A 72,089-nucleotide genomic window follows, 5' to 3' on the forward strand; every position below is an offset into this window, starting at 1 on the left:
TAACATGCTATTGATGCTTATACAACTTGATTGCATACTTAAATATGAAATCTAGAGATTTTATTATTTAATTTTCTTGTATTGGATTTGATTTTCCCAGTTGCTTATGATTTGTTTAAAACATGTAGCATGGTAATATAATGCTCTATAATATGGTCATTGACATATATTAAATTGAGAAAATTTGAACAAGTATTAAAGATTTTATTTAATATTTATCTTGAATAAAATATTAAATCATATGGCCTTAACTAGCTTCAAATCAATATGTGTTAGCATCTTAAATTAGGCCTTAGCATGCTCTCCAACATAGTTGAATTTGAAAGTAATTGGAGGTGTTTTGAAAATTAGTAATTTTTAGTTAATTTGATTAATTAATTTGCCCTGAGTGCACTATTCACTCCATTTGAATTCCAACTTGATATTCTTGATCTACATGCCATATAGCTTCACATATATTTGATTTAGAATATTCGGTGAGGTTTTGAAACCTTTCATTTAATTAATTTCCTTGTTTAAGATTTAATCCTCATGGTAATATACAACTTGGAATTGAATTGTGGCATGCTAGAAAATTAAGCTTTGGTGTGCTTGTTCACATATATTAAATTGGGATTAATTGCATGAGAATTGTAACCTTTATTTTATATTTAACTTAGTGAAAGTTTAATTTACATATGTGTAACTTGTATGAAATAAGCTTGTAATGTGATATTACATTAGTCCTTGGCATGTTCTCTAAGATATGTTAAATTAAGAACATTTGGTTAAGTTTGAAAATCTAAAGATTTTAATTAAAAGAATTAATTAAAATCTATTTTGTGGTCCCATTAGCTTAATTAAGATTTTAACTTGATATTTGTATTGGCCATGACTTGTTTACTAGTATATATTAATTGTGGACCATTTGAAGTTGCTTTAGAATCTTGGTAATTAAATTAGCATGATTTAATTAGAGTTCTACTTTGTTGTTCCAACAACCTAATTGAGTTTTAGAATGAATATAGGTGATGACCATGCCATATTCTTTAATATGTATTAATTTGAGGTTATTTGGAATTGAATTAGAATCTAGGGAATTTAATTATTTTTATTTAATTAAATTCTATCGAATAAAGCCATGGATTTAATTGTGTTTGAAAGTCGTTTCTATATCAAAATCCTGGACATGGACTTGTTGTATATTCATTTGGTTATGTTTTGAGCATTGGATAACGTAGTTTTTATGTTTATACTCATGAGAATATGTTTTCCTTATTGAATATATTGTTGTCTTATATAATGATTTGCACATTTCGTATTTAACATCATTCATGCATAGCGTGTAACGAATCGCACACTGAAGATTTGACATTCATCACATCATATTAGTTGTGGACTTAGAGCATGTATTGTATAGGTTTCCAAATTTGGTTGTGCTTAGTAGATAGTTGATTATCTTGCATATTCCTGTTGATATATGCGTTGTTGCACAACTTGTTGATTTTGAAAACTTGGGAATGTCGTTGTTTGACTATGGCTAAGACGTGGTTCTAGTACGGGGGATAGTCTCTTTATATAGTCGAGTGCGCACATAGGGAGGTTACCCATGGGCTAGTAACCCTAAAGTAACTATGTTGTCGGTCTGATCCGACGTGACGTCCCAGTATCGACTTTGTTTGATTTCGCATTTCATTTTCAAGTTGATAACTAGATGATGTTGTAACTTGTTGTTTCTTATTCGTCGTTCCATTTTAAGTTACAGGATGTTAACTTTGCGAAATTGTGCTTTATGCGTTGTATTGGAAGCTCCAATGTTGGTTAAATTGCATCAATATTGAAAATCGTGTTTTGACATTCTAATAAAGCTTAGGATTGATCCTATTGATTCATTTATAACATAGACGTTAGGTGGCATGACCCACTTCTGTTGTTTTCGTGCTTTAGATTTCAAGCTGATAGCTTTAAGAAATTGTATTTTGTTGCCTAGTATAATATGCTTTTATGTGGTTAGATTGCATTGAAGTTGTAATTTGCGTTTTGATTGTTCAGCATGGCCTAGGATGATTCCTTAGACTTATTTAGAACATAGACGTTAGGTGACAGGATCACTTTAGTTGTTTCTGTATTCGAGATTGCAAGTTAATACCTTTAAGAACCTATATCTTGTTGCTTTGTATAACGTGCTTCCATATTGTTTAAATGGCATAGATGATGTGATTTATGCTAAAAACACTCTAAGATAGCTTAGGATGTGTAATACCCATAATTTCAAAAGGGATAAAAATGGAATTTAAATTTTATTTTTGTGCATATTAAATTGATTTTGTATCTATATGCTTATGTGTCCAATTGTTTGTTTATTTTAATACATTGTGTTATTTTTTTAATTGTTTGTTTATTTTAATTAAGGGTGTAATTCTTTATTTGTTGGTTTATTTTAATTAATTATTTTATTTATTTTATGTGTTTTAAGTGATTCGTTGCTTGCTTATTTCATTTAATTAATGGGTTTTATTAAATTAATTATTTATTAAGTATTTAATTTTTTGAACAGGGTAATTATATAATTCCCATTAACTAGGGTTTTAGATACGTTTTAGTTAGGGTTTTTGGAGCCGTCTCATAAGCATCTGATATGTATCTAAACTGGGTTACTTTGTGGGCCGACGAAGTTAGGGCTCTGTGGATTAGGGTTTTAATTTTGCAATTATAAATACCTCAGTATATGTTAAACCTAGGGTTACATATTGTCGTAGCTTTTACACGGAAAAGTCTACCAAATAGAGAGAGTTACAGAGGGAGTTTTGGTGAGAACAGAGCAGTTTGTGAGAATTTCGACTGGGGTTCCAAGGTTTAACCAAGGAGAAGGAAGGAGCAGAGGTTCTAGGAGGTTAGACAAGTTTCAGTGGATGTCGGAAAAACTGAGACCAACGGCAACAAGGGTTTGTTTGCAAACCTATTCAGGCAAGTTCTATCTTCCTCTTTCCCTTTGGGCCGTGTTCCACCTCGATAATCTCTAGGGTTTAATCAAGCAGAAACTGGAATTGATATGTTTATTACGTGTTATATTGTTGGTCTGTATGTGTTGAAATCAATATCTGTTACAGTGTATGCAAGTGGTGTTTCAGTTTTCTGTGCTTTAAGCATATGGTTTCCATCGTAGCCTTAGTTTCTGTATTTGACTGCAACTCTTGTAGACACAATATAGGAACTCTACTGGGGTTATACAGAACTCATAGGGATGTTATTATTCTGTTTTAAATACGTGTGCAATCTGTTCCGTTTCTGTTTCTGCATATAGTTTCAGTTTTGATACTAAAAGCTTGGTAAGTTCAATAGCAACCTTAAGCTTTGTAATTGTTTTAAATTACTGTAATCAAACCTTGGAGATGTTAATAGAGTGATAATAAACCCTTAAGATCAGTTTAAGAAATAAACAGAAGGGTAGGGACTGACCAGAGAACGAGCAGATAGGTAAAAAACGGAGCAGGGATGAACTGGAGGCTCTCAAGAGGGAGAGAGCCGGCTCTAGAAAGTCAAGAGCCGGCTCCCCTTCAGCAAGAGCCGGCTCCTAGGGGATTGGAGCCGGCTCCAATAGGGGAAGAGCCGGCTCTTCCATTCCAAGAGCCGGCTCCAATTCGTTTTACGTCCAGAAAGTGTTTTCTAGGGCTCTGTTTGGTGTTTTGAGCACTGTTTGAGCTTTTGAGTGATTCTAATGAACTGTAGGGACTTAACAAAGGATCTAAGTAGTTAATTTTAAGTGTTATTAAACTTATTGTTGCATGGTTTAAGTCTTTAAGACAAAGGATGAAGCAGTGTAAAAATATACAACGGTGTATGCTACTAACAGAGAAAGGAACTAAATGGCTTGATTAAATTTTAGAAATTTAATGAGACTTCACGGGGGGATTAAATAGTTAATTTTTGGGTGTTATTAAGACCCTAAATTGATTTAAGGTTAATTCTAAATTAACAGATCAAACTGTATAACACTTATGTACATTGTATACGGTTAGTGGATAGATGAAGTTTTAAATACTTAAGCTTATTTTTAGACATTCCAGTGGGATTTAATATATCCATGCAGGCTCTGGATGTTAGTTGTTGATTTATTAAATCATCTCCTGCAACTATATGGTTAATTGTTTGGATTTAAATTGCTGAAACATTTTAAAAAAAACCTCTGTAATTAATTGAATATTGGTTTTGGATTTTAAATTATTGTACTATTATTTATAGCCTGTAATTTACATGGTTTTGGATTTAAGTTATTGGAATACTAAATACTATTCTGCAATGATATGGATGGTTGGTTTGGACTATAAGTTACGTGCTTATTATTTATGCCTTGTAATTTACCTGGAATTATGTATTGGAACATAATTGCTGAATTCTTATACTTAATTCGGTCAATTATTTGGAATCATATATTGGATTATAATTGCTGAATTCTTATATTAAATTTGACCAATTATTTGGAATTATGTATTGGATTTTAATTGCTGAATTCTCACATTAAAATTCTGTCAATTATCTGGGTTTGGTTTTGCATTGTAAATTACTTGCTTATCAATTGAATGTTGTAATTTACATGGATATGGAAGATGGTATGCACCGGTATGGGACGGTGGCATACTAGGTATGGTTTAGTTCAAAATGCTAATTCCTACCTTATGGATTTTAATTGGTGAACAGTATGACTGGTTCTATCAATTATATGGACTTTGTGGATTGTATGCACCGGTATGGGACGGTGGCATACTAGGGACAGATTGATTTAAAATACTCAGTCCTACCTATTTTGGAATAAGGGAACGGGTTGTTAAATAAATCCTCCTTATATATATATAAGTCGGTACGGTTGAATACACCGAATGACTTATTGGATTTCTTGTGAATGGTTAGGAATGGAGTTTAGATATATATGTTTATGGTACCATGAGTTGAGCTTGAGTCTCAAACTTGTTGGTTAGGGTGCGTATATGCAGTGGATGTGTAGCTGGTTATAGTAGGTTGGGTGTACCCTGTTAGGTCTAGGTACTCATGCCCACCTTTGGGTGCGTATTCGCATGTTGCCTTCTATTCAGGTTGAGATCCCTACTGTAGTTCAGTGAAGGTCCCATAGTGTGGATATATATATATGTATGGACTAAATAGATATTGTGAGGTATCTACGGTGTATCTGCGTATCGGGTCACTGTATGGATTGCAGTTAGATTAGAACTTGCTTGTGGGCCTGACCCACCCTTTTATTATTTTTTTCAGGTGTTCGTCAGTTTTGGGCTGTAGAGTTTGATCGTGCTGAGCAGATACAGTTATTCACTCTACTGATGGCGTAGGATTTTATTTCATGTTAAGACTTGGGTTTTGTTCCAGTCCTTTGAGTACCATTGGATATTTTAGGGGTCCACTAGATGGATTCCCGAGTTGTATAAATTGGAGAACGATTTCCATTCGTGGTGGATCAGTTGTATCAAAATGGTTTTAATTATCAATGAAATTATTTATTCTGAGGTTTTCAATTATTGGATTATCATTATAGGTTCTTTTCAGCAAAATTTTATTCATTCTTGTTTTCTATATTGTATTCTGTGTTCATTAAATGGCTAATTGTTTTGATATCCTCGGGTAATCGGGCGTGGGCCTGGCCAACCCGCATCCGGAAATCCGAGGGTATCACAGGATGCTCCCTGAGTTTCATTTCGATATAGACGTTAGGTGGCATGAACCCCTTTAACATATTTCACCTTAAGGTGATAAATTTGTAAAATGCTAGGTCGATGCATGCTAATCTCCTACGAGTAGCTTTATGTTACTCACCCCTACGATACTGGGGCATATTTCAGGTATAAAAACTTGGTTCGTGATGCCTAGCATTCCTTAGATGTCGTGTAGCTTTCAAGTTTCCATTTCATGCAAATGTTAGCATAAAATGTCATTTTGTAGACTTATATGTCAAAATATGTATATTTGATTCCATATATGTAATGCGTACATAAGTGCACTCCTTACAATGTATTTGACATGTATGAGATGAGGCCGGAGGCCAATGACATGTATATTGTATCCTATGTATTTTTTGATTTCTTGAAAAACTATGAAAACCTTAAAAAATCGCAAGTCATTGGTTCGCCATAGTTGCATCGGGTGTGGGAATTCCGTTTTTGTTCTTTCATAGGGTCTTATAAATCATGTTTGAAGTGTGGCCAAGGGCCAAACGGTCATTTGACCTCGTTTTGTATTTTTGGATTCCGAGTTTTCATTCCAAGTTCCATTTTTGCCTTTTTGCCCGTTGGGGGGTCGGATTTTGCATCGGTGGTATTTTTAAGTCGTGGACCATTGTAACATATCCAAATAGGTAAGTTACATTTGTGTGCATGGTCGTTTCTGGGCAAAACCTTATCGTTTGTGTTTTGAGCTTCCTATGAACTCATTTTGAAGTTTTGTTGCATAATCTGATTTTAGGGCACTTTGGGGTTTTCCTTCGGGAAAAAAATTCCGTTCTTGACATGGTCACTTAGAAAACGTGATTTTAGGGGGGGTTTCTTCTTCGTGTTTTGCCAGAAAATGTCGTCTTGGTACCGGAAATCCCGTGCAAAGTTCGGTTTTTCTGCTATGCTATAGCAGCTTTTTTTTTAACTTCTTGCCCTTTCCTGATCTAGGGGCATTCTGGGTACTTCATAGTGTTTCTTTTTCATTTTCGTCCATCATTCGGGAAGAAAACGTGATTTTAGGGGGGGTTTCTTCTTCATGTTTTTACAAAAAAAATCATCTTGATACCGAAAACAACTCGCAGATCTGAAAAATCTGGTCGTTCCAGTTTTTTTTCCCAAAAAAGTGCTAATCAAAGGGGCATTTCGGGTATTCCACTAGTAAAATAAAATCTTCTCTTGACATGGTCATGTAGAAAACATGATTTTGGGGGAGGGGGGGGGGGTTTGTTCACAACTTTTTGCCAAAAAAATGTCATTTAAGCCCTCAAAATCCCATTTGAATTCGGAAAATGTGTGCAGGCCCTGCTCATACTTGAAACCCAGAAAGTCTAATTTTTTGAAACTTTGAGGCTTCCTATCTTCATCATTCGGACTCCAAATCAAGTGATTTTTGAGTTAAGTTTATTAGTTTTTGCTAGGCTATATAACAGTATGCACGGTTGCATCAAATTATATATAAAAAGCCCATTTTACCCCTTCTAAAGTACCCTTGCCGCACTGATTTTAAACCCAAAAGTTGGTTTTTATGAAACTTTGACGTTTCATATCTTCTTCGTCCGGACTCCGAATCAAGTGATTCTTGAGTCTAGATTCATTAATTTTTCCTGGTCTATCTAACGGTATGCTCAGTTGCATCCAATTTTGTCTGAAAAGACCTTTTTACCCCTTGCGAAGTACCCTTGCTGCATTGATTTCAAACCCAAAAATGTGATTTTTATGAAATTTTGGAGTTTCATATCTTCTTCATCCGGACTCCGAATCAAGTGATTCTTGGGTCTAATTTGATTAAATTTTTGTTATCTTTCTAGTGGTATACTCAGTAGAACCCGATTTTATATGTTCAGAAATGACCATTTTGCCCTTGGGGACCTGTTCGGTCTTTTTCTGATCATTCATTCCCGCATTGGTTCTTATTGAGTTCAACGACCTCACAGAAGGTCACTTTGACTTTTTAGAGTCTTGTTTTCTATTTTCACTTCCGCATTCGGATCCGTTATCGGGTCAACCTTCGGTTCATCACAGGACACGCTGGCCTAAAAACCAGGGTCGTCACATCAGAAAAGAAAATTAAACGAAAGAAATTCATTTGTAAAATTTTAGAAAAAAGGAAAGGAAGGCAAATGACCAGGTCGTTACAGTCCTTGTGGTTCAACTTACCACTATGATGGCCCTATTTTACAATAATTTGTGCTATTGCAAGGGTTGATTAATTTTGGTAGACGTTTATCGACCGATCAATTAAAAAGGAAACAAACAGAAGAAGAAACTGAAAGTTCTAATGCTGCCAGGACTCTTGGTACCGGTTCCCAATCTTGGTACCGGTTCAAGAAGGTCAGAACCTTTCCGACGCATTTTGGCTACCGGTTCCTAACTGTAGTACTGGTTCAAGGTTGGCAGTGAACAAACCTGTTGTGAACCAATGTTTACAACTGGTTCAAGGGTTCTCCTACCGGTTCCCGCTAGACAGAAGGGTATTCTCTGTTTCCTTCAACCTTCTAAAACTCTCAAAGATTTCTCACTCATTCACATACCTTCCTAAAGCATTGTTTTCATCATCTCGGAGTGTAGCAACTCATGAACACTTGAACTTCTTCAAATTTGCATCCGATCTTCAATATTTGAAATTTTGAACTGAAAAATTACAACTCGATCGGACTTGTTTTGACAACGAAATTAGCCAATTATAAAATATATCGTACAGTAATGGCTCCACAGCTTCCACAAATCTCTCATCAACATTTGGAATTATAATATTGCTAATTAACTTATATGATGAATATATGGGTCTGTGTCTGCAATTTACAAATTTTGGTCTAGTCACACAACATGTAAGCTAATAAAACATGTTTCGAGTATCAGATTGTAATAACCCGGTCATTTACTCCCTTTTTCATTTTTGGCAATTTTCTTTTCTTTTTTTTTCGTTTTCGTCTTTTTCCTGAGTTCGGTTTTCTAGGCGTAACCTCACTTTTTAAGCTCGGATTTTTTTCCCAGCTTTGCATGCATCCATAATATTTAAATTCTATGCTTTGTGTATTTTTACTTTTCTAAAAAAACATGTTTAAATATTTACTTTTACGTAATAGGCATGGATGCATAGTTTTTTTGGAAACATTATTTATTTTTGAGGGTTTTTGTAATTATGAAAAATAATTATTTTTCTTTTTAGGGACCTTTTTTGTAATTTATTTTGGTAGATATTTTCAAAAATGACCTTTTTTAATTACTGGAAAGTGTGACAAGTGTCACGCTCTCATTGGGGCACTTGTAAGCATCTCATTGGTTAACACTTGGAAGCCTTCGATGATGACATGTGGAGGGTGGAGATTTACCCATTTGTTGGCCTAGCATTGGAGCACTTGTTGGCTTGGATTGTTGACAAGTGTAGGCTTTAGATTAAGCCTAGAATGTGCCATTGAATTAATGACAATGACAAGTGTATGCTCCAAATTAAAGTCTAGCTTTTGTGTGTATGTGTAGGCATGGTGCAAGACTATGTGTAATTGACTTGCTTTGACGAAGTGAGTGAAGGATTACACCAAAGGGGGTTAATATCTCATTTTACATGATTTTTATGTCATCATCTTCCTCACATAAAACCTTAGCCACCATTGAAGGAAACCATTAACCTAGGCTTAAAACCTTGGTTTTGATCTCCTTCCACTCACCTTAAACTCGAAAGCTTGGAACACAAAATACTTGCCTCACCTTCCTCTATATAACCCTTGAAGGAGATTGTAAAATTCCTTTGTTTGCTTTGGTTTCAAGAGGGACAATCCTCTTGTGAGGTATTTATGCTTAGGTGTTTTAATTGTTTTGTGGTCTACTATAAATTGTTTACATGTCTTTAACTTAATTTTTAAATTAATAGGTTGTTGTACCTTGCATAAAATTAAGTTAGGACATGATATTCTTGAAGGCCATGACTTGATCTATAACTTGCCTTAATATGAAGTTAATTGGAGTAGTTTTAAAATCTAGAGATTTGATCATTTTAATTTAATTATTTTTATTTAATTGCTCCAATGACTTGTTTAAGTTTCTAACTAGATATTGTTGATTATCTTGGCAAATTCTTTCATCTATATTTAATAGAGAATATTTGAATGAGTTTTTAGAAATTTATTTAATTATTTTGTTGACATTGATCTTAATTTACCTTGTTGTAACTAAGGTAGAATTGGATTGTAACTTGAAATTAAATTAGGCTTTGCTATGACCTTTGACATATATTATATTTAGAACTTTTGGAGTTGCTTTGTAATCTTGAAACTTTAATTATTTAATTTAATTAAATTCCATTTGTATGCTTCCGTTGAGGTAATTAAGTATTGATGTTATATTCTTGTTTAATTTATATTTTGGAACTTGGTGTATGATTACAAGATGGTATTCCATGAGTAGAAGTTATGATTTAACTTGTTGTATACACATTATACTTATATGACATTTAATATGCCATTGTAGCTTGAAGGCCTAGAGCATATCTTGTGTGTATTCCATGACTTGGTTGTGCATGGTAACTGACAATGTGCATTGTGTATATGTGATATACTTGTTGCACAACTTGATGATTTTTGGAAAGCTTGTATGTTCATTGTAATATGTTAAGGCCAAGGTACATCTTTAGTACGGGGGATCAGAGTTCCCTCAACAACATATAGTGCGCACTAGGTAGTTCCTTGCGGGCTAGTAACCCGAGATCACTTGTTTGGTCATTGAGACCATATGTCCTTTGTCTTTCCGCCACTTGTTGATTTCGCATTTAAATTCTAAGTTATTTACTTCGAGAATTTATACTTTATTGCATTGTATTGGAAGTTCCAATTTGAGTTAAATTGCATTAATGTTGTTAATTGTGATTTAAATATTCTAATGTAGCCTAGGAAGATCCTTAGACACATTTGAAACATAAACGTTAGGTGGCATGTACCACATGGATTAGTTTATACTAAATTGCAAAACTTGTAAAACTTTAGCTTATACGCATATCCATTTCCTACGAGTAACTTGTTTACTCACCCTAGTTGTTGGGTTATTTTTCAGGTAAAGAAACCTTATTTTAGAATGCACCACATCCTTGAACACTTTTGGATACTTGAAAGTATAGTTGTAGCATTTTCTTACACTTGTTAGCATGAAATGCCTTGTTTTTTTTTTTTTTTTTCTCTATATGTCAAAACATGATTTGTTTGTTCTAAATATGTAATGTACACATAAGTGTACCTTGTGATATATATTTGACATGTATGTAATGAGTCCATGGGCCAAGTGACTTTTATTTGCATTCTAGGTACTTTTACATTTATGTGATGTTAAGGAAAAAATGAAAAAATTGTACGCTTTAGCCTTACTACATTTGCATGGGTGGTGGGAAATGAGCTAAAACAATTTTGTAGGTTCCATTTAATCATGTATGAAGTGTGGTCACGGGCCAAATAGTAATTTGATACCATTTTATATTTTTAATTTTCAAAATTTCGATTCCAAGTTCATTTTTATCATTTTTGGCCGTTGGAGGGTCAGATTTTGAGTCGGGCCTTCTCGGGAGCCGCGGACTATTCCCGCGCACTTGGAATCACTATTTACACTTGCGTACACATTCGTTTCAACCTAGAAATCATTTAGGGCCAAATGCATACTTGGTGAAAAGTTGCATTTTCTGAGTTTTTGACCCCTTACTGATCTAGGGGCATTTTGGGCATTTTACAGTGTGCTTTTTTCATTTTCTCCAATGTTTCCGAGTAGAAAACTTGATTTTAGGAGGGGTTTCATTTTTGTGTTTTTCCAGAAAAATTCGTTTGATAGCCCGTTTTTGCTCTCAGTTGTGGACAGATTTTGAAAAAAACTATGTAGTAGCTTTTTGGACTCTCTTGACCTATGCTGATCTAGGGGGCATTTTAGGGATTTTACAACTTGTTTTTTTTGTTTCCTTCCATGTAGCTGGGTACAAAACGTGATTTTAAGGGGGTTTTCTTCTTCGTGTTTTTTCAGAAAAATTCGTTTAAGGGTCCGTTTTTAGCCTCAGTTCTGGGGAAAAAATCAAATGGTGCTTGCTGTCAAAACACTATTCCTGCCCAGATTTTTAACCCGGAAAGTTAGATTTGTTTTTTTTGAAACTTTGACATTTCATATCTTCTTCGTCCCAACTCCAAATCAAGTGATTTTTGAGTCTAAGTTTATTAATTTTTGCTTATCTATCCAACGGTATACATAGTTGCATCCAATTCTATTTAAAAGACCATTTTACCCCTTGTAAAGTACCCTTGCCGCACTGATTTTAAACCCAAAAGTTGATTTTTTTGAAACTTTGACGTTTCATATCTTCTTTATCCGGACTCCGAATCAAGTGATTCTTGAGTCTAGATTTATTAATTTTTCCTTATCTATCTAATCATATACTCAATTGCATCTATTTTTGTCAAAAAAGACCATTTTACCCCTTGTAAAGTACCCTTGCCGCACTGATTTCAAAACCCAAAAGTTTGATTTTATGAAACTTTGGTTTTCATATCTTCTTCATCTGAACTCCGAATCAAGTGATTCTTGAGTTTAACTTGATTAATTTTTTGCTGTCTTTCCAGTGGTGTGCCTGATAGCACCCAATTTTATATTTTTTGAAATGACCATTTTGCCCTTGGGGGCCTGTTCAGTTTTTTTTTTTCTGATCATTCATTTCTGCATTATTCTCGTTGAGATCCGTGGCCTCGTGGAAGGTTACTTTAGCTTCTTAGAGATGCATTGCATCTCCAGGGTCATGTTTTCTGTTTTTGCTTCCACATTTGGATCCGTTATCGTGTCAATCTTCAATTCATCACAGGACGCACTGGCTTGAAAAATCAGGGTCGTCACATAGATTGTTGGGTCGGGAGCAAAAAACACTCTATGGAATGCATATAAAGTGCATAATGACCCTTTATACGTTCTGAAAAATTCCTAACTTTCAAATTTTGAGTAACAAGGATCTGAATGCTAAAAGTCTAAAGTATCCCTTTATTATTGGAAATAGTGGCCAAGTTACACACACAACCCTATACTATTTGGAAGAGAATAAAAATGGAGGAAAACATTTTTATTTCACTTAATTGAAAATGAGTAAAATACATGGATTTTTATAGGCTTTAAAAAACATATATGTAAATGAAAATTAACACCCATTAACATAACATTTAGTAGGCATAACTCCCACTAACCCACTAACATAACTATTACTAGTGGTAACTCTCATGCCTCCCACTAACTCCAATAAAAACTCACATAAATATAAAATTAAACACCAAATAAAAAACACTTATGACCTTCAAAGATATTAAAAATTATAATCAAGTTTAATTTCTAACACCCCCCCCCCCTCCTCTTGTAAACTTGATTTTTTTTTTTTAACTCCAAGCAAACTCCTTAACTTGTGAAATTCTGCAAACTTGAGGGGCTTGTGAAAATATTTTCAATTTGATCTTGTGACTTGATGAACTTGAGCTCTACTTCGTTCTTAGTTATGCATTCTTTAATGAAATGAAATCTTGTATCAATATGCTTGTTTTGTTCATAAAATGCCAGATTGTTTGCCAAAGCAATTGTTGATTTGTTGTCCACAAAAATCTCCGTTGACTCTTCTTGTAGCATGTGTAATTTCTTCAACAAATTCCTCAACCTAATTACTTAACAAACACATGAAGTGGCTGCAACATATTCTGCTTCACAAATTGAGAGGGTGAGAATGGGTTGCTTCTTTGAACACTATGTAAAAGCTGTATTTCCCATGAAAAAACAATAGCTAGAAGTACTTTTTCTATCATCCAAATCTCCGGCCCAATCGCTATCACAATAACCCACAAGATTGAAATCATTAGAAAATGAATATAATAACCCAAAATCAAGGGTAACTTTGATGTAACGAAGAATCCTCTTAGCCACCTTGAAATGAGTTATGGTGGGTCTTTCCATAAACCTACTAACAAGCCCAACCACAAATAATAAGTCCGGCCTTGTGCATGTTAAGTATCTCAAGCTTCCAACAAGACTTTTGAAAAGTGTTGAATCCACCGTCTCTCCATCTTCATCTCTTAACAATTTAATTCCAACTTCCATGGGCGTGTTCATCAATTTATAATCTTCCATCTTGAATTTCTTGCGAATTTCCTTAGCATAGCCTTCTTGGTGAATGAAAATTCCATCCTTCATTTGCTTGGCCTCAATGCCAAGATAATAAGCCATGATGCCAATGTCCATCATCTCGAACTCTCGAGCCATAACATTCTTGAAATCTTCAAACATTTTTGGATTGCTACCTGTGAAGATTAAATCATCCATGTACAAGCAAACAAAAAATATATCTCCGTTCTCACTTACTTTGGTGTAAAGGGCATGTTCACATGGGCACTTTAAAAAATTGTTATCTTCAAAATATTTGTTAATCCACTTATTCCACGCCCTTGGTGCTTACTTCAAGCCATACAAAGCCTTGTTCAATTTCAAGACTTTGTTTTCTCACCCTTTTACAACATAGCCCATGAGTTGTTGCACATACACCTCTTCTTCAAAAACCTATTTAAGAAAGTCGATTTCACATCCATTTGGTGGATTCTCCAATTATTTTGGGCTACCAAAGAAATTAACAATCTAATTGTTTCCAAATGAGCTACAGGTGCAAATACCTCATCATAGTCAATTCTGGGCTTTTGGTTGTACCCCTTGGCGACCAATCTTGCTTTATATTTTTCAACTTCACCATTTGCATTCTTCTTTACTTTATACACCCATTTGACACTAATTGTCTTTTGCGCTTTTGGAAGTGTAGCAAGCTCCCATGTGTCATTCTTCTCTATGGATTTAATTTCTTCATCCATAGCATTTCTCCATTTTTTGTCTTGTGTCGCCTCTTCAAATCCTATTGGTTCACAATCTGCAAAGAGACAAAAAAGTGTTAGATCACCTGACCTTTCCGTTACTTAATCCGTTTCGTCATATATGTCTTAAAGACTCCTCATGAGAAGTGGTGGTGTGTCACTTGAGCTTGATGATGATGGAGTTGATTGATCATGAATCAATGGTGATGGAGGTGATGTTGGTGGAGAAATAGGCTGCTCCATGCTTTCATTTTCTTGCTCCTCATCTGAAATTGAAAAAATATTATAATCTTCATTTGGAGTGTTCCAATCCCATGTAGCTTCCTCTTCGAATTCAACATCTCTACTAATGACAATCTTCCCATTACTTGGATTGTACAACTTATAACCTTTGGAACTTGCATCATAGCTAATGAACACCATTTTTTTCACTTTTGCTGTCTAACTCGGTCCTCCTTTCATCTGGCACGTGCACATGGACAATGCTCCTAAAAACCCGCAAACAAGAGACACTTGGCTTTCTTCCGCTTCATGTTTCTTGTGGTGTTTTGTTTTACACACTTCTAGTAGGACACCGGTTAGACAAGTACACCGCACAATCAATGGCTTCAGCCTAAAATTCTTTAGGCATTTCCTTGCTTTTCAACATGCTTCAAGCCATATTGAGAATGGTTCTATTCTTCCTTTCTGTAACTCCATTTTGTTGGGGAGATCTCGGAACCGTTAAAGGATGGTGAATTCTATTTTCTTCACAAAAATTTTTAAAATTATTTGATGTGAATTCACCACCTCTATCAGATCAGAGAGCGTTTACATCATAGCCACTTTGTTTTTCAACAAGTGCCTTAAATTTCTTAAAAATTCCATACACCTTTAATTTTTGTTTAAGAAAATACATCCATTTTTTTCGGCTAAAATCATCAATGAATAGTAAAAAATAATTATTCTTACCAAATGATGATGGAGAAATTAGACCACAAACATCCGAGTGGATAAGTTGTAGTGGCACCGTAGCTCTTGTGGTAGCTTTTTTAGGAAAACTTTTCCTTGATTGCTTTCCCACAAGACATCCTTCACATAATTGATTTGGATTGCTAATAAAAGGCAATCCCTTCACCGTCTTCTTTTTGGCCAACAACTCTAATCCTCCAAAATTCAAGTGGCCAAGTCTTAAGTGCCAAAGCCAAGTTAAATCATTAAAACAAGCCTTCAAACATTTAGCCTCGTTAGCTTGAATATTTAGCAAAAACATCCGGTTCTTTGTCATTGAAACCTTAGCAATAAAATTACACAATGGTTCTTTTATCGAAAGACAACAATCCTTCATGGAAATATTGTAGCCTTTTTCTAAAAGTTGTCCCAAACTCAATATATTATTCTTCATATTAGGCATACAATAAACATTAGAGATAAATTGATGATGCCCATTCCTCAAACAAATCAATATTTTACCTTTCCCTCTTACCGGAATTTGTGATGAGTCTCCAAATGTCACCTTGCCATTTATTAATTCATCAATATCAATGAACTTCTCTTTGCTACCACACATATGGTTGCTAGCACTGGTGTCAAGATACCACACATCTTCTTCACTCCTTTCACCTTTGTATGCCAGCAACAAAGTAGGCTCCACTTCTTCATCAACATAATTAGCCTTTTCTTCAACAACATTTCTACATTCCGAAGAATAATGACCATACTTTTGACAATTGTAGCATTGAATTTGAGACTTATCATACCTCCTTCCATATGACCTTAAGTATTTTCCTCTACCACGACCTCTTATTTGTTGGGAGTCATGAATTTTTTCTTCATTGTTAGTTGTGTGATGACCGCTTTTTTCTCCTCTTCCACAGCCTCTTCCTCTTCCTCGGTTACGTGCATTTCCACATCCTCGGCCCCTTTGATTTCCTCCATGTTTTGCTTCTCTTTCGTTCAACGAAAACTTTGTTTGTAGCACTTGCTCCAAAGCTTTTTGTTTCTTCACCGCCTTTTCTTCATGAGCTTACAACGAACCCATGAGTTGATCAACAGTTATGGAATCTAAATCCTTTGACTCTTCAGTGGCTACAACAATGTAGTTGAATTTGGAATCCAACGACCGAAGGATCTTTTCAACCACCCTTGTATCAGTCATGGTGGTTTCGCTATATCTCCTTAGTTGATTTACAATAGCCATGATCCTCAAAAAATAATCTGAAATTGATTCAGATTCCTTCATATGCAATGCCTCAAATTCACCCCGTAACGTTTGGAAGCGAACCTTTTTCACTTTATCAACTCCTTGGAAGGAATTTTGAAGAATCTCCCATAGTTGCTTTGCATTTTCTGCACTAGCAACTCTTTGTAGTATTCCATCATCCAAACATTGATGGATGGTCATCACCACTTTTTGGTCCTTCTTTCTCAATTCTTGTAAAATATCTTTTTTGGATTAAGACAAAGTTACCTCATCTTCTGGCTTATCATAATCTTTGGATACAACTTCCCACACATCTTGTGCTCCCATAATTGCCTTCATATAGATACACTAATTTTCATAGTTATCTTTGGTGAATAGAGGCATTTGAAATAAAACCGAATTGTTTGCCATTTATTCTCTCACTCACAACTAGCTCTAATACTACTTTGTTAGAAATAGTAGTCAAGTTACACACACAACACTATACTATTTGGAAGAGAATAAAATGGAGAAAAACAATTTTATTTCACTTGATTGAAAATGAGTAAAATACATGAGTTTATATAGGCTTCAAAAAACATACATGTAAATGAAAATTAACACCCCACTAACATAACATTTAGTAGGCATAACTCCCACTAACTCACTAACATGACCATTACTAGTTTGTAACTCTCATGGCTCCAACTAACTTCAATAAAGACTCACATAAACATAAAATTAAACACCAAATAAAAAACACCCATGACCTTCAAAGATATTAAAAATTATAATCAAGTTTAATTTCTAACATTTATAACTGAATAAAAAAGGATAAAAATAATTGAATGTGACATGACTAAAATGTCCCCTTTTTTTTCTTCTTCTTCTTATATATAAGGGCATTATTGTAAATGAAAAAGGTAATTTTGGAATTTTATATCTTAAAAATGTCATGTGTACTAAATTTGCAACCAAACAGTGACCTTAAACCTTTCTTTGATCACTTTTTTAAACTTAACACACTTATAAAAATACCTTAGGGGTGAGATTTGTTAAAAATTTAAACATTAGGGGTGTTTTTCTCACTTTGCCCAGATTGTTTGGAAAAAATATATCAGATTATATTTATTCCAAACTTAAAGCGGTGGATCTGGTCCACTGAATGATTATTTGGAATAAATATATATCAGATTAATTTTTTCTTGTGCATATTCATGAAGTGGTATTATCTCCCAATTAGTTAAGTCTACATAAATTTAAATTTACCCTGCAAAAATTATCCAAGGAGTTCTTGATTGATCAACCGAAGCCATGTCCTTGTTCATCCATTCATACTGTTAAGAAGGAAAGAAAGAAAAATATATTTACATACACACACACACATAGATGCATGTAAGGTAATATAGTATTTATGTCTCTTACTTGAGAAAAATATATGAAAATTAACCGTAGCATATTAAAATTATGGTAGATAATGCTTAATGAATATTACCTGTTTTGAATTTTGTGACCAGTCATGCTCTGTTGAAATTACTGTGAAATGAACACTTCCTTGTTCAATAGAATACCATGGCTTGTCCTTTGCTGGGATTGGCATTGGAAAATAGGCGTCATAAGGAACTCCACATTCTCCACCCGAGTCTGGAGTTATGTAAACTGATCCTGACTCTATGTAATCCCTAAGAATTTCATTCACATCAATCAATTAATTTCACTTGAACTTGTTGTATTATAAATGTTTTATATTTTTTTTCTCAAATGCATACATGTCTATGAATACACCAGTTGTTATCAGTGCTAAATTTCAAAATTATCAAAAACGATGTTCATCTAGAGTCTTAAGAAGAGATATACATATAGCCATAATGATGCAGAACAGATTGTTGAAGATTTTGGAACCTGTTTGAACCGTCAAAAGGTCAAATGGGCGGACTAGCCAGTGTTTTTTTGTAACAAATCCGTTTTTGACCCGGAAAGATCCCAATTTGACCAGAAATGGCCTAACTCTCAAAAATCAGCTGCATAGCTGCTAAGGTATGACACCTTTTGGCCGAATTCAATCGTTTAGGAATTGCATTTTTCAAATTTTGAATATTTCAAGATTTTCGTTAGAGGACTAAACGGATTCGAATTACTTTCCTTTTGGTATTTAGCAGTTTTTAGTAATTAGATTTCTTTTCTTATTTTTATAAAATTTTCAGAAAAAGTTTGTTTTTGAACAGTTTCCTTATATTGCAAGTTTCTTTGCGTTTTTAAGGATTTTTTATGTTGTTAGGATTTCTTATTTATAAGTACATGTATTGCAAAGCACATCATTTATCAATATATTATTACATTCTTCTACGAATTCTCTTTTTTCTTGTGGATCAAGGTAACCCTTATTCCTTGTGAACGTTTATTGCTTCGCTTACTTTCATAGATTGATGAATTTGATGGCATTAATTTATCAAATATTTGCATATAATGACACAATCTGCTCCATATGGCCAAGTCTGTGCTACAACATTGTGCAAGCATGAACTTATTTGAGTGGCATTAACAGTGGACAATCAGAACACAATGAAACTATAATTGTTTTAGTAAGAAACTGTTGGTTCATGTGTTTATTGGTCACATATTATGGAAAAATATGGTGAAAAAATATACCTCTCATGGTTTCCAATGGCTGTCATGTAAGAAAGATGAGAAGCAACTGGGCTAATGAGGTGAAGGAAGAAATCCCACTCTACCAGAAATCCCGTGGCATAGCTTATGTCACCGATTTGGAAGATGGAGTCCACAACGCCTGATGCTACTTCGTTGACCATGGATTTAATCACTAAGAGAGATCCTGGCTATATATGTGACAAGAACTGAAACCTTGTCAATGCATTACATACAAATCTCATTTTATTCATACTCTTTTTCATGATCAAAGTAGATTGCCATTTTTATTCATTTGATCAAGTAGTTGAAATTTTGTTTCCAGAAATAATGATCAGCTATTTGTGCATGCCCAACATAAAAATGATGGAGGTCAAGTGAAATTATATCTATAGTCATGTTTGTTATAGTCCTGAATTCAGCATAATACCTGAATATAGTGTTCAGCAGAAGCATCACGAGGCGCCTTGCCCATGTCGCCAAATGCAAGAAATTTGAGCTCATCTGATCCCCAGAAGGTGGAGTTTGGAACTGTGTTCGATTACTCCAACCAGCTGAATCACTGAAATTCAAATAAACATAAGGTCACTTAAAAATATTTTCTGGAAACTAAGAAAGGCTCTTGACAAGTAAATAAAACAAGAATGTTATGCTCTCTTCTGATTACAAGGAAAAATTAGGGCTTGTTTGGTTCAGTTTTTTAAAAGTAGTTTCCAAGAACTCAAAAAATAAAAAACTATTTTCAAAAAACTATAAAAGACAATTATCTCTGAAACAACCCTTTTTTGAACTGAGTTTTCGGGAAATAGTTTTTATGCAACCAAATAGAATTTTTTACCGTTATCTGATTCTCAATTTTTCAAAAAACTGAACCAAAAAGGCCTAATCCTCTTCCGCACCAAAGGCTTAAAAGTAGAGCAATAATTTCAACACCCTTCTGTTTTATTTTATTTAATTTATTATTATTATCATTTTAATTAAGATTGTTTAAGCAAAAAGAGGAAATGGTGTTTAAAAAAAAAAATGAGGAAATGGTTTGAGAAGAATGTGGTTGAAGGCTGAAGTGCCGTCATCACTGCTGAATGAATGTAACCGGGATCATGCCACCCAAAATCCTTGGCTGGACTTGGTAAAGCAGAACCTATCAGTTTTCAAAAACCAAACAAAATGTAAGAAATCTAATTTTACTTTTTATTTTCAATATTCTGTTTTAGTATTGTCTTGAATTAATGTTTCTATCATTAAGGATCACATAGTGTGTAGATAGACAAAAATACAAAAGAGACTATGGGGGGAAGATAAAACACTCTAAAATGAGAGAGTCTATCTTATTTATCTATTACTGACTAAGAATCGTTGTTGGACGCTATCTATTGGAGTCGCACAAAAAACTCATCGGGGGCCTTGTAGCATTACTCAAAAGAAAATTAAGGGTTAAGGAGAGAAATGCCTTAAGGATTTCAAGGCTTAGAGGCGTGAATGATTACAAAGAAGTCTAACTTTTTATTTTATAGAATTATCAAGTCCTATCAATGAATAAAAATATTGTGGTCTATTCATTGATAGAGCTTGTAATCCTATAAAATGAAAATTAGGATTTAAAATCCTATAAAAAAAAATACAGTGGTTTTTAATTACCTTGTGAGGTTCTATTTTAGGAATTTGTAGTTTCAAATATGGAACATAGATTTAGGACAAAAGAGAAGCAAAAAAAAAAATTGAAAGAATCAATTAGTTAGGGAATAAATAAGATGAGGCACTCACTGCACATGTTGTCTCCATATTGAACTTGTTGAGGCTCCTTATCCCCACTGACCCAAGTCAATCTCATCTGCAATCATCATAAATATTGTTACTCGTTTAATAATATTTTCTTAATTCATTTTACTAACATGGTCGACCGACTGATAAGATTTTGATTTGAATTCAATCTGATGATCCAGATTGAAAAGAAGGGTTAAAATCCGTTTGATCGAAACCCAATTGGCCGTTGACTAACACATAAACCATGAACTAATTTATACACAAAATTTGCGCATGTATAATATCTCGAATAAATTTACAAGCTTATGGTGACATCATACTTCATAATAATATATATATATATATATTAATTATACTTAGAATCAAATTTTTCTTTCTCCTGTAACGAAGTTTTCTGTTGTTAGTTAATTTTACCAACTCAACGGTAGATTTCACTATTATAATTATTAAATTTCCCAAATAAGCTAAACAAATAGGTGAAATTTTATCATTATAGTCTAAAATTTAAAAGTTGAAAGTAATTCACCACTTTTAACTATAAATTTTAAACTATAATGATAATATTTCACCTATTTATATATTTGTGAATTTACCGTTGAGTAGGTAAAATTCACCAACGGCATAGAACAACAAGAAATCAGAGAGGATTCGGGTATGTACTTTATGATCCAAAACACTAGTGGGCACTTGGTAATATGTCTTGAAACTAATCGGTGTTAGAATATGAGAAAACATATATTGTATGCGCAAGGTTCATATAGGAGAGGTCATATGCTAACCTAACCCTAAAGTATAATACACAATATAATCTAACAAGAAAGACTTTTAAACAATAAAAGTTGTTAATTTCTTACTGATGTTCCAGTTGAATCTATGCTTGAGAGATGTCCGTACAAGGGCTTCTTGGGATTAGCAAAATTATTGGGGTTTGATCTTCTTAAAATGCAAGGTGTCCCAAACCACCGGCGAAAAGCACAAATTCAATATCAGTTCTGATGTTAATAACATGAAATTTCAACGAACCGCTGCAAGTGGTCACCATACAAACACCCTTTCTGTATTTCTTGCATTCTTCTTCTTACGACTGAGATAGTCTTTATCATTGCTTACATACTGTGCCTGCAAATTTAGAGAAATTATATGTACATAAGTTAGAATTTCTATATCAAATAAATAAATGACAATACTAACAGTTGTTGAGAGCTTGATCCCATTAAAGGGAGCAGTGAATCAATGTGCCCACGTGCACGGGGCACATCACGTTCATGCACAACACGACCCGTTTATCTTTACCTAGGCACAACAAATATTTATTCCATTAAAGACGTGTGATTAGTGATGGCAACGGGGCTAGGGACCCATTTTCATCCAAAACCGTTAATTCATTTCAAAATTATTTAATTACTGCAAAACCGTTCTAAACGGAACGAGTTAGAATGTTAGTTGATGAGACAAGGTGTTTTGCCATCTCTAGTTGTGACATTAGACCTATTAATGATCCGAATCAGAGTCTATAGATTGAAACATTCAAGTCGATAATCTGTTAGCAATTCAAATCAGATAATCTATTAGCTAAACAATTGAATATGGATTATGATCGATTAGATCTAATACTAATCCGATCCCATATAATATAAATATAATATCATGTAAATATATTGTCTAATACAATAATATATACTCCCTTCCCCCAAAATAAGTGTCATGTTTAGGAAACCGTAACTCATTTTATTTTGGAACGGATATATATTATAAAAACATTTTTTTTATTCTTCTTCGCTCTCTCTCTCTCTCTTTACGGTATTTTTTTCTTTAATAAAAAGTCAAATAACTTATTTTCTACTCTTTTTTCCTTTTTTCTTTTTACATTTTATTTTCTTTAATAAAAAGTCAAATACCTTATTTTCTACTCTTTTTTCCTTTTTTCTTTTTACATTTTATTTTTCATCTCCGACTTCTCTCTTTTTTTCCTTGCCATTTTTTGCTAATCTCTTTTAACAATTATTATTATTATTATTATTATTATTATTTTTTCAAAAAAATGTATCTTTTTTTGGATCAGGTTATCGGATTGAATATCCCATTAACAAAAAACTAAATATGGATTCAAGCATAAATAATATGCCGGGTTGTCGGATCGAATTTTGATTGGATCAGTTCTAATTTGGTCCGAATTCAATTCCTTTGTGGGCCTACATGACCTAATTCAATCATTTAGGATCTCTTTTTTGCATTTTTCAATGCTACAAGCCTACAAGAAGACTTCAAAATTTTCAACGTTTTTGTTGGAGGTCGAAACCAACCCAGATTGCATTCTCAAAGCATTTAAAGGGGTAATGATTAAGTGATTTTCTTCATATTAGGCATGAAGTGGACCATTTCCATGACAAAGAGAAGAATGTACAAATGGTTTCGGGCTTCAAACAAAGCCCAAACCATAAACAGTGGGAAAGCCAAAAAAAAAAACTCAGCACAAAGCCCATAAACAGAAGAACAACATATTTTTAGTCTAGAATAACATAAACTTAAGTCATACAATTCTTTTAAATGGGTGTCACTCTCACGCTCCGTACACGGTCTTGCTCCCATTCCTATTATGTGTGACTTGGATTTACACTCCCGCCCCCACTTTATATGGCTTAGCGCTAGACTACTGATGTCTAAGTTTTCATTCCAATTCTGGTGGGCATTAGAATCTTGCTCCTACTATATATGTGTGTGTGTGTATATATACATACACATTAATGGGCTGTTTTCTGAATGTTTTGACTATGTTTTGTTGGACCTAAGCCCATTTTCAGCGCAGGCTGAACCCAATGTAAATTTTGTTCATGTAATACAACTTGCTTAAACTTCCAATTAAACATAAATAAAAAATGCATGGCAGGAATTTGATAATTCAATTTAGCGCTTAATTCTAAATAGATTTAGTATTTATTCAATTAAGTACGTTTGATTATTCAATTTTAATGTCACTAGAAATGGCAATCGAAATAAATAAAATTTTAAGTGGCAGAGACATCATTTATCATTGAATGTTTAATGCTAAAAATTCAAAAAAATATCAATATAATATATATATATATATATACCACTTTAAAATTTAATTTTTAAAATTTTCAGTATTTAATTTTCAGTTTTATAAAACGACATGATGTTTGTTTTGCATGTACACAAGTAGTTACTATTTTCTTATGAACATAGTTCATGTGAATCCATTAGTTAATGAATAGTTGCATGCACGATTAGATATATATATATATATATATATTTATTTATTTATTTATATATGAGTACTAAATATACAGTATTTTTTGGTTTTCTTACAATACTGTGCTTACTGCTTACCTTAACAGGGTAATGGCAAAGAAGAGGAAGTATCTATCACCAGTCTGCTCATAGAAAATTCCACTAAATGGAAAAGATGTGACACTGCATGTTTAACGGGAAAAAAAAAATTAAATAAATAAACGCATGCATATAAGTGATATATACATACATATATATATATATATATATATATATATATATATATATATATATATATATTCAACTGCACTGCAAAATATGTACTGTGTGTGTGGTACTTCTTACTCAGAATAAGAAGGTGAGATCATGGCAACCCAATCAGTCTCAGAAGGAAGCAAAACTCCGGCAACAGTGACCGTGACATATTGATCATCGGAAAGATCAGAGTTTGAGCTAACATTGATTTGAAGGTAAGGGTCTGAATCAGGACATTGACTCAAACTTCTTCTGTTTAGAACCCGAAACTCTGATATCGCGGTGTATTGATCATGGAATTATTTTGTGAAGTTGATATTAATGATTGGAGGTGAAGAAGAAGAAGAAGAAGAAGAAGAAGAAGAAGAGAATGGTGAAAATGAAGAAAAATCTGTTAAACCAATAGGACATGAATGGTTCCATATGTGAAGAAAGAAAGAAAATTTCAAAAAAAATTTGTTCAAGTAAGAAACAAGTTGACTTACATATATACATTTTCTTGGAATATGAGACAAAAGGAGATAAAAAAAATCAAAATAAAAAAATCAAGAGAAACAAAGATCAAAATGGAAGGAAATTAAAATATGTTAAAGAATAAATTATGAAGAAGAATGTCCGAAATTAATAAGTTCAAAAGCAATTATTGTTTAGGTTAATTTCTTAGTTAACTAGATCTTACATTTCTTTAATATATAAAACTATTTAGAGACTGGTTTTAATTTAATTATTACAAATAAAAATTCAGATTATATATATGTGTCTGTGTGTGTGTGTGTATATATATATAATTATTAGGCAGGCGAATATTACTTGTGGAATTTTTTGTTTCTTTGAGGTAGCTTGTTGGTTATGTTGATACTACAGAGGCTGATCATATGTGTCCCTTTTTGTCTTTTGCTTTCTTTTCCATTAATTATATATGATCCGCTGTGACCCTATTCTTTGGCTTGTTTCATGGATTTTGTATTTATAACAGAATACATTTATAGTAAATTATTGTGAAAGTATTTCTTCTCCTTTCAAAATAAAAGTTAGATGATTTAGTCTCCCAAGTATATTGCAAGGATAAAAAAAATTAAAAATAAAATAATAAATAAATAATTGAGACCGACGTCAAAATGGTTATATATAAATCCCAATGAGTTGGCTTATTCGGAAAATATCTGTACCTTGGTGTCTCATGAAACATCAAGTTTTATAATCGATTCCTTCTCGGGACAAATAATTTTTTAGGGACCATTCCCGGAAATAAAGTCCCAGCCACGCGGGTTATTGAAAAAAAAAATTTGTTGCATATAAATAGTGAAAGAAAAGGTGTGCGCAATTTAAGTTTGGAGAGGTTATGTGGTGTGAAACAAATTTTTGCTTCTGCTTGTTTTACACGAGTCCCATCATAACAAAACCATGGCTTGATGAGCTGCTGCAACTTCGGTGCATGATTTTCTTACCATAAATAAAAAATTATGTGATTTAGATACCAAGACTGGATAATAACCTTAAACCAACCCGATCGGCATTAAAAAAAAAAAAAAAAATTGTAACCTGTCTTATGCAAGTTAAAGAAAAACGAGGGCTTAACATTCGAATTCTCCACACGGGGAACAATTTCCTAACCTACCTGCTTCTCAAGAAGGTAGGAGTTAATTATGGCTACACATTAAACATAAGATGCCTTGTAACCATTTCAGATGACTACTAATTCCTGCGTCGGAACATAATGCATAAAACAACTTCAACCTTATTCCTCTTGAACTAAATTCAGGCCAAAACTAGAAAAATTGATTCTGTATAGACGTCTACAGACTAGTTTTAGCAAACTGACTGAGGCTGTTGATAAGATGATACATATAGTGTCCCAAGTGACTCCAGTTTCGAAACTCAGGGCTTCAATCACCACATCATATGTGTTGGGATGTTAATGGGACGTTTTGACGTGAATTCCTTTCCCTTCCGAACCCCCCTCGCCCCATTCATATAGGAATAAGGCAAGAATGATAATGCTCCTGACCCCTTTTCCCCCATCGATCCCCATCCTATTTAGACTCCCAAGCTCCACCACCACCCTGTCCCCAAATCTTTTGATACATTAGTAACTCAATTTGATGAATAAGTAATATTAGTGTTAGGAGAGGGCAGATAAATTGTTATCCCTAGTCATATGAACCCCGAAAAATAAATGAATAAAGTATAAATGCTTACATTGTAGTTTTAACACACGTAATGAACTTACGGGAAATTATGCAAAAGACCAATGTGATGTTTTCCAATGCCATGAAAGAGGATGGATGTTTCACTGCTTCCACACTTATTCTCTGCAGAACAATAGAATACCTCATACACAGAATCATGGACATAGTTAAGCGTACAGATCTATGCCCCAAAATATGGCTGGTTGATTGGTCCGATACTTCCGGTCTATGCTTTTAATCTGGTCCATGTCCTCTTTGCTCAGCTCGAAGTCAAAAACCTTGAAATTCTCCTCCAACCTATTCGGTTTTGATGTCTTTGGAATAACAACTGTGTTCCGCTGGATACCCCAACGAAGAACAACTTGTGCCACAGTCTTTTTGTATTTCTCAGCTAGATCCTGAGGCCATGGGAACAAAGACAAAATCATTTCCATAAACCAACCAGCATGAAGAAATACGTCATACATACAATTTAAAGAGTGGCAGGGTTAACTTACTTTGAAAACTGGATCATCCAAGCATGATTTTGAACCAAACATTTCGGTGTTAGCCACAGCACCTCCTAGAGGTGTGTGGGCTGTAATAAAGATGCCATGCTTTTGACAGAATTTGACGAGACAATCACGCTGGAAGTACGGGTGTGTTTCAATCTGATTCACAGCAGGCTTCACTTTCGAATATGCTAAGCAATCTCTAGTTAGGAAAATGTCGAAGTTGCTGCAAATAACTGTGTTATCAGATTAAGCTTACAAAATACATGAAAGTTGAGAATTGAACAATGATGATATAACCAAGACAGGGCAAAGAAACAGAATGCAAATTCTTTGCAAGAATTTGTGTATCCTAAGTTAAGAAAAGGCATGGGTACAAAGAACCATTCATAGTGTTATCTTTATCAAGCACAACGCGTAGAAAGTCGACATAAAAAAAGGCCAATGACAATGTAACTTTAACATATCAAGATAGTAAATAGGTGAAATGGTTGAGTTGCTATAAATCCATATTTTCTAATTAAAATGACCAAAACAATGTCTATATGGTGATGCAGCATTCATGTGCCCGGGATTAACTAGAGCCTGTCAAGTAGACCTGTTTTTATGTTCCTTCACAGGTTAAGTTTCAGGTTTCTTTCTCATGATGCCGATTAACTTAATTTGAAGAGTGTGTTTCCAACATCACCAGCTGGAATTATGGGATAGGAGCACTTGTAACCGGAAAAGGGGAATATAAATCCTCAAGCCATCATGGAAAATATATATACATAGTGATGCGGGGTATTCCAAAAGAAGGAGATGTGGATAAGGGCACCCAAATGAGCGAACACATGTCAGGAAAAGAGGAGAATATAAATCCTCAAGCCATCATGGAAAAACATAACATAGTGATATGGGGTATTCCAAAAGGAAATGTGGTACAGGGACTTGTTTGGCTCAATTTTGTGCGAGTGTGCTAGAGTCTAGAATTGACTTAATGAGTGTTGGATAATAATTATATGAGTGATTTTAGCCCTTAAATAACTCCTTAATAGAATGTTAAGTTGCTATACTTGGGCAACAAGTTGTTACCATAATTATATTTGACTTTCTATGTAATTCCTTTGTTACAAGTTTTTCCCAATTCATGGTTATTGCAAACAAAATTAAGAGAGAATGGAATAAAAGAGATGTAGCCCTTTGTGCTTTGTGTGTCGTGTGGGCTTTGTGTGTCGTGGATGTAAGCCCTAGTGGCTGAACCACGTTATATTCTTGTGTTCTTCATGTTTAATTTCTCTCTTCAACTTTTTATATCTTTCGTTCTTCATTTTTAATTTCTCTTTTCAACTTTTTATATCTTTCAATATGGTATTAGAACAGGTTTACCATACCCTACTCTATACTCTATTCTTCTCGGATCTTCAGATCAACTCTTCTCGGCTTTTCGGATCAACTCGTCTCGTCTCGGATCCTTCACTAATTTGAATCTCAAATTCATCAAAGCCATATTGGATATGCAATTTAAAATTTTCTTTGACCCCATCATCAATTGATTCAGATTTTTCACTTTCAACGTCTAACTTTTTGTCATCATCTTCTTTTCTTGCCGTTTAAATTCCTTAACAGCATCAACTTCAACAACAAGAATAGGTGAAACAACAAAATTCTTCTCATGATTAATCTCATAGTAAGGTGGAAGAAACTTGGCTTACAAAAGACGTTCCATCTTCAACCAAGATCGTACAGGTGCTTTTCTTAAAAGCTATTCCTTCAATTTTATGTGACCAGTGCCATCTTATTATCCTCTGTAATTTCCATGTAATCAAAGAACCTCTCAAAATCTTCTAACCAATCCAAAAAATCTTTAACATGAAAGAGACCATCAAAACTAGGAAGAAAATTCCTAGGATCATAATCCCCATGATTAGAATATTTTCGCATGTCTTTATGACCCCCAAACACGTCTTTAGCGTAATCTTCATCATCATCACCACTGAATTCATCCTCGTAGGCTGGTTGCCTACGAGGCAGGATGGGGTTGCAATTCCGAACAGGACGAGCGCAATCTTTATCAACGTTACACACCCTATTGCTCTCGCGATTTTGCTACAACTCAAACCTAGCAATCATTGCTTTAATATCTTGCAACATTCGCCAGGTTTTACATTGATAGCCTTGAAATTCGGCCCTAAAAGGAGCCTCTCTGTGCTGATCTTCATCGCCAGGGAGGTTGCTATAAAAACGATCACCTGCCATCAGACCAGGAAAAGACGAGGCTCTAATACCAACTGACGTAAGCGGAAGCAATAAATTTAAGGAACAGGTTACCATGAATCCACAAGGTGGATATTTTGAATCCACAAAACGGAAAGATAATTCAGAGAAATCTGATATATTATTTGATAATTGAATGAATGAAAGTTAATTATGCACTTGGCAGTACACATATTTATAATAAAAGAAAACCTAACTCTAGAAGAAAACTAAAACATAAAGAAACTAACTCTAGAAGAAAACTAAAAACATAAAGAAACTAACTCTAAAAGAAAACTAAAACATAAAGAAACCTAATAGCAAAAGAAAAATAAGCCTAAAAATAAGACTGAAAATAAACTTTCTCTAAAAAATCCGAAAAAATAGAATAAGAAACCTAATAAATAAAAAATATTAAATCTAAAATCTCAGAGCATTACAACTTTGTTAAGGCCTCAAACAAAAATCTTGAAATAATCCGCAGACCTCTTATAACATAATAAAACGCAATTTCAGAGCCCTAAACGAAGGTTTTCAGCTAAACACGAGCATGGCACACAAGAAAAAGCTAGTGGTTTTTTCTCAATACGTCGTTTCCACCCAAAAAAACACTATTGGTCTGTCGAAAACGGACTTTTTGAACTGCTTGTCGAACTGTTTAGAATTTTGTCCAACATCACTTCATATTTAATTTCAAGTTAGACCCTTGAGTTAAATCTCCGTGTACCAACTTGAGATGGGTGTTGGAGAATAATTAAATCACTCCTCAACAGAATGTTAAGTTGTTATACTTGGGCAACAAGTGTTGCCATAATTATATTTGACTTTATGTGTAATTCCTTTATTACAAGTCTTCCCCAATTCACCTATAAATAGAGGTGGTTATTATAAACAAAATCAAGAGAGAATGGAATAAAAAAGATGTAGCCCTTTGGCCTTTGTGTGTCGTGTGGGCTTGGTGTGTCGTAGATGTAAGCCCTAGTCGCTGAACCACATTATATTCTTGTATTCTTCATGTTTAATTTCTCTTCTCAACCTTTTATATCTTTTGTTCTTCATGTTTAATTTCTCTCTTCAGCTTTTTATATCTTTCAACAATGAGAATAGCCAAACTATCCCTAACAGTGACGCGATCGGTCATAGGAAGATAAATTGGTCCATTGATATCAGACGATACTAGGAGTTAGGGATGACCCCTCCCTTAAGATTCAGGATGCCTTTGTAACAAGGACTTTTGACCACAAGTAACCAAGCAAAATGAATGAGAGAAGAGGATCTAAAACAGAAGCGAACCCATATCCATTTTATTACTGAACACCTTTGATACAAACTCATGGAAATTTGAACAAAGATTTGGTTGCATACAAGATGCAAGTGAAAGGTTGAAACTAAACTAAGGCAAAGGCTTAAAGTTTGGCTACAGCTATGGCTACTCCTATGAAAGCAGTAAATTGCAGAAAAGTAAAGATAACAATATGAAAGTAATGTGTTTCGGTCATCGACCTCTGCACAAGTTCATTTCTTATGTATTTATAACCAGCCCTTGAGCGGGTAAAATAGTTCAAAGTAGTTATTATCAACCACTAATCAAGGACAGTTATCCATGTAATGATTAGCCACAAATGGTTCTCAATTTGAATCGACCTCCGCTTTGACCACATTGTTGCCTAGATATTGACCCAAAGAGGGGGGTGAATTGGGTCTTTGACAAACAACTGGTCTTTTTGCAGAATTATTTAAGGATCCTAAAGGTAATGTTCTAAGGTTGAAGGAACCTAAATGAATATCTATGGAAGAACTCCTAAGATAGGTTTCTGAGTAAGTTTGTGAACCTAATGGGTAGTTTAAAGGTGAACTCCTAAGGATGGCTGGTGGTCAACTACAATGGTTGGTCATTTGGCTTGCTATGAGGGATGGATGTTTGAGACTCGGCTTGGTTCTAGATTGTTTAGCTTGGTTTGGCTTGCTTAGCTTCAATTTTATCTTTTGGTTGTATTGATTTCTTGTTAAGTGTTTGCAGCTTGATTGGTGAAGTAAGTTGATTGTGACGATGGACATTCTACAATGGATTCATATACATACATAATCTAAGTAAGCTAATATCACTTATACAATACTTAATTATATATAACATATAAGAGATATACTAGTCCTCTATATATATTCTTAACATTATATATATATATAAGCACAACTAAGCTAAGCATATGTATATATATATATATATTGTGATGTTGTAACCCGAATTTTGTTCCAGCCCGATTTTGACCAGAAAATGAAAGAATTTTTATAATCCGTTTTTTGCTTGCGGGTCGTGGACCCTATTTTTGGCTCACATTTTCTTTGAAAATATTTTTTAAGTTATATGGAATACTAAAAAGCATTGTTTGTAATACAGATGCTACATTCACCAGCACCTTTGGGACGGAAATTTTCAAGTTACAGGAAACAATATTCAACTTTAGCACATCATATAATCCACAAACCAATGGACAAACTAAAGTGATGAATCGAACGGCTGAAATGTATCTTTGGCGTTTCATAAGTCATCGGCCTAGAGATGGATGCAGTGGATTCCTTGGGCAGAATATTACCACAACACTAGCATTCATGCGTCAACCAAGAAAACTCTATACGAGGTAGTGTATGGTAAGCCAGTGCCGACATTATTATCATATGTTCCTGGAACTACTCAAGTGGAAGCCGTTAACTCTGAGTTAAAAGCCACAGAGATAGTTGTAAAGGAATTAAGAGAACAGTTAATTACATCCCAAGAACACATGAAAAGGAACTATGACGGCAATCACACTAATAGAATTTTTCAAATTAGAGGTTTTGTACACTTAAACCTACGTTTGGTGTGCATGAATGGAATGGAATGGAATGGAATGCTCATTCCAACCATTCATTTGTTTGGTGTGCTAGAATGGAATGGAAACCATTCCATTGGAATGAAAATCCATTCCATTAGTAAACATATGGAATGGCCATTCCATAGTAAGATTAAATGTTTTTGTAATATTCCCAATAAGTCCTTTATCACATTCCAATAAGGAAAAAATCTTTCGCATAGACAAAAAATCTTTTGCATTCCATTTTTCACGTTTCTCGAGCTTCCTTATTTTTCACTAATCGTTCCTTATTTTTTTTTGGCTTCAAGGAAATTTTTTTAATATATTATTGAGATTGATATATGATTAAAAATATATATATTTTTTATTTTTTAGCTTTTACATCATCTTCTTAGGTTAAGTATTCAACTCCTTTTTAGATAAAATTGTACAGAAATTTATTTATGTGTCTTCAATCATGGTGGATTGGTTTATGTGTAAAACTTGAATCTATCTAAGATTTAAAGCCAATTCTAGAACACTATTTTGACCATGGGGCTGGGAAGTGGCTACAGTTTTGTGCTTGCGTCTTTTGGGAATTCACATATTTTCTCTTTTGCAGTCATTTATTAAGATTAATATTTCATTAAAAATAATATTTTATTTTATTTTAAGGTTTTTCTTTATTTTTTTCAATGGCAATATTGAGCATCTTATAACATCCCATAATTCATCGTCAGAATATTAATTAGATTGATTTTATTAAAAAGTAATGTAAGCCAATGAAAAGGGTATTTTTGAGAAAAATCATTTCATTCCAGATTTAATTATAGTCGACCAAACAATAGAATGGTAATAATCATTCCATTCCATAACGATTCACTGTGTCACACCAAACAATGGAATGAGAATACTCATTCCATTCCATTCTCATTTTCATTCCATTCTAAGTTGCATTCCATTCCATTCCTGCACACCAAACGTAGCCTTAAGGCTGCAACCTTATTCGCAAAAATCCTTATCCCTTAGAAAAAGTATGAAGTTATCTCCTACACTGTATGGGCCCTTTGAAATCATCGAAAAGGTTGGTCAGTAGCTTATACACTGAAGTTGCCAGATGGTTCTAAAATTCATCTCAGTGTTCAATGTTTCTTGGTTGAAGAAAAGATTGGGGTCACATGTTTCAGCCCATGATTCTTTACCAACAATTCTAGAGATAGAGGACCAGATTGTGCCTATGTCTTGTGCTATCCTGGATCATTTCACAAGGAAGAATATAGAAGAAGTTTTGTCCATAGGCATGGTTTATCACCAGCTGAAGCAACTTGGGAAAATTTGAAAGATCTGGGAACAAGATTTCCAGAAGCTAACCTTGAGGACAAGGTTGCTCTTTAGGGGGGAAGGAATGTTACGTTCCATACACGTCTGCCTCATCACGCACTAAGCATCTACAACAATCAGATTAGATGTAACGACCCGCCCCGCACTGTGTAGATATTGTCTGCTTTGCACACTCTCTTCTCGGTGCTCACAGTTTTGTTCAAAACGTGTCTAGATAGTTAAGGGGTGTCCACACATACAGGTGTCATCAACTTCTCCCCCCAGGCAAGTTGTGGTCATGACCATTCCACTTTTACATTACATGCCCAGCTAGTACAGGAAAAGCCGCAATCCCTAATGGCACAATGGTAAGGTTGTTCCATTGTGACCTAGAGGCCACAAGTTCAAAACTTGAATCAGCCTCTCTGCATATAGAGGCAAGACTGCATATCAAACCTTCCCCAGACTCCGCAATGGTGGGGGCCTCATGCAATGGGCACGCCCTTTTTATATGTAAAACTCAACATACAACTGCCTTACTACACACGGAAAAGCTGGAGGAAATTTCTTACAATGATAACAAACTAAGACAAAATGATAAATAGCCATGACATTATAGTTTATCGAAGTTCACCTGATCCCTATGCTGCGAACCAAACCCTTGGAAACCAGCTCTTCCATAGCCTGCCAGGTAGTCTCCAAAGATATGGTAGTGTCTATGTCCAGAACACCATCCACACCCTTAACACTGCCACATGAACCAACTCCTGCATGTATGCAGAACAAATTACAAAAGATACATAGTTGGAGAATGGTTATCTTTAACAAAGAATATGAGGCTTGTTCTAAACAAAGATGATAAACAATCTTCCTAATTATGAGGCATAAAGATGAATAACTACTTCATTTTTATCGGTCAACTTTAATCATGCTGATTAATCTCATTTGATGTATCTCATCAGTAATGATCATTAAAATGCCAATGCAGATTTGATGAGTTGGAGCAAATGGATCCACAAACAATTTGTTAACGCTTGAAACCAATTAATGTACACTTCAACCTATTTTCAGACCCCTACAAAATTCAACTTTTGGGAAGTGCACCACTAAGTAGTGGGGTACAGGCCACTTCAATGACCATTGCCGCTTTAGTTATACTAAGCCACCCCAAAGTTTCATAGGGAAAAAATAAATAAATTCTCGAATTATTCATTTTCAAATTTTGGACCCAAGTCCAATGGCATAGAACATAATAAAAAGAGATATACATAAATCGTGAAGGGGAAAACGGGAAGAACCTGTGTGCCTTGTGGCTATAGGGAAGTGAACAAGGTACAGATCTAGGTAATCCAACCGAAGCTTCTTCATACTGTCTTTGCAGGCCTCAAGAACATGTCCATGGTCTGAATTCCAAAGCTGCACTCAATATAGAATATGAAAGTAGTTGTCATGAGCACGAAATAGTGAGATTTATTCGAACATTGATGTCAAGAAGACTAAGGAAAAAGGAGGGGAAAACAATAATGAAGAGAAAATTCTGCTGTGACTAGCCTTTGAAGTAATGAAAAGATCCTCCCTCTTAACAAGCCCTGTTTGAAATGCTTCTGCAAGTGCCTCCCCAACTTCTGCTTCATTCTTGTACTCAGCTGCAAGTACTACCTTGTCAGACATGACTTACCTCACGAACAACTCACATAAAATTCTAAGTATATAGTTTAGGAATTACCAAACTCCCATATATTTGTTGATAAATGCCATTGTGATGAAAGCAACAATAAATATGTTGATAAACTGAAATAGAATAATTTCTCTTTTGGAAATTCGACTCTTCTACAAAACTTAGTTTATTTATAATAAAGTAGCTATTATGAGCATCACCTATTAATTGCAGAGCAATTTATTTATGGCACTGGTGATATATGTAAGAATGAATTCTTGTACCACCAAAAGAAGAATAAGTGGCTTGTGTTTTACTGTTAAAAAAATGGGTAACAATTCTGTAATTTGGAACACAGATTCAAAGCATAATGCTCTTTAAACCACTAAAATAACATATTATTATCATTTGCAGTCCACCCGTCCCACATGCACCAAAACTCCTGACCTCCATGATGTGAGGTGAGAGTCTTTATCATTAGGCTATCCCCTTGAGATTTTATTAGGTATTAGAGAATTTAAAATTTTCCTCAGAAAAAGATCAGTTAAGATGTGAAACTGATATAACAGGTAAAATAGAACACAGCCAACATAATATACATTATACCCTAAAATCTCATTCTTGCTTGAAGTGTTTTTGCAGTCACATTTTATACCTCCCAACTCATAATTCGTCAATCAAGCACCGATGAGTTATTATAACGGCACACTTAACCTACACTCTCCTTCCATACCCAAATTAAAAAGGATCAAAATGTACACTCCTCCGTGTGGGGGAAATTTCACCATTACAATAGTGAAATTTAACACTATAAAACGCGTAATTTAGACAGGTGGGTGATGTGGCGCTTTGCACGCGATGGGATTTTATAATCTACCACTTATATATCAGTTGTCATCGGTTTTTTATTCCTCTTTTGATAGCATGTGGTTATTGCGATTTCTCTTACCAAAGTTCTGTACCGAAACATCGTTAAACCATTTGATTCATTAAGAATGAATCAAATGGTATTAGATTGTTTTGGTTACTTTGGTGAGAGAAATGCCAAAATGTATCATAGCTCAAATATTATGGTTTTAGAGCAGATGTTCGATTCCATATAGTTGAGAAAGGACTTTGTCAAATAAATTCAGTTTTCGAGGCGTGTTGTCATCTTGATCCAAATTTTATATATATATATATATATATATATATATATATATATATATATGGGTTAATTGTAACACCAACAACAAAGAAAATAAAAAAATATCCCATAAAAAATTTGACAACTTGCCTCCTTTTGCACATGACAACCTACAATTATAATAAATATAAAATATAAAAAATTATTGCACCATACTTTTCAAATAGTTGGGGACAAATTTCAATCTGGGACAACATATAAAACTTGACATTAAACTCGACATTGGAATTTTTTTTTTTTTTAAATTAACAGTGGGAAAATCCAAAACCTTCATAAGATACTACTAGGTCACAAGAATTCGTAATATTTTTTGCAATTAACCCTCTACATATATATGCATACATATATATAATATAGTAAGACATATCTAGATGTTTATGTGAGAAGAGAGTAACATATATACCAGCACAATCAAAATGACGATAGCCGATTTTGATGGCGTTGATGAGAAGGTTTTTGACGTCTTTGCCGTCCATACGCCAAACGCCGAGACCCACTAGCGGCATCTTAAAGCCACTGTTTAGTGTTATTGCTGCCATTTCTTCACTCCCAAAACCTTCCCCTTTCTATTCTCTCTCCTATCTCCTCTCTCCTCTCTCACACACACTCACAATGCTCGAAGGCCACTTTTATTCTCTCTCTGTATATATATATATATACATACAGTTATACAAACGCAAAATAATAGGATCATCGTGCACGTAGTAGAGGCATCGTGGATGAGGCTTTTAAATGGCCCATGGGAGAAGGCTCAGATAGAAATGGAGGAATGTTCTAATGGGTTCTCCATTTATCCAGAAGTTAAATCATATTCATTTCTACTTATTCATTTTGTCATTCAAATTCCATAGGAAACAATCAAACAAACTCCCATTTTAATATTCTACCTAAATTTACAATGCGCTCATTACAACTCGGCCACGATGTCTACTCGGAGTGAAGATCCGGACACGGTCAAACTCTTGGTGTGTCACCGGATCAAGCCTCCAAGGGGGGTAAATTATGATGACCTTGTGGGCGGATGTGCCGTGGGCAGGTGCGAGAAACACTGTCAGGCTACCACACTGGCGAGCTACGGGTGCACAGTCCCACATCGCCTGGGTAGAGGAAAGGTGAAGTTTATATGTAAGTGTGTCACCTCCAATTAGTATGAGGCCTTTTAGGATGAAGTTCAAGAGCAAAATCGTGCAGGCTCAGCCCCAAAGCGAACAATATCATACCATGTGGTAGAATGGGCCATTACAAATGATATCAGAGCCGGACTAAGTCGACTCTAATACTAAGGTTACTCATTTATTTAAAAATATTTAAACTATTAAACTGGACTGCATATTCATCTATTTAGACTCACTCCTAACCGCAAGGCCACCAGAAACACTTTCTTATAATTTGAATCACTTGGTCAACCACAACACCCACCTTCTTATAATTTGAATCACTTGCTCAACCACAACACCCACCATCTCCTAACCCTTCTATCTCTCTCTCCACACACCATCGCAACCACACCCCACCACTGAAACAAGTTTAGCACCACCGCCCAACGCTTCTCTCTCTTTCACCACCACCACCACTTCATAGCCCCACCACCGCCACTCCATAACCCCCACCACCACAACTTCACCCCTACCAAAGGGTATTATTGCATATATATATATATATATATATATATATATATATATATATATATATATATATATATATATTGTTACAATCCCACAACAAAGAGAGCAAGGAGGAAACAAGGCCTGCGGGAGGCAGCGAGCTCGGATTATAGCAGCGGCGATGCAACTAGCCGGCGAGAATGAACAGATCGTGTTCCCCACACGGGCCACCACTTTGTCTATACAAACCTGCGCGTAGATCTAACGCATATCCACGCGTCCATTCACCTACGCGTCACGCGTCTGCCGACGCTGCTTTCCGATTCGTCGGCACTCTTTTCTTCATAATCAGCGTCATCAACAACTAAAATCATCGATGGAGAAATTCCAAAACTCCAATTTTTGTTCAATTTGGGGGTGATGTGGTTGTGCACCAAACCTGTCCCTCGCAAGAAACCACTAGCGATCATCAATGCCGCCACTGGCTGTTTATATATACTTTTAGGGTGAATTATGATTCACAAGAGGTTAAATGTGACATTAATCAGCGATTAGAACTTTGTGTGGTTTGGGGGGAGCGACTTAAAGGGTGTTAAAGTGGGTTAACTCATCTTAGCATGAGTTGTAGCAACAAAAAATAACCTCAAGAAAGTAAGCGGCAAGAAATAAAATTAGGCAAAACAGAATAAAGGAAAGTAGTACAGTAGAGGAAAGTGCATTGATCATTGGAATGGTGAATGTTGGTTTTGCAAAAGGAAATGACATCAAAAGAAATGTTGTCATGGTAATAAGATTTGGTTAAAGAAAAATAAAGCAAAGAAGGAAATTGTCGTCGTAATATTTCAACCCAACTTGGTAAAAGTACATGTGTATACATGGTGAATTATTTCAGGTGCAATCATACCTGCTTCTCGTTTATTCTGACGTAAAACCTTCCAGATAAAAATGTGCTTTTGTTAGATAGGATTATATATTGGGGCAAGTCTCTTGAAGGGGACTTGAATGCTTGGTCAATGATTGGATTATTGGACCATTGAAATTTTCAGATTATAATTTATGCATCGACTGTGAAAAGATTTAGAAGAAATACAAGTTTGAGGCTAGTCGGTCATTTAGCCTTTTGGATCATATTTATATTGACATTGGTTGTCCATTTCCTATTGTAGCTCAAGGTGTGAAAAGATATTTCATTACTTTCATTGATGGTTTCTTAAGGTATGCTCATATGTACCTAATCCACCAAAATTCCGAAGCATTTCATGTAAGCTAAAGTTGAAAATTAATTAGGTAGAAGGATTAATATTATAAGATCGGATCGAGATGATGACTATTATGGGAGAATGTATCAGGAGGGTATGAATCTTGTTACTTTTAGGCTATGTTTGGTGTGAGTAAATGGAATCAAATGAAGTTGAAATGAAATGCATTTGTTTCTATTCTCTTGTTTGGTGTGTCACATTAAAAGTGGAATGGCCATTCTTAGGGAATGTCCATTCCATCAAAAAGGTGGAATGCCCATTCCTCTTCTTGAGATGTAGAATGACCATTCCATTCCCACCAAGAATTAATAAAGTAATAAGGTAAATTAAAGAGATAATTCACGCATATACACACCATATAAAATATTATATGTGTATATATATATATATATATGTCGTTTGTTCCCTCTCTCTGATTTACACACACAAGGATGAGACAAAAATAGTGTAATTGAACTTATATGAGCTTTTGTGCTTTGTTATGCAACTTTCGTAGTCATTATCTAGCCTTCTGTTTCTTTTTTCTCGCTGGAACAAATGATCGGAAAATTATCTCTTTCCCTTTTATTTTTACAGTCATCGGAGAGCCCTATTTTCTCTCTCTATCTCGTCTCTTTCCTCTCTCTCTCTCTCTCTTTCTCTCTATTATCTCTTTCCCTTTTATTTTTGCTGTTTCTCTCTATCTCGTCTATTTTTCTCTCTCTATTATCTCTTTCCCATTTTTTTTTGCAGATTAATTTTTTTAGTTCATTTTTTTTACTAATAATAAAATGTAATTTAAATAAACAATATAAATTCATTCTATTCCAACTTTTTTTTACCAAACATAGGAATGAGAATGGGATTCCATTTTTACACATTCCATGTTTGCAACCAAATGGTAGAATGAGAATCATTATTCCCATTCCATTTCATTCCCACCTCTATTCTCATTCCATTCCAATTCATTCCACCACACCAAACATGCCCTTAGTATATACCTCAAGGAGCAAAGCATTGTGCAGCAGTACACAACTCCTAGTTCTGAGTAGAATAAAGTTACTGAGTAGAATAAAGTTACTGGAAAAGAGAAAATGCACTTATCAAGATGCTGTTCACAGCATGACAAGTCATTCTTTTGAGAATTTTTAGGGACAAACACTTAAAACCGTTGTCTATATTCTTAATATGGTGCCATATAAAGTTGTTCCTGAAATACCCTTCAAGTTTTTGATAAGTGGTACACCTAACCCTATACATTAGTTTATGTGGGGATGCCTTGTAGAGGCAAAATTATATAGTGTAGATATCAAGAAGCTTGACTCTCACACTGTCACTTGTCATTTTATTAGGTATATTAAGATATTAAATGGTTGCAAATTTTATTATTTCTCTAGATCAATAGAGATTAATGAGACAAGCCACACAAAATTTATTTAGGATGGTGAATCTAGTGGGAGTCTAGAGCATCGTAGTATCTCTTTGCACATAAGCGTTCTTCAGCACGTACCTATTCTATTTACTTCAAACTGTATTCCACCTTTTTCAATGGTTTCAGTTAGAGCACTTATTCCCTCTATTTCAATTATTTCTCCTTCACAACCTCTCCCTTCTAATTTCAATCTAGTTCCTGAGCCTGTGCTAACTTAGGAGATTTTCTATAGTTCGGAGGGTAGTAATCAAAAAGAAAGAAGGGGATGGGAATGAGAACTTGAGATGAGGCTAGACAAAAACAGACGAATGGGGATAATAATTAGATTGAAGGAGGTATGTTAGATAAACCGAGGGATTGAGAACAACAAGAACTTGAGGGAGGGTAGACGCAAAGGGGAATTTCACAAATTCAACGATAATATTCAATAAATAAATTGATAAATATATATATATGACTTTATAGTCTGCGCTTTCCCTCTAAAACCCATATATCTTCCTCTCTTTCTCCATACACGCGCGCGCACGTGTATATATATATATATATAAGTCACGTCCCAAATCTAGATGACCTGGTGTATGAGTGAAATGAAGGTAAATCGGACCTGATGCCCGAGTCCACAATGCAGAAGTAAAATCTAGACTCGTCAACCTATGTAGTCAACAAAATCCTCAACCTCGCAACGAGTGATAAATCCCCAATCCCATCCAAATAATGGTTATACAAGGCCTTACTATGTGATTGAAAAGATGAAGTCACATGAATGCATCACTCTAAGTCCCAAGCATGTGAAATGACTATACTTGAAGATATTTGAGAAAAAGATTATTTTAACCTCAAAATGTCAAAATAAATCATGAGTATTAGACTAACAACTTTGGGGTGCAATGTAATACCCCAATATTTTAAAGAATTTATTAATTAGGATTAATTACTTTTATTTTATTTTAAAATTATTTATTTTATTTAATTGATTGCTTAGATTAATTATCTTATTTTAATTAGATTATATTTTGTGATTATATTTGCTGAATTGATATGGTGTTTTGTTTTGTGGAATGCTTTGATTGAATTATTTATTTGATTTGTGTGTATTTATGCTTGTGTGAATTGTTTGTTAATTATTTGTAATTATTAGATTAAATTAAATTAAATTAATTATTTTATTTTAATTGGATTGGGCTTGAAGAGGAATGGGACCAATGGATGTGGTATTGGGATTGAAGGAAACCTTGCTGGGTTTATTAATAAGGGCTCATGGTTATAAAGATATTTAAATAATTATCTTTGCATAATTATATATATAATTATACATATATAAATGTAATTAATTAATAATTATTATGGAATGATGTATCTGTATATATTTATTGATATATATATATATATATGGATATAATTTAATTAATTAATGATTAATTATGGAAGGTAATCTACATATATATATTATATAATATGTGTGTATATATTTTATATTATTTGATAATTATTATTTCTTTTTTTTTTTTTGGTAGTCCTATTAGGACTAGGATTTGAATTTTAATGTGTATAAATTATACACATAAGGTTTAGGTTAAAAGGTTTTTACGTTAGAAAAATAAGAAAGGCAGAGAGAGAAGAAAAGAAGGCTGACAAGAAGGATGCCGGATTTGAGAAAAAGGACGCCGGAATTGGAAGAGATAATCAAAGCTTGAAGCGTCGGTTTCGTTTCAAAACCTTCAGACGAGTTCTTCTTTAACTTTCCTTTTAGAACTCATAAGGATTTCACCTTGAGCATCAATGGTTAGATTAAATTTATTTGTTTAAAATAATGGTTAAATCAGAATAATTAAAATTATAAATTATTATATTTAATTTTTGGATTATTGGATTTTAATTGATATATATAGGTGTTGTATATATATATTTTAAAATCAATCTATCAGTGGATCTATGACTCAAGAGGGTTAATTAGGGTTTCTTTATTTTTTGGAATTTTTCTAGAATTTCTGAAATTTTTCTGTACTTTTCTGGATCTGTTTTATATTTTTTTAATATTTTGTTATTTTATATATAGTTATATGTGTGTGTGTGTGTGTGTGTGTGTGTATATATATATATATACGAATTGGAGGCTGCTGTATATCGGCACATCAAATTGGGGGTGCAATTTAGTGCGGCACGACTTAGAGTAGGTTGGTTTGAGCGCTGACCTGGGCCGTTGGTTGAGTTAATGGATGATAGAATGATTCGGTGCATTGCGACATATGGAGAAGGGTGCGTGTGTGCATCTAGACTGTTGACCTGGTCTGGTCAACAGAGGAAGTGATCTACTGCTTTGCTGCTCACAAGAATAGACAGAAGCAGCCAATCAAAGCAAACAAACACATGCAGAGAGTTTACCTGGTGCGTGAGAACGCGTGTAGGCACGTGGACGCACCTACCAGTAAATTAAAGCGCGTGGAAGGGCGTGAAAGTGGTCTAGGTGCGTATGGCGGCCCGTGGGAGCGCGTGGGAATACGTGCGGGGTCCCGAAAAGTTCCTGTGGGGTCCGATGGTGTCCCAGAATTGATTATAAGCTTGTTAGTGTTGAAATCAACCTTTAAATGATGTATTATTGGTGTTCGGAGAGCCATAGAGTATCACTACGGTATTTAATGTGCGTATATATAATTAATTAATAATTGGTGATGGAAGCAGGTGTGTGTGTGTGTGTGTGTGTGTATATATACAAGCATTTATGATTTATATATAATTGTTAATATATATGTATATATGATTTTAAATAATCAAGAATTATTAAGGAATGTGTTATATAGATATATATATATATATATATATATATATATAAAATAATATATATGTATATGTATATATCATTTAAGATAATTAATATTAGTAGTCTTATTTGGTATATATGGATATGCTGGTTATTAAATTAATTATATGCATAAGATATGCATGGAATACAAGGTATGAGTTATTTTGTTGATAAGTTAATTTGCCTATGTATGAATTGTTTGCTTGATAAATTAACTTTTAAGGTTTGGAGGCATGCTTGAATTGCCAATGTATAAATAAATATATTTATGGAGGCATGGTTGATTTGCAATGTATAAATAAATATACTTGTTGGAGGCATGGTTGATTTGCAATGTACAAATAAATATACTTGTTGGAGGCATGGTTGAATTGTCAATATATAAATAAATACATTTATAAGGGAATGGTTGATTCCAAAGCATAATTAAATTGTTATGTGATAGATGATTAAAATATCATCTATAGCTATTGTATGTATAGGTTGGACTATGATTAGATATACTTAAATTAGAATAATCTAGTAATTACAGGTTAGTTATTTATTTTATAATATTAATAAAATAATATTGGTGGAGACATGGATAATTTGTCTAAACATAGTTATTGGATATGTGATTTAAATAATTAAATAATTATTGGGTTTTGGATTAATTATATTATTCCTTTAATTATAATTTATTATCTGACTGATTAAATAATTGTTTAGGTTGGAATTAAGGTTTAAGAGACTTTTCTTTAAAAGAAATGGTGGATTGATTTAGGAATGATTATTATTTAATTATTGTTAATGGTTTTGGAATTAGTGAACCTAGTAATAGATGTGACTGATATATTGTATATAATTAATTATATATACGTATATCATTGTATATTAAAGAAAAAAAATAAAACTAAAAAAATTTATTAAGATTGGCTTTGGTCAGAGATGATATTTTTATTGGTTTTCAGAGGCCTGGTAGAGATAGCTTGCTCGTGGGTCTAACCCACAATTTATTTTTCAGGTTATTAAAAGGTCCAAGCCTCAAGGTTGAGGATCCGTAGCTGGAGGACTTATCCATTCTTTCTATTTTATTTCAAAATAGGATATTATTACTTCAGTATTTATTAATAAATTTTTGGATAGTGGATTTTGGTAAAGGAGTCCTTGAGTTACTGGATTCCCGAGATGTAACCATTGGAGAATTATTAATGGATTTATTATTTAATAGATTTTCTTTCAGCGAGTTATTTATTCTTTTTATTTTCCTTTTGTACTTTGTGCTTATTTGAAATACTTTAATTGTCTTGATATTCCTTAATTTTGTGCAGGATTTGATCAACCCGTGTTTCGAATTTATGGGGTATCATATGCAACCCCTAAACATCTCATGTCAAAGTGGAGGCCGACAAGGCCTTGATTATGTCCTACCATTATAATGAGTGAAATAACACGAACTCAACATGTGAGTCAAGAAAACGATACAATTAAATTATCAAATACACATGAAACCAAATATACAATTCTGATATAAAATATAACTCAAATGCTACATATAGCATGGCAATACATATCTGTAAGTATCAAATGCATCCTCAATAGCAACTCCTTTAACCTGAAATGGGATTCAATGTGGGGTGAACTTACAATGCTCAGTAGGAAGTACACTGAGTAAATAAACTATATTCCTTATATTTCATCTTAAGTAAGCATATACGTAGAAAACAAAATGTAAACAACAATACTAGTCGCAACTACACATGAATGCCAACTTGAAAACAAAATAAGGAATTGGATATATAGACAACAAACCAAGTCGCAACTACACATGGATGCTGTAGGTGCAAAATTTCTCTCTATTAAAATAATTAAAAAAAAAAAATACAACTCACTTAAAAACAACAATTATAATACTCAGAGAAAAGCATATAATGCTCAATGTTTTTATTAGAGATTTAGGCCTCTATTTATATGAAACAAGGTGGTAGAATTATGGTAGGACTCGTCTTGCTTGTCCTCCAATTCATTCCATATACAACATTCTTTACAATTAGAGTTCTTTCCTTATTATAATTCTTTCTATGCAAAACCTTCCTTACACAGAACTTGCCTTCTTTGATGAATCCTTTGCCTAGCAGGACTGGTCTTATTCTTTACACGAAGTTGAGCTGAATGTAGCGAACTTGGGCTGAATGTATACTGGTCCGAATGTCAGTATTAACGGGCCAGAAACTTAATCTTAACTTCTTGGCCTTTGAGTACCTTTATCTGGGCTTGAACAGGTTTGGGTCCAGGCAACCCGTAAAGGAAATAAAAATAAAGCTTCAATTATTGCCACGTGGATGACTTTTATTGGAGGGGGATTTTTCCTTCCATACTTTGCCCCAAATTCCCTTTTTAATTGGGCTATGACTCCTAATTAAAAGGGAATTGAAGTTGCACAGTTGCCACTTTTTGTAAGAGGCGTTTCAAGGCGTGTTTATTGCCACTCTGGCTCAAGAGCTTCCTCAAGATTTTTTTTTGTCCTCGCTGCACTTATCTCGTTCACTACGTTCTTCATCTCATCATATCACCAGGTTAGTTCCTCATCTTTTTTCTGATCTTGCATCATAAGTACTTCAACTACTCACGACCTCGTAAAAGTTGTAGATTCTGAATCCACGCCTTCATCTTCCCCTACTCTCATTAGGGTTCCTCCTCCTAGGGTTTCTAATCCTCTAGAACTTGCGAATGACTCGGCCAATCAGTTAGATGATTCGTTGATTCAAGCCGAGACCTCCACCTCTAGGTCGGACGACATCTTTTCTAAGGAAGAGAAAGAGATAATTTTGTTTGTTCGACGTATTAAGTTCACCATTAACTCAGTAATGGAAGAATTTGAAATCCCTGAGGGAGTGGAGATTGTTGAATACCCGTGGACGGCTGACTTTAATTCAGGCGAGGGCGTCGGAGAGAATCAGTTACTTCTCTCGGTTGGGCATCTTAATGCCCTTCGATTTCCTCTTCACCCCTTCTACCATTTGGTTTTCAATAAGTTAGGTCTAGCCCCCCTTCAAATAAACCCTAACTTTTTTCGGATAATCTTGGCACTCTTGGTTCGCCAAAGGCTTGAGAGTCTTGATTTGACTCTTGCTGATCTATTAATCACTTACACCATATCCAAGCATGGGACAGAGCCTGGTCGCTTTTATTTTACTTCTAACCTTCAGCAAAGGATATACACGAACCTCCCTTCCTCTGAGAATAAATGGAAATAAAGGATTATTATAGTTAAAGGGAGATGGTTTGTGCCTCAATCGAATGCACTCCTAATCCCTCGTAAGTTTGGGAGATTAGGTATAGAATGCTTGCCTTCCCTTCATACCAAGTGTTCTGGTTGCTTCCGTTGTCAAGTCTTAATGTTTCGTCATACTTATGAGTTTTTTGGTGTTTTTTCAGTAACATTCCCCTCTTCTGCAGCTAAGAATAGGCTCTCCTTTCTTGAGGAACAAGTGTGGAGCTAACCCCCATCTATTGAGGAGTTGCTCACTTCGTCCAATCTTCAAGAAATCGCTTCTAGTGCCGCATTTGCAGACCTTATGGATTTGGTACTTCTATCCTTCGACAGCTTCCCATTGACTGAGGAAGAGAAACAGAGAGCTGAAGTTCTGAAGAAGAGAGTTGTTGAGGCGCAGCCTTTAGTAGTCATCAGATCCACTGAGCACGAACAGGAGGTTGATGAATCTCCTCTAAAAAAGACAAGGTCGAATCCTCCTTCTTCCGGCAAGGGAAAAAATGTCCCCAAGGGCAGGGGGAAAAAGGTTGGGGAGACTGACCCAGAAGAAGAGGTTCGAGCTTATGTCCAAGCTGAATTTGGAGAACCTTGGAGGCCTATCTTATCAAGGGCTGACAAGTCAATTCTCCATTCTGGGGATTCAATAGTCTTTGATCCCTCTGCTGCTTTGGTGGTTACCCGGGGAATGTGGCTTCCCAAGGACGAAGAGATCATTGGGAACATGGGGTTGGACCAGTTACTACCGTTTGCCCTAGTTGATGCTGTGAAGGTCTATTCTTTCTCCTTTTCCCGTTAATTCTTCAGATTTCTTTTCATTCAATATTCACTGATACCGTTATTATTGTCTATGTAGAGTTTGTACCAAACAATGGCACTATGCGCCACTACTGAGGCTTAGTCTCTTTCTATCAAGAAACTAGAAAGAGACCTTAGTAATGCTAAAAAGAAGACCTTAGGTTTTGCCTTGAATGCAAAGATTGCTTCTGAAGAGAGGGATGTCTACAAAAACCGTCTGGCTGCTTCTGAAGCTAAAGTGAAGGCATTGAAGGCTGAGGTCCAGCGTTAGACAGACGCGATCGGCACCTGTGTCATCGCTGGAAAATAAATGCAAGGATGTTACACCACTCTGGTGCGCTTATCCAGTGTGAAGGCCTTCAGGTACGGCTTCAACCAAGGCTCTAGTGACAAAGCAAAGGATCCTGACACCTTTGATGTTGATATGGAAGTGTCTTTTCCTTATGCTAAGGGTCCACCAGCCTGAGAAGCTAAGGTACTATTTGCCGAGATGGTGAAATCTTATCAGAAGGACCTTCCAGCTCCAAGTTCTTCTCGTCCGCCAGCTCCAAAGCCTCTACTCCCTTCAGAAACTACTTCCAACCCGAATGTGGTTGATGCCTTTGACTGTACTCCTTTTGATCTGAAGAGGAAGTATGGTCGTGTAATTTCTAATTTGAACTGATGACTATTTAAAACAATATATTTTTGCTCCTGGTACTATAATGATAAAATTATTTTTGAGGTGATTTGCATGTCTGTGAATGCTTCTGAGTTTCACGTTATCACTGAGTGGTAATGTTTTCTTATCTTTGAGGAATTTTTATTGCCTGAGGGCTTCATATCCTTTGTGGTCCGAAGCAAAAACAGGGAAGATGATAAGAAGGGTCCCTTTGGCAGTTTGATTAATATCTGAGGATGGTTTTCTCCATCTAATGATCTAACCGTCAAGAGAACCCTTCTTGCCATTAGTTCACATGGAATAGATATATTAATACTCATTTCCTTGTATTATTTCAATGTGGGACAAGTTATTCACTTGTCTTAATAATTGTCTTAGCCAGACTTGTTGATCTTGGGGATAAAATGTCAACGAATACAGCAACATCTACTTAGATTTTTGCTGATTCATTTGGGTTTTTCTCCTAATTTCTTGTACTCAGATTCTTTGTGACTAAGACACGGAGTTTCTTGTCTTAGATGAATATACTCTGAGGGTTTTAACCTTTCAATGCAGTATTCATATCATGTGATCTGAAGATTTTGAAAAGGATTGGCTCAAGAAAGAGGGTCCCTTGATATGTTGATTTTCTGATTTTCGTTTGAAGATCTATTTATCAAGGGGAACCTTTCTCAGCGGACTATATGTATAGGATTGTACTATATATTGTACTCATGTTTTCCATTTGCTTTCGATGTGGGATAAAATTTTCCAAGGGCAATTTGTTACTAGGCCAAGTATAAGGGCCGGCCTATAGGTGTGGTAGCCGCATAGAATTTTTGCCCTCACCTAAACTCAAACCCTATTGATGTAATCTCAGACTTGATTCGTCTGAAGCGATACACTATTTGGCTATGAATTTGAAAGAGTATTGGACTCTTGAGGTCCGAAGTAATGTGTTCCTCGGCTATGTGCCCAGGAAGAACTGTATTGTGCCGGACTCTTGAGGTCCGAGGTGATGTGTTCCTCGGCTGTGAGTCCAAGAGGAACTGTATTGTGCCAGACTCTTGAGGTCTGAGGCGATATGTTCCTCGGCTACGAGCCTGAAAGGAACTGGATTGTGCCAGATTCTTGAGGTTCGAAGCGATATATTCCTCGGCTATGAGCCTGAGAGGGACTGGGTTGTGCCGGACTTTTGAGGTCCGAAGCGATATGTTCCTCGGTTATGAGCCTGAGCGGGACTGGATTGTACCGGACTCTTGAGGTCCAAAGCGATATGTTCCTTGGCTATGAGCCTGAGAGGGACTAGATTGTGCCGGACTCTTGAGATCCGAAGCGATATGTTCCTCGGCTATGAGCCTAAGAGGAACTGTACTGTGCCGAACTCTTGAGGTCCGAGGCCTAAAAGTTACCAAGTATGCAAGACTGGCCAAAGATTCAAAAATGATATGAGACCAAGAAAGAGAGTAAATGTAACTAAGAAGTCTCCCATACATTTGTTTGGGAGACTTTCTTCCATAGAGACTCTCTTCGTGACAATCAAATGTGGTGTGCTAATCCTATATTAACTATAAACCTCTTGTATTCCTATTCGATGTGGGATAAAGAGTAGAATTTAATATGGGTCAAAAACTTGGTTTGTTTGAAAAAAGAATTATTGTAAAGAATGCCCGTTGGTATCAAGGCTTTGAACACACTTTAGGCTGGGCCGTTACTGTTACCAACGGGCCCTCTTTGCAATGCAACAAAATACTTTAATATTCCCCAATGTAAAGGAATGTATAGAAGTAGTTTTTTCCCGATGTGGTACCACAACACGATATATGTTCTGAGCTATATACATTTGTGATTTGTGTCCCAAAAATGAGAGAAAATATTGCCAAGAACCTTTGGGTCTATGATTTAAGTAAATCCTGAATGTCCAATGGACATTTGTTGCAATACACATGCACTCTAAAGTACGTTTTTCGTGTAAAAGGACTTGTAAATACAACCAAAAAACAAAAAAAATATAGCTTTGTTTTGTTTGAGGTAATGTTTGTGATAATATCTTTCTTTTATCATAATATCAACGGTAGGATATATGTATTGGCCCCTGTGACGAAAAAGAAAGTAGCAACAAGTAATATCCATATTACTAAAGTAAAAGGAGTAAAGATGTGTCTTACTCAAAAAACTTTTATTATGTGGGCCTAGAAACAGCCATATTTGCAGAGAAAGTAGTTGTAGACTATCTGCAAAAGAAAAGTAAATAAACCATATTGTCTAATGACAGTACCTTTTTAGGTGTATTGCATTCCATGGACGTGCAATTGGACGCCTATCAGCTTCAGCCAACCGGTAAGCTCCTCTCCCTACCACTTCTGTGACTTTGTAAGGTCCAGTCCAATTGGGTTGTAACTTTTTAACATGGGTTGTCTCTTGCTTTAGCACCTAATCACCTTCCAAAGCAACTGTTCTGAACCTGACTCGTTTATTGTAACTATTATGCAACTGTTGTTGGTATGAAGCGAGTCTAATTGCTGTATCATCCCTCTTTTCTTCCAAGATATCGAGGCTATATTCAAGCTGCTGATCATTGTTCCCTTCGAGTACCAAATGGGACCGAAAAGTAGGAACTGCTGACTCTGTGGGGATGATAGCTTCAAAACCATAGGCCATGGCAAAGGGGCTTTCGCCCGTCGGCCTTCGCGGGGTGGTTCGATATGCCTATGGTACCCGAGGTAGATTCTCGTACCACTTTGACTTGAGCTTCTCTAGCTTTTTCTTTAGGCAGTTGAAAATGGTTCGGTTAGTTATTTCAGCCTGCCCATTCCCCTGCGGATGGCCCAATTTCTGCCTGATCCCATGCTCGGTAAAGAATTTTCTTATGCTTCTGTTGTCCAAGTTTGGACCATTATCCATCATGATAACCTTTGGTACTCCGAAACGGCAGATTATGTTGTTCCATAGAAAACTCTTTACTTGCTCGTGGGTCACACTTGAATAAGCCTCTGCCTTCACCCATTTTGTGAAGTAATCTGTGGCTAGCAACACGTATTCTTTTTGCTCCATAGTTTTGGGTAAAGGACCGACCATATCAATCCCTCATTGTGCGAATGGCTATGGATTCACCATACGTGTAAGTCTTCAGTAGGCTGGTGTTTCATTGGACCATGTTCCTGGCATTTGTCACATCTCCTGGCATACTCTTATGCATTCTGAGCCAGGTATGGCCAAAAATAACCCTGAGTTAAGACTTTATGCGCTAAGGATCTGCCGCCGGAATGGTTGCCGCAATCCCCGTCATGGATTTGCTTTAATATCTCAAGTGCCTTAGTAGGGCTTAAACACTTCAGGTAAGGACCTGAGAATGACTTTCGATACAACTTATTATTTATGATTGAATATCTGGCTGCGGTAAGTTTGAGTTTCCTTGCCTCGGCTTTTTGGCTCGGAAGAGTCCCACGCTTTAGGTAAGCTTCCAGCGGATCCATCCAGCATGGCTCCCGTGGAATTTCTGGGATCACTATTACCTCCTGTCGAGGGCTTATGCTAGGTGCATCTAGGATGTCAATTGGTACAATCCGGACCAAATCCTCGTCCGAGGAAGATGCTGCTGTGGCCAATTAATCTACTTCAACATTCTCATCACGGGGTAATTGATGGAATTCAATTTGATCAAATCCTCGTGTAGCATTCTCCACAACCTCTTTGTATGCTTTCATTCTCTCCTCTTTGGGTTGATACTTGCCTGTCACCTGATTCACAACGAATTGTGAGTCACTAAAAACCTTTAGACACCTTACCTGGAGCCGGTTTGCCAATCGAAGCCCAGCGAGCAAGGCCTCATACTCGGCTTCATTGTTAGTAGCAGGAAAAGTTAGGCGAATTGACTACTGCAACTTGGTGCTTTTAGGGGTTGTGATAACGATACCAACTCCGGCACTAACAAGGTTTGAGGAACCATCCACCCGAAGCTCCCATTGCGGTTCGGGAGGGTCTGGCTCTTCTGGCTTATCTTCATACTCAAGGAGGAAGTCAGCCAATGCCTGTCCTTTATGTAATACCTTCGGCTCATAAGATATATTGAAGGAACTGAGTTCGATTGCCCACTTAGTTATTCTTCAGGATAAATTTGGCTTGGAAAGAATAGCTCGTATAGGATAGTTGGTTAGAACTATGATGCTATATGACTCAAAGTAGTGTCGAAGCTTCCTCTTCGCATATATTAGCTAGTATAATCTTTTCTGCCTTGTTGTATCTTATCTCAGCATCTGTCATTGTCTTACTTGTGTAGAAAATTGGATACTGACTTTTTCCTTCCTCTCTGATCAGTACGGCACTTGTGGCTATGCCAGAGATTGCTAAATACATAATAAGAGTCTCACTAGGTTTTGGAGTAGATAAGATTGGAGGTTTAGCCATGTAACACTTCAATTAATTGAGAGCAACTTGTTATTGAGGTCCCCAAATATCCTTGTTCTTAGATCTTACCACATCAAAGAACGGTTTGCACTTATCTGATAATCGAGAGATGAAGCGGCTAAGAGCTACGATTCGGCCAATTAAAACCTGTACTTCCTTGCGAGTTTTCAGTTCCTGATTCTGTATAAGGGCTTGAGCCTGGGCTGGGCTCACCTCTATTCCCCTCTTGTTGACAATATGGCCGAGGAACTGCCCTGAAAAAACTACAAAGGAGCACTTCGAAGGGTTTAGCTTCATTTTATACTTTCTCAAAGTGTCAAAGACTTCTTGGAGGTACTTGGGATGATCCTCTTTTTTTACACTCTTAACCACCATATCATCTATGTAGGCTTCAACCGTCTTTCCCAACATCTCGTCAAAGATCTTGTTAACGAAGCGTTGGTAAGTGGCTCCCGTATTCTTGAGTCCGAAGGGCATGACTCTATAACAGTAAGTACATTTCTCTGTTATGAAGGCAGTTTTCTCTTCATCTTCTGGATTCATAGGTATCTGGTTATACCTGGAGTATGCATCAACAAATGTGAGTCTTTCATAGCTAGTGGTAGCGTCGACCATCTGATCAATTCTAGGTAGTGGAAAGCTGTCATGTGGGTAAGCTCTGTTCAGATTGGTAAAATCTATGCACACCCTCCATTTTCCATTCTTTTTCTGTACTACCACCACATTAAAGAGCCATTGTGGATAGTGTACCTCTCGGATGAAGCCTACCTCAGCAATAATTCGATTACGCTCAGGAGCGATGTAATGACCCGGCCTTTTTCCTCCTTTTCCATTTTTGGCGATTTTCTTTTTTCGTCTTTTTTCCATTTCTTTCGTTTTTCCATGCATAACCTCATTTTTTGTGCTCGGATTTGATTTCGGTTTTGCATACGTCCATGATATTTAAATTCCATGACATCTACATTTTTACTTTTGTAGAAATGCATATTAAATGCTTACTTTCTTTGTAAAAGCCATGAAAACAAGACTTTTTGTAATTATCTATAACTTGAGGGGTTTTTGGGTAATTAAGTAAAGTAATTATTTTTCGTCTTATGGACCATTTTACAATTTAATTTGGAAGATATTTTCAAAAAGGACTTGTTTGCTATTTTCGGAAAGTGTGACAAGTGTCACAATCTCATTGGTCCACTTGTTGACATTTGTGTGGAAACACTTTGATGCCTTGGATGATGACATGTGGAGGGTGGAGATTCACCCACTTGTTGGCCTAGGATTGGTACACTTATTGGCATGGATGGTTGACAAATGTAGGTTCAATATTAAGTCTTGGAAGTTTCCATAGGATGGTGACAAGTGTAGGTTCACCATTTAGTCTTGCATTGTGTGTGTGAGAGAGGTAGTGTAAGAGCACATCGTGAGTGGAGGATTTCTAGCCCTTCCACTCACCATTTTACACTTTATCATTTTTATTTTCACTTGTCTTCAAGAACCATAACCTAGCCACCATTGAAGAAAAGCTTGGTTAATAGCTTTCTTCTTCATGTTGGCCTCTTTCCACTCACCTTAGACATAAAACCTTGGAAGACAAAAGCTTCCTCTCACTCCCCTCTTCATTAACCCTAAACTTGTTTTCCATTTTGAGCTTGGTTGCTTGAATTATAGAGATTCAATTCTTTATTGAGGTAGGGGTTGTTATCATTTATCTTCCAAGTGATTTTATTTGTTCCTATAGTGATATCTAAGTTATATGTTTGTTATGTATTAAAATGAGAAATAAATGATTAATTGTGACTTGTATGTAATTCACTTTAGACTTGATAAATAACATGACCATGGCTTGATTCATATCTTATGTTAATTTGAGGTCATTTAGAGTTGTTTTAAAATCTAGAGGGATTAATGAATTAATTTTTATTTATATGCTCCCATGACTTAAATCAAGTTTTGAAGTGATTTATATAATAACCATGACATGTACTACAACATATATTAAATTAAGCATGTTTGGATGAGAAGTGAAATCCAGGGAATTTAGTTGTTTTATTTAATTGTTTAAATTATGATTTTAAACTTATATTATACTTGTGAGGCTATGTTCTTGTTATTGAACGATATTGTTGTAATTAGTGGCAAATTACATAATGATCATTCAATATTCTTCATGCCATTTTAGTTGAGAACTTAGGGCATGTATTGTGTTTCCAAAATTGATCTGTACATGTTGATGGCTTTACATTGTATATATATATGTTATGTTGATACATATATGTAATGTGCACAAAATGTTGATTTTGGAAACTTGGGGATGTCATTGTTATGACTATGGCTAGGGCATAGTTTTAGTACGGGGGAAAGTCCCTCAACAAGTCTAGTGCGCACATAGGGAGGTTACCCATGGGCTAGTAACCCTAAAGTAACCACATTGTCGGTTTGATCCGGCGTAACGTCCAAGTATCCACTTTGGTTTGATTTTGCATTTAAATTCCAAGTTGTTAACTTTGTAAAATTACATCTCATTGTGTTATGTTGAAAGTTCTATTGTCACTTGATAGCATGAATTAAATGGTATTGAATTGTAACTTGGTACAAAGATAAACCCATGCATTCCCTACGAGTAAACTTGTTTACTCACCCCTAAGTTAATGGGTGTTTTGTAGGTAAAGAAGCCGTAGTGTGGGATGCACAGCATTAGACTCACTAGAGTTCTTGAAGTATTTTTGATGGCATAGAATATGCATATGTTAGCATATCTTGTCCTACTTTTGCTTACTTTGATAAAACTTGTACTTATTGTCTAAGTTATGTAATTTGCACTTAAGTTCACCTTTTGACACTCTTAGAATATGGTTGTAATGAGGCCAAGGGCCAAAGACACTTAAGTGAAATGTATGCTAACTTTTGAACTTCATTGTTGCCTATGGAAGATATGTGAATTAATGCATTGAAGGGTTCTATTTTGCATATGACATGCCATGAGGCCATAGGCCATTGCAATACATCTATTTTATCACATTACATATACTTGCATGCTCACTTTGGCAAACAACACCATCCTTGATGAAACAAAGACTCTAAGTAGCATTTTTAGGGAGTTTTACCCTATTTTGTTCTAGGGGCATTTCGGGTATTTTAAAATGTATTTTTTTCATTTTTTCTCACGAGTCACATAGAAAACTCAATTTTGAGGGGGGTTTCTTCTTTGTATTTTCCAGAAAATGCCATCTTGGCCCTCAAAAATCTATTTTTTTCCAAAAAATCATTACTGCCAGGTTTTTGCTGACTTTAGTGCAAATATACTTGGTACTATTCATCGATTTTTTTTTGAAAAGCGTGACGACCGATCCAAAACTTCCGGGGGTCTTGTAGGTGTATTTTAAGATTGCATTTTCAATTTAGGCAATTTAAAAACCTTCTGAAGCCCCATTTCCTTTCTTTGGGCAGTAGCTTAGAACGATTTTTGAACTCTAAACCTGATTTTCTTGAGGGTATTTTGGGCATTTTACAATGCATTTTTTTGGTTTCCGTCCATGAGTCAGGTAGAAAACTTGATTTTAGGGGGGGTTTCTTCTTTGAGTTTTTCCATAAAAGTCCGTTTAGATGCCCATTTTTACTCTCAGTTGCAGCAGTAGTGGGTTGACGGCACTATAGCTGTCACGGCCTTCGTCGGGCAGTCGCGACGTCGATTTTGTTTTTGACCTTTCTCCCTCATCCGGACTCCAAATCAAGTGATTTATTTTTAAAAATTGATTAATTTTTCATTTTCTATCCAACGGTGTGCTCAATTGTACCCAAATATTTTTGAATAATTACCAGTTTACCCTTTTAGCTTTATTGCTCGTTTTTCTTTGTTTTGTCGTTTCTCCTTCGTCCGGAATCTGGATAATGAAATTCTTGAGTCCATCATCAATAATTTTTCATTGTCTTCCCAGTGGTGTGCTTGATAACACTTGAATCCATTTTTTTGTAAAATGACCATTTTGCCCCTAGGTTCCTTTTTGTCCGTTTTTGAAACGACACTTCCGCATTTGTTTTCTTTTGGGTTCCATGACCTCATTGAGGGTCACATTGGTGTCTTAGAGATGCATTGTATCTCTAGAGACCGTTGTTTCACCTTTTGCTTCTGCATTTCGGATCCGTTATCGGGTCATCTTTTGTTCATCACTGACGCACCGGGTTTACAAAACTTGGGCCGTCACAAGCGAACCTTCTGTGTCTTTGCTTGACTGGTTTGAACGTTGGATCCTCCTTCAGGCTATGACATGAGATTGAAGGATCGATTCCTACCATATCTGAATGATCCCAAGCAAAGGCATCCACGTTCCGTTGAATGATATTAGTTAACGCTTCATTTTCTTCAGTTGTGGGGGAAGAGCCTATATAAGTTACCTTCTAGGGATTGCTAGGGATTACTTCAACAGCCTCGAGGGATTCCTTAGTAGGTTTTGTAGCTTCAGCTTCATCCTCTACTTTCAGGTACTTGGGCAGAGGGTTCTGTAATTGCTATTTGGACATACTCCAAGGAGTCACAACTGATTGAGATTGCTTATCCATCTTCTTTGCTTCATTCTGTGTCAACATGTTGCATTCTTTGGCGGTGACTTGATCTCTCCAAAGATTAATAACCTCCGTAGCATCCGGAGACAAGCATCGTATCACTTGATGCAGGGTAGATGGAACCCCGTTCATTCGGTGGATCCAGCCTCTTCCCATAATAAGATTATAAGAAGGATGGATCTCTGTTGGAACAAAGTTCTCCTTCAGTGTCCTCTTTGCTGCGGTAACGGATAGGTTAATTACCCCGAGGGGGTCCACTTTTATGCCATTAAACCCCATCAAGGGATTGGAGGTGGGCCGAATTGATGATGACGGAATCTCCAGCTACTCAAAGATTGCCTTTGTGATGATATTGGCACTACTACCTGGGTCTATCAAAACCCTTTTAATCATGCAATTCACTACTAAGAGACTGATGACCAACGGATCCTCGTGGGGGAATTGAACTCTGGATAGATCTCCATTGCCGAACCCAATATTGATACTGCCCGAAGCGATAGTATTTACTGAGAATTGAACTCTGGATAGATCTCCTTTGACTCTTGATCATCCTCCAATCTTCCATGTATTGCATGGATAACCTTCACTTGATTACCTTTGACTTTCCGAGGATTGACCTCCCGGGGCTTCACGTACTCCTTTGTTGTGAGGTAGTCTACCAATTCACCTCTCATTATCATGCTTTCCACTTGCCGCCTATGGGATCTGTAATCATTAGTTATATGCCCGTAATCTCTATGGTAGGTGCAGTGCTTGTTCTTGTCCCTCTGCTCCAAAGGTTGCTTCATTGGCTGTGGGGCTACGAACCTCATCTTATTTTCTTAGAATAGCCGAGCTAAGGTTGTCCGAAGAGGTGTGAATCTCTCCTCTGTCCTTTGTCTTTTCTCAGGTACCTGAGTGATTGGTGTTGAAACATGATGGTTTTTTTGACTTTTTGAATTTGAAACTCTTTCCTGAGGCTTGTTCTTCACTGTGATGAGGGTGGCATGTTGTGCTCGGTGGGCTACATTCTCCTTAAGTCGAATATAGATTTGTGCCCTAGAATTGAGAGTTTGCATATCCAGAGGGGAATATTTAACTAGGGATGTATGGAACTTGGTTCCCTGAATCATTACAAGCTTGAACATTTCTATTGCAGTAGCAGGATGACAATCTACTATTTCGGAAGCCTCCATGTTAAATCTGGATAAGAAATCCTGTAATGTTTCGCCTTTCTTTTGCCTTATGGTGAAGAGGCTAGCAATACTTTTCTTCTGCTTCTTGTTTCCGTAATACTACGCCAGGAACATAGTGCACAGAGTTTCATAGTCTGGAATAGATTTGTGTGGCTTATTTTTGAACCACTCCAACGCAGCTCCTGTTAGACTAGTAGGAAAAACTTTGTACATCTATGGATCGTTGTGATCGTCCAGAGCCATCTTTTGTGCGTAGTGATATAGGTGTCGTGAAGAATCTCCCGTACCATCAAACTGGGTAAAGGAAGGCATAGTGATTTTCTTAGGTCTGTCAACAAGGTATACTGCATCAGTGAATGGAGTCTTCACTAGAGAGTTCTTATGCTCTCTGGCTATCTCGGCGGGCGTTTGAACTCTCAGGAGTCTCTTCTCGTCAAAGGCCTCTTTTATTCCTGCACCATCTGGAATGCCATTAGACTATACCATAAGCTTATGGCTGGACTCGGCCTATTCGTCCTGCGTGCGACAAGGAAGATTGTCTGAAGCAACCGCCTCGGTCCTTATCCTCTGTTCTTGCTGAACTTCATTGGGCTGAGCTTCACTAGGCCGCGCCCCATTGACTTAATGCTCATTAACCTGAGGAGCGTTTTGGTTGGGAGGAGGCGCGGCCACATCAACTGGTGGTGGCTGTGGTGTCAACTGAGCTATAGCCGTTTGAAAGGTGTCGTTTTGCTGTTGAAGCAACGCAATCTGGGCTACGCTGGCTTCATTCACCTGACGAAGTGTTTCAAATTGGTGCAAAAACTCTTCTCGCATCTTTTGTATCAACTCCATCTGGTGATCAGCCACTGTTGTAGATCCTTCGTTCAAAATTCTAGATTGTAGCAATAGAATCAATTTGAAACAACAATGGGAGTATATTTCTATACGCTTCCTATAGACGGCGCCAAAGTGTAGGTGCAAAATTTCTCTCTATTAAAATAAATAAAAAGAAAAATACAGCTCACTAAAAAACAAGCAATTATAATACTCAGAGAAAAGCGTATAATGCTCGATGTTTTTATTGGAGGTCTAGGCCTCTATTGATATGAAACAAGGTGGTAAAATTATGGTAGGACTCGCCTTACTTGTCCTCCAATTCATTCTATATACTACATTCTTTACAATTAGAGTTATTTCCTTATTATAATTCTTTCTATGCAAAACCTTCATTGCACAGATGTTGCCTTCTTTGTTGAATCCTTTGCCTAGCAGGACTGGTCTTGTTCTTTACACGAAGTTGAGCTGAATGTAGCAAACTTGGGCTGAATGTATACTGGTCCGAATGTCAGTATTAACGGGCCGAAAACTTAATCTTAACTCCTTGGGCTTTGAGTACCTTTATCTGGGCTTGAACAGGTTTGGGCCCAGGCAACCCGTAAAGGAAATAAAAATAAAGCTTCAATTATTGCCACATGGATGACTTTTATTGGAGGGGGATTTTTCCCTCCATAGATGCCAACTTGAAAATAAGAATTGAAATCAACAAATGGGATAATTCGGAAACACCCCCACACTCCCGATCACATAACCATACTATGCACCTAAAATAAATGGTCATTCTCGGGCTATTAACCCGCCTAAAACAACCCGATTAGCCAATATAAAATGGGAAAACTCATGTTTCAACTATGAGTACCGAGCCTTCGCATTCTTAAAGTATAATCCCTAGTATTTCCCAAAATCATCATCCAATTACACAATATAGTATATATCAATATATAACCATATTGGACCTCACAAGCGTACATAAGCAATGATATCCACATGAATCATGATGCCTTAAGGTCTAAATATCATCATGGCATACTCATTAATGCAATGACATCAAGTATAACTCATGTGCTCATAAATATATCATTTTAGGTCAAGTAAACATTTGATTGAAAACAAGGAGTACAATACTCAATACTATCACATAAACATTCTTTCCAAGAGTATAATCTCATAAGGAAGATGGACAATTAACCACATAAGCATTCCCATTAATTTCCAACAATTCAAGTGAGGTAAGGCACACATACATAAGGGTAAACACATTAGTTATCAATGATAATCATAATAATGAATCCATAGAGCATGTTATATATGAATTTCAATAACCATTAGAATGCCAATATTATGTAATTACATAACTAAATGCACACTTTAATCGAACTCACACAAACATATGCATTCAAAACACACTCTAAACCCACAAAACTCAAAAGAATTATAAATTTAAATATGCAATATACCCCTACCTCACTTTGGGATGAAAACCCCAAATCCCACCGAAATGAGAATGCTCCAAATGCAAAGTCAATGCCATGGAATTAAAGAGGATGATGAGGAGAGTGAGAAATCCTTTTGTGGCTTCCTCCAAATCCCACCCTAGCTCACATGAAATCTCCAAAGTGTTCCAATATCAAAATGAAAGCAAGGGTTTTGAAGCCCTTGGTGTTCCTGACCTTTTTCCCTCTTATGGCAATTGAAGAGTTATAAGGGAAGAGGGAGAAAAATGAGCTTGAAAGTCTAGGTAAATAGTGTTAATTGAGTTTTGGTGAGAGAAGGAAGAGGATAAAGTGTAGAGAGAGAAAGTATATATGCCAAAAAATGATCCACAAACACGTGTGTATACATACATTAACTGTAATGACCCAAATCCGGGGATCCGGATCAATAACCGGGTCCTTACCCGAACCTGAGGTCACACAAGGGTACTATAGTCATTCACGTCGTTATAATAGTTCTAGAGTCCATAAGGGTATAATGGTGGTCAAATAATGGTTTAAAACCTAAAAGGGCAAAGTAGTCATTTAATATGTTATTTATAATGTCTAAACTCATCAGGGGTAAAACGGTTATTTACTATGGCTATTATGTGCTTTGGATGAAGTCTGGGGCCAATTATACAATTATACTAAATGTTTGGGGTTAATGTGCAAATACTAGTTTATCAAACTGGTTACATTAAATCATCTAACCGGTCGAATGATCTAGTCCAATGAGCATGCATAGTGCTAAGACCAACTGATTGGTTAGATGTATCATATAACCGGTTACATAACTCAATTAACCAGTTACATAAAATCATCTAACCGATTACTTAGCTTGGGATAGCGAACGTGTAGATCTGAGAAAAATCAACTAACTGATTACTTAACCCATGTAACCAGTTACATGGGATCATCCAACCGTTTACTTGGCTTACACCAGAAAATATAATTTTTGTGAATTCCATAAAATCACCTAGATCACTCATCTAATTGGTCGGATGGTTCTATAAACCTATGAGATTGATCAAAACTCATCTATAACCAGGGGCGGATCCAGGAATTGTTAATGGGATGGACTAGTAATAGTAGTACTTTTTTTTTTTGCTAAATGACCCATACATGAAATCATGCACATAATTTCACTAAAGAAATATTATACACCATTTAAAGATCGGAAATCTCCATAATCCCTAACTTACAAATCCAAAAGAATAATTCTTGTCCAAAAGAATAGATTTATAAAACAACAGGGCCTCCATAGCCACGATTACAAAAGCTTCACTTGGCTCACAAAAGAATGGCGTCAATTACATATAATCATTGTCCATGCAAATCTAATACAAAAGATGTCAAAAGTCCATCACTTTACTTTTAAGCTTGTAAGGGCACATCATCAAGAACTTCTTTACCATGTCTTAAAAATGCTAGAAGAAGGAGTGACCACAACGACTCAGTAGAAAATGCCTAAAACATTGGTTTTGGGCTCCCTTGAGTCAACAAATAAATAACGAAAACAAGAAATCGGGACCATAAAAGGGAATATCAAGAAATCACAATCAACACAAGAATGCCCATATGCCATGAGATGTAATGTCTTCCCGACCATAGTTCCAGCCCAACAAAACACTTTAAAAACCAATAACTGGCTTTATCAAGATGAGATTGATTAGCTATCCATGACTCCAAATCCGGCAGCCATTTAGGGCCTAGTAATTAATGTTACACATCCAAATTCGGCACGCGCTCCCTCTAGATCGAATTAGCCCCGGACTCACAATATCCGGTTCCTTTTACAAAAACCATTTCTCACAACCCTTCCCAAACACATCTTTAAAACCCTCCCAAACACATCTTTTTAAAACCATTTCAACCTTAATCTCTCAACCATGCCCATGCTATGAATGGAGTCATGCATTATTCAAGAGCAACTTAACATGGATCATACATTCTTTTCTCAAATAAATATGCTTAACATCAATGGAAATATATCATCACAATAAATCATGTAATCTCAAGATAGCATGATCTCAACAAATCTAGCATTTAAAATGTACATCCAACAATATCTATAATTTTTTTGAAGTATATTACTCTTCACAAAAGGAGACACCTTAATAAGGCCCCTTAAGTTGTTTAATTGATTGCCGTATTTTAAAGAAATTATCTTGCCTCCAGAAAAGAAAATTTAAAATAATAATACTAGTTAATTTATCACTTCCATATGAATATTTCGGCTCTGCCTACTAACATATCATTATAAAAATCATGACAAACAAATATAATGATAAATTGCATAATTCCAAAGTAAAGTCAAGACCTCCCAGTCTAAAAATCTGAAAAATGTCGAAATGACCAACAATACATTTCTAAGAGTCTTAAACTCGAAGAAATGCCCCAAACAACTCTCGGGACTCACCCGGCACACCCCACGATATTCGGCATGCAAAACGAGGCGAGAAAATAAAATAATTCGAAAAATCAAAAAATCCTCGAAAAATGGAAAATAGATGTGATGTTTCCCGTTTTTTGATTTTTCTGAATTTGTTTATTCATCGTCTCATTTTGCGTGTTGGGCACCATGGGGTGTGTCGTGTGAGTCCCGAGAGTTGTTTGCGGCATTTTTTCAAGTTCAAGACTCTTAGAAATGCATTGTCAACCATTTCGGCATTATTTGGATTTTCGGGCTGAGAGGTCTTGGGCGGGACTCGCACCCGGATTTTTCGTGCTTAGGACTACTTTTTGGGATCATTAAATTTCATACATCTTTATTTGGTGTATTTTTATATGGGTAGATGCTTAGGTATGTAACTATAGCATGTATATATATATATATATATATATATATATGCAAATGGTGACAAAGAATATATTTTGAGCAAATGGGCCCCACATTGACTTTATCCCCATTAAAGGACCACACAAACTGATTTGGGCTCATATCTCTTCTCCTCCATTCTGGCGAAGCTTCTTGCTCTTTCTAGAATTATTTTTTCTTTCTAAATTAGCCTTTAAGCCTAGATTTCATCCCTTTCTAGTCGGTTTTGATCTTTGCCATTGAAAGCAAAGATGTAGAGCTTGACAAGAGCTACGAGGTGATTAGAATAGATTGTTGTTTGGGTGATTTGGTGAATTTCCAAAAATTGGGGCTTTTGGAGCTTAGCTTGGTTTCTTTGAGGTAGGGGCTTTCTAAAGCTCACAACCTTTGTTCTTTGTGACTTTCATTCTTGAATTTGTACTATAACATGTCAAGACTTGATTTATTTTAATGGTTATGAAAGTATGAATACAAAAATGTATTGGTTGTGTTCTATGTGGCTGTTATGCTATTCTATAGCATGATTGGCTGATTGTATGTATCAATAAATGCATTGGAATGTGCATGTCTTCTATGTCTAAGATATTTTGGTTATGATATTAATCTCATACATTTGTGATTATGTTTACTACATGAAAACTGCAATAGTAAATTTCTTCTAAAGCATGGTTTATAGAAGTGAGTTTCGATGTAGAAATTCTATAGTAATATGACATAGAGAAACATTTTTCATTTATGCATTTACATTGGGTTGATAAATGAAGAAAACTGAATTTTTAAAGAAAGATTTAGTTTTTAAGAAATATTTTGAAAAGGAAGATTAATGGTTTGATAGTTGAGGTGTTGGAAGGATTTTGAAATCAATTGGGGAGAGACATTGACATCTCATTGGCATTGCATTTTATAGTATTTACGAGACTTATACCATGTGATGATTCTGTTCCCAAAATAAGCACGAACCTCGTCTCTAATTGCAATTCTTTGTTTGGATTCACAAGATCATTAGGGAGAGCATTTTAGGTACTTCCTACTAAGTCGTCGTGCTCACCCCTTCTTTATCATTTTTAGGGTTTAGAAGCAGCGAAGCGAATGAGTGTCTAACTTCACATACTTAGTTATAGTTAGAATGTTTATGTTTTGTTGTCTCATGTACTCAAATTCAATGTAAACGAATTTATCTCAATGTATAATGATGTAATTTGATCTTGCCTTGATGTATGGATGTTGTTTTATCATTATATATATATATATATATATATATATATATATGTTTATGGATGTTTTGGGGCAGGTTTTAACTATATTAAAGGTCACAAGTGAAGCCATTATGATGCCAAGTCATTTGGGCACTTAAACATTGAGAAGAACGTATTTCTGGGTCATTTTGGTCGACCGGTATCTTTTGGTACCAAAACCAGTAGCTTAAGAAACTTCAGAGCCACAACTGGATGACCGAGAAAAACGTATTTCTGGGTCATTTTGGTCGACCGGTATCTTTTGGTACCAAAACCAGTAGCTTGGGAAACTTCAGAGCCACAACCGGACGACCGATGAGTCATTTCGGTTGACCGATGGGTCATTTCGGTAGACCGTTATAGCTAGTAGGCTCTGCTGAAATAAACAAAGACAACTTTGAAGCCTAGACTTAAATTGATCATATCGCACTCAGTTTGACTCCAAATTGGGTTTAATTTGAGTCCATTTTCAAGGTTTTTGAGTCAGCTTTCCAATGATTCCAACCATACCTAAAAATTCAAATCATAGAGAGTGTTATGCCTTTTTTTAGTGTGAATTGCTCTGAAAAATCTTTGAAATCGAAGGGGTCAATTGTGTGAAATCCTCATTCTTATGTCTAGAACCTTGCGACATAGGTTCAAATGACCATTGTGACTTAAGTTAACTTATTATGATTCATTTAGAGTCATATCATCCATTCCCATGCCTTAGTTGACCATCTTACCCTTGGGCGTTCTCGGGTTCGGGTAAGGACCCGGTTCATGATTCGAACCCCCGGGTTTGGGTCATTATAAATTTGGTATCAGAGCTTTAGGTTCGAAAACCTAAGGACGATAGATAGGATTGGCATAATGGAGTTGGAGTTGGGTTTAACAACATTGCATGCTTATGTGGTTACTACTTGTTTAGTTCAAGAACATAATTTATTGCTATGTGCTCACATACGAGTTAATTATAGAATCCATGAACTAATAATTAAAATTAAGCATGCTAAGTGATAATGTGTTTACAGTTATTAAGTTTATTATTTATTGAATGTAAGAGTATGACTAGCTGCTAGATGTTAAATGTTTATGTGCAATTAATTATATGATTAGATTTGTTTAAAACATGCTTGATTTATTACGTGTTTACTTGTTAATTGTTTACTGTTGATGAATGCATGCTTAGTTGACTATTTGCTTAATTGTTAAATGTTTATTATTTATGAAAACATGTTATACAAGATATTATTGCAAGTAATTGAGCACGAGTTATATAAAGCATGTATTATATGATGTGATGACGTCTATTTGAGCACGATAATTATGATCTTGTTTTGGGACGTAGTTGCACATTTGGGTTTACGTTGTGGTCGTTCATCCACTAGGGAGTGGATGTATGTGTTACTAGTTTGTTTTGTTGTTGACGGGTTTGAGTGATCATGGCAGTACTATGTGTTGGGTTACGAAGGGTTCTAACCCACGTAAGTGAGGAGCTTGATCATTCCTATGTTTCTAAATGTTTTAGTTCTTATTGAATGGATAGTGTGAGTACCATAGCTCGTGGATTGAGCTATTTCATGTATCCTTGTTTTGATCGTATAGTTGCTTTTGTAGTACCGCATTTAAAGACGACGTAGATAGATGGATCCAAATGAAGTTGGAGAGCGAGCAGGTGTAGGGTCATCGCAGGGTTGGTATGTGATAAGCCCCGAATATTGTATATTCAAGCGCCCTAAATTGCATTAGTTAAGTCCATCGTTTGATTATTTAAGTAGATTATCTTCATTTGTGTGTATGTATATATTTTCAGGTCCATTTGCCAAAAAAGGAGCAAAATCAAGGCTTTGTGGAGTTTTGGCCATCAAAAGGCACAATTCTGAATTTCTGGCAGCAGTGGAGTCAAGACTTTGCTCACCATTTTGACCTTGCAAACTCGAGAACTGGACTTCCATTATAAAATGGCATATTTAGAGCTCTGAATCAGCTTTCCAAATCTTCAAGCAGTTCGTCATTCGGAGCTCGGACCAGAGAGTTATGGCCTTGTTACCAGAGGTGCGCAGAACTGCCTGGCAGCAATGAAATTCTGCCTTGATCTTCATTTTCGACCAATCATCCTTGAGAATTGGATCTCCACCAAAACATGAAGTTTTTAGAGCTCTGAATTAGCTTTCCAAATCTTCAAACGGTTCATTATTTGGAGTTTAGAGAACAAAGTTATGGCCGTTTTACCAAAGTAGGTCCGGGATGAGCAAACCAAGCATAGGGCATTCTGGCCAATTTTTGAGTGCTCGAGGCCTAATTTCGAGTGCTCGAAATTAGGGCAGATTGCTTCACGAGATCAGCAGTGGAGTTAGGACTTTGCTCGCCATTTTGACCCAGAAAGCACGAGAACTGGACTTCCATCATAACATGAAAGATTTAGAGCTCTGAATTAGCTTCCTAAATCTTCAAACGGTTCATCATTCGGAGCTCGGAGCAGAGAGTTATGGCCTTGTTACCAGAGGTACGCAGAACTGCCTGGCAACACTGAAGTACTGCCTTTCTCCCCATTTTCGACCAACCAGACTTGAGATTTAGGTCTTTATCAAAACATGAAGTTTTTAAAGCTCTGAATCAGCTCTCCAAATCTTTAAACAGTTCGTCATTCGGAGTTCGTAGCGCAAAGTTATGGCTGTTTAACCAAAGTAGGTCTGGGCGGAGCAAGTGAAGCATGGGCATTTTTACACTAAATTCGAGCGCTCGAGGCCTTGCTTAGAGTGCTCGAATTTGGGGCAGAATTGCCTTCGGGAATTCTCATTTTGGCAGCCACTTGTGCATTGGTTTCCTCATTTTCTACTTACTTCTTTATGAGGTGGTTGGGGATGTTTTTTGGAGGAGAGAGAGAGCTTTGTTGAAGGAGATAAGGCAAGGAAGGCCACACATATCATTATCCCATATTCTACAAGATTAGAGGAGAGAGAAGAGAGCAAGGAGAGAGAGTTCTTCAAGCTTGAAGAAGGGAGCACGAAAATGGAGGAGGTCTTCAAGCTTCTTCCTTCTTCCATTGCTCCTATGGGTAACTAAATCTTCTCTAGGGAGGTGATGAAGCCCCTCCCTTGTAAGCATGTTCTAGTGTAGATTTTACTTTTGGGATTTCAATGTATTATTGTTGGTGATTTTATGATCTAGAGCATCATATGTGTTGTAATGAATTCTAATGTCTATACATGATTATTTTGAGCTATTCATCTTGTCTTAGATGGTTTCTCTTCCTAATCATATTGCTTGCATTTCCATAGTGACAATGGAAGTTAGATCATAGAATGGTTTTAATGGCATGGAGTTTGAGAACTTTGATAAATCATTGCTTAGGATGCCCTTTGATGGTTTATACTTGATTCTTAACTTTGTGTGCTCTCATCATTTAATTAAGGGCTTGATAATCTTTGGCTTAGGGAGCATGTTGAAGACTACACCCTAGTTTAGGTAGTTCAAGCATGTGAATCTTTGATGGATTATTCTTGTTTTTGATTTAATGAACCTCTTGAGGATAGTATAGCAACCAAGGGTTGTTATGTGTCATGACCATCATTTATGTTGATTTTCCCAATTTAATCTCAATCTAGAATTTGTATAGGGTTGGAGCGGATTCATTTCCCTAGTTTTTCTCTACTTGTATTTCATTTCTTTTTAATTCTTGCAAGTTTCTAATTTATGCAATTTCAATATTCTTAGCTTAAGTGACAAACAACAAAACCTTTATAAACCCTTCATCATTCTAGAAAGATTCTAGACACTAAGGTTGCCGTAAGACTAGCGCAGTCCCAGTGGTTCGACTTACCCGACCAATAGCCCTATTTTACAATGATTCGTGCTATTGCGAAGGTTGATGTTAATTGACCAACCGATCAATTTTTGGCGCCGTTGCCGGGGACTGCAAACGGTTTAGCGACCAAAGTTCTAGGGTTAATTTTAGTTTGATTGTGAATATTGTGTCTTGTGAATACTCCTTGTGTATTTTTGATCATCTTCGTGTTTGTGAGATTCTAGGGACTCGAAACTCGCCGTAGGAATGCTAGCAAATTGTAAGTCTAGAGGACCCCAGGTAAGTCTCGTGACTTCTAGTTTCAAATTGTGAATATCGTGCATGTGTCAAGCTTAGAAGTAGATAAATTGCAAGCCCTTGTCGAGGCTTTTTCAATTGTGTATTTTCAATTCCAAGCATCGGTCCTTGTCGTGGCCATTTACATTTTTGTCTTGATAATTGAGGAGAAAGGGAATATCATATGTGGAGGTTATGGTGATGAAGTGTTGTATTGATTGCTTTGTGTGTTGTTGAATTACTCCTAGATGGAGGATAATTATCTCCCAACTCAATTCTACACACCACATGCGTTTTGTGCTTTTTGCTCTAGTAATTCACATCATACAAGAGATTGTCTTCCAACGAGACAATTCTCGGATTTTTATCTAGAGCAACCAAATGAAAATTTCTTTGAACCGGGTAGTAATCCATACTTCAATGGTTACAACTCGGGTTGGGGAGACCAACAAAACTTCTTGTGGCATGACATAGGAAATTCAACCCCACAATCTCATATGCAACCTTTTCAACCCAATGATCATCCTTTCCCGCCCTCTTCTCCTTTTCCACCGTCTCCATTGGATGAGCTAATTGCTGCCAATGAACAAATGATGGAGTCTTTCCACACGCAAATGATGGAGTCCAACAAGCAAATGTTGGATGACATTATTGGCATGCAATCCACTACTCATTCTCATTCCCAAGTTAGTGCAATGATAGATGACCAAATATCTCAAATTCAACAAAGGATTAATGCTAAAAATCATGAAGAGGAGGAAACATTTTCATTTGAATTTATGGCCAATCCAAAAGAAAATTCTATGAATGATGAGATTACTCCTAGTAACTTTCATCATGAGAATGATCAAGTGGTTATTACATGTGAAAATGATGAAATGGTGGTGGAAGATCAAATTGTTGCCCCACATCAAAATGAAGCAATTGTGGCTCAAAATGGGAAAAATAATGATGTAGAGATTGTCTACCCTACTCCAAAACAGCCCCTACATAATCCTTTGCTTGATACACCTCCTTCAATGGAGGATCCTCTAAAAGCTTGTTTGGCTCATTTCAATTGTGAGGATTTTAATGTTGACAATCCCATTTCGGAGGTGAATTCTTTGCTTAATATTCATCCACCTATTCATTCTCTTCCTTGGTCAACATCAAATGTATCTCTTTCTTGGGAGCTTGCATCTCATCCCATTCCCTCACTTGAGTTGTCTCAAGTTGTTGAGCCCGAACCGCCGGATAAGTGTGAGGAGGATGTTGAAATTTTGAAGGATAAGTTGTCGAGCATTCCCGTGCTCAATATGACCCTTCAAAAGCCTTTGCTAGGTGCACTCTCACCTACTCCATCTTCCTATAATCCAAATAAGCCCCATAATCCAAAGTTCTTCATTGAGGATGAAGAGTGGATTGAGGTCTTTCCATTACCTCTTTCCAACTTTTGTCTTCAAGCTCTTTTTCTTCCGCTTCCAAAAGAACTTTCTTATTTAGGGAAGCTTGAATCTCTTGAGAGACATGGTATAGGGTGATGAGGACCAACTTGATCTCGATGCGTCTAGCTATCGACGTTAAATTTAGCACTCATGGGAAGCAATTCTTCCAATTTCCATGTTTCCCTTGTCTTCAATTGCTCGTGCCTTGAAATTTTCTGGGAAACGGTTTAGAAAAGCCAAAAGTTTAATTTTTCTGGAAATATTTTTAGTTGTGTTCCACAATTTTAGACTGGCCTCTTAGATTATCTCAATTCTCACTTTCATTCCTGGAAGTTTCTATCTTAATGCATTAACATGATTCTTGCAAACTTTGAGAATTTTCTCAAAATCATCCATGTATTGGAGAGATTGTATGCAATTTAAAAATTTTCTTAATTTCATCCAGGCATTAGAAAAGAGGTTAAGCAATTTTAAAAAAAAATTCTAGAAATTTTCCATGCATGGCTTGAATTGAAGCTGCTGCTTGCAATGATTTTTCAATGCATGGGAATGACATGAAAAATTTTCGATGCATGGAATGGCATGCAAAGTTTTCAAATATTTTTCCAACTGCCATGAAAAGCTTTAAAAATCTTTCAATGCATAGGAATGGCATGCAAAGTTTTCAAAATTTTCCTAAAAATCTATCCATGCATTGGATTGGAATAGCATGCAAAGTTTCCAATGATTTTCCAATACAAAGTCTCCATTTCTTCCCATGCATGCCAAGCTTGAAAATTTCATTTTTGAGAAATTCATCCATTTTGCATCATGTTACAATGTATCAAGCTTGGAAAATTTTCCATTGGCATAATGTTGCAATTGTTCAAAAAAATCCTTCCCAGTGATTTCATCCGCCTAGCATGCTCACTGCCTCCAGTTCGAGGGCTCTAGCACCCATTCCGAGTGCTCAGCATTTCATCTCATAAGCCTCTTCATTTTCCCGAGCTTATTGATCCAATTTCGAGCAATCTACCTTCCCTGTCGAGTGCTCGTTGCTGCCTCCAATCTTGCATGCACCACTGTCCTGATTTCGAGCATTCAAGATCCAAGTTAGAGTGCTCGCAGCTGCACACCAATTTCAGCCCATCATTCGCAGCTACTGCCTCTATTTCGAGCCCTCGAATCCCAATTTTGAGTGCTCGAACCTCCTCCACATCTTGCCAATCTCTCTGCCCCAAGCTCGAGCACTCTAGCTCCCATTTGGAGTGCTCGAGCCTAGCCAACATGCCCACCATACAACAAACCAAGCAACCTTCCCATCATCAACCAACCTCTTCACCCCATCCTCTCCACCAACCTCCTCAACCAACCCACATCAACCCACACCCATGCATGCACAACCATGCATGCACAACCTTCATCTCAAACGCATCAACCTCACCTCATCATTCTCAACCCGCATCTCACCTCCCAAACCAACCACCATCCCTTTCGGCCTCACACCATTCAACCACCATCAACCTCACTTCACCACCCTCATCTCATCCCACCATGCATGCAACCCATAACTCAACCAACACCATTCCCTCAACCTCATGCCTGCCTAAAACCATCTCTCTCTCTCGGCACTTTCATGCAACTTGCATGCACCTCACAACCAACTCCAACCACCATGCAACCCAACCTCCATCGACCATGTTCCCACGTCCTCTATGCATAACCACCTTCCTCACCCCTCAAAAACCCACCATCCACCACCCTCACTCTCGCCAACCCAAACCCACCCCTCTCTGCCAATTTCTAGAGCACTCGACCCCAAGTTTCGAGTGCTCGCCATTGCCCG

At 36.0% G+C, this 72,089-nt stretch overlaps 1 protein-coding gene and 1 pseudogene across 1 annotated transcript; both read right to left on the reverse strand.

Annotated features, from left to right (window-relative positions):
* Positions 1–8,231: 8,231 nt before the first annotated feature.
* Positions 8,232–24,907, reverse strand: LOC132301776 (probable inactive purple acid phosphatase 27; annotated as a pseudogene).
* A 1,910-nt stretch (positions 24,908–26,817) lies between these two features.
* LOC132301777 (NADP-dependent D-sorbitol-6-phosphate dehydrogenase-like) lies at positions 26,818–37,065 on the reverse strand. The gene is made up of 6 exons (XM_059799003.1): positions 36,930–37,065; positions 35,235–35,329; positions 34,982–35,099; positions 34,318–34,450; positions 27,304–27,523; positions 26,818–27,204 (listed from the first exon to the last, which is right to left on the reverse strand). The coding sequence occupies exons 1-6, from the start codon at positions 37,063–37,065 to the stop codon at positions 26,974–26,976; spliced, it is 933 nt and encodes a 310-aa protein (XP_059654986.1). The 3' UTR covers positions 26,818–26,973.
* Positions 37,066–72,089: the final 35,024 nt, after the last annotated feature.

This window comes from Cornus florida, unplaced genomic scaffold, assembly GCF_030987335.1.
Source record: "Cornus florida cultivar Cherokee Brave unplaced genomic scaffold, ASM3098733v1 CherokeeBrave_3.0.0_Hap2_Chr03, whole genome shotgun sequence".
NCBI lineage: Eukaryota > Viridiplantae > Streptophyta > Magnoliopsida > Cornales > Cornaceae > Cornus > Cornus florida.

Coding starts and splice junctions, on each gene's coding strand:
- LOC132301777 (XM_059799003.1), bottom strand. CDS start 37,065: ATGGCAGCAATAACACTAAACAGTGGCTTTAAGATGCCGCTAGTGGGT. Junction 35,100..35,234: donor ATCTTTTCATTACTTCAAAG/GCTAGTCACAGC, acceptor TATTGAGTGCAG/CTTTGGAATTCAGACCATGG. Junction 34,451..34,981: donor TATAGCCACAAGGCACACAG/GTTCTTCCCGTT, acceptor GCATACATGCAG/GAGTTGGTTCATGTGGCAGT.